The sequence below is a fragment of the Lycium ferocissimum genome, chromosome 5 (genome assembly GCF_029784015.1).
Source record: "Lycium ferocissimum isolate CSIRO_LF1 chromosome 5, AGI_CSIRO_Lferr_CH_V1, whole genome shotgun sequence".
Taxonomy (NCBI): domain Eukaryota; kingdom Viridiplantae; phylum Streptophyta; class Magnoliopsida; order Solanales; family Solanaceae; genus Lycium; species Lycium ferocissimum.
In genome coordinates this window covers 73,155,193-73,218,824 of record NC_081346.1, presented here as the reverse complement: position 1 = coordinate 73,218,824, position 63,632 = coordinate 73,155,193, and the positions used below count along the sequence as shown (strand labels likewise).

At 33.0% G+C, this 63,632-nt stretch overlaps 5 protein-coding genes across 14 annotated transcripts; 2 read left to right on the top strand and 3 right to left on the bottom strand.

The window, feature by feature from the left end:
* The first annotated feature begins 5,423 nt into the window (after positions 1-5,423).
* Positions 5,424-7,231, top strand: LOC132058012 (uncharacterized). Its single transcript, XM_059450581.1, has 3 exons — positions 5,424-5,549; positions 6,208-6,747; positions 6,860-7,231. The coding sequence occupies exons 1-3, from the start codon at positions 5,538-5,540 to the stop codon at positions 7,229-7,231; spliced, it is 924 nt and encodes a 307-aa protein (XP_059306564.1). The 5' UTR covers positions 5,424-5,537.
* A 6,502-nt stretch (positions 7,232-13,733) lies between these two features.
* On the bottom strand, positions 13,734-20,670 carry LOC132057386 (GTP-binding protein At2g22870). Its single transcript, XM_059449979.1, has 5 exons — positions 20,174-20,670; positions 18,715-18,784; positions 15,617-15,779; positions 14,300-14,543; positions 13,734-14,084 (listed from the first exon to the last, which is right to left on the bottom strand). The coding sequence occupies exons 1-4, from the start codon at positions 20,634-20,636 to the stop codon at positions 14,331-14,333; spliced, it is 909 nt and encodes a 302-aa protein (XP_059305962.1). The 5' UTR covers positions 20,637-20,670; the 3' UTR covers positions 13,734-14,084; positions 14,300-14,330.
* Positions 20,671-29,448: 8,778 nt separating this feature from the next.
* LOC132057385 (probable glycosyltransferase At5g03795) lies at positions 29,449-33,278 on the bottom strand. 3 transcript variants are annotated; one of them, XM_059449975.1, is made up of 5 exons: positions 32,815-33,278; positions 32,522-32,715; positions 31,137-31,393; positions 30,328-30,676; positions 29,449-30,225 (listed from the first exon to the last, which is right to left on the bottom strand). In XM_059449975.1, exons 1-5 carry the CDS (start codon positions 32,987-32,989, stop codon positions 29,551-29,553), a joined length of 1,650 nt encoding a protein of 549 aa, XP_059305958.1. In that variant the 5' UTR covers positions 32,990-33,278; the 3' UTR covers positions 29,449-29,550. The 3 variants fall into 3 exon arrangements, with proteins under 3 accessions (XP_059305958.1, XP_059305960.1, XP_059305959.1); XM_059449977.1 differs by having other exon boundaries at positions 32,833-33,277; XM_059449976.1 differs by having other exon boundaries at positions 31,137-31,390; positions 32,815-33,275.
* Positions 33,279-44,829: 11,551 nt separating this feature from the next.
* LOC132057380 (E3 ubiquitin-protein ligase UPL7) lies at positions 44,830-58,267 on the top strand. Of its 8 annotated transcripts, none has more exons than XM_059449962.1 (15): positions 44,835-45,016; positions 45,319-45,441; positions 47,510-47,822; positions 48,511-49,103; positions 51,033-52,004; positions 52,108-52,442; positions 54,052-54,330; positions 54,428-54,680; positions 54,971-55,141; positions 55,222-55,314; positions 55,966-56,073; positions 56,300-56,416; positions 56,496-56,585; positions 56,739-56,833; positions 57,765-58,267. In XM_059449962.1, exons 1-14 carry the CDS (start codon positions 44,993-44,995, stop codon positions 56,820-56,822), a joined length of 3,555 nt encoding a protein of 1,184 aa, XP_059305945.1. In that variant the 5' UTR covers positions 44,835-44,992; the 3' UTR covers positions 56,823-56,833; positions 57,765-58,267. The 8 variants fall into 8 exon arrangements, 6 of the variants coding, with proteins under 6 accessions (XP_059305950.1, XP_059305949.1, XP_059305947.1 ...); XM_059449961.1 differs by having other exon boundaries at positions 57,691-58,267; XM_059449963.1 differs by having other exon boundaries at positions 44,836-45,016; positions 47,582-47,822; positions 57,691-58,267.
* Positions 56,979-59,351, bottom strand: LOC132057381 (GDSL esterase/lipase At5g03820-like). Its single transcript, XM_059449968.1, has 5 exons — positions 59,105-59,351; positions 58,844-58,974; positions 58,527-58,760; positions 57,753-58,008; positions 56,979-57,478 (listed from the first exon to the last, which is right to left on the bottom strand). Exons 1-5 carry the CDS (start codon positions 59,349-59,351, stop codon positions 57,285-57,287), a joined length of 1,062 nt encoding a protein of 353 aa, XP_059305951.1. The 3' UTR covers positions 56,979-57,284.
* Between the last annotated feature and the right edge of the window lie 4,281 nt (positions 59,352-63,632).

The window sequence follows — 63,632 nt, the reverse complement described above, 5'->3', positions numbered from 1 at the left end:
TAATTGTATATTTAAGTTTGAAATTTGAAGGTAAACATATACGTAATCATCTTTCAAATGTTTTTAAAACCATTTTTTAAATAGATTCAATTCAAAATGTAGTATTTGGTTAATTAATTATTAAATAATTATTTTACAAAATATATTGCAAAAATAAAAAGAGATAAACATCCGAATTTTTTAATTTGAATAGAGAAACAGTCTTATTGAAAACTGATCTTTTTTCTTTTTATTCAAACTCAATACATACAGTTTGGAGGACTTTTTTTTATTGAAATTGTAGCAGATACACATGGTTCAGATAAGTTCTAGCTTCTAAGAGTCCATTTGGAACTCATCGTTTCAGCACTGAGTTATGTGTGTCCCTTCCGATTAAATTCAAAAAAATATTTATTATTTAATTGTAGTTTTTATATTTCTCAATCACTAACCATATTGCTTATACATCTTCTATTTTATATATATAGATATAGATTTATGTGACATTTTTCGTTTATCGAGAATCAATTTGACTAATCTTCAAAGTTAAATTAAATTAGATTTTCAAAAACTATTCGAAATGTACTCTAAATGCAATTCTCCTCAAGTCAACATGATTTAAAAAAAAAAAAAACATTTTAAAGCATTGGTCAAAGGTTACACAGTTTGAATCTCGATAAGTGAAAAATGTCACATAAATTGGGACAGAAGGGGTATAATATTTAGAGTAATACAATATATATATATATATATATATTCACTTTTTTTTCTTTCATAAGCGGTAGAAGATTTTAATAGATAATATACCCAACCTAACTCTTAAATCATTGTGACAAGCACGTTGAGAAAGTCGTATCGAAAAATATCAAAGGACTAAGATTTCAAGCTCCACATAGTGAAGATCCAATAAAGTAACCCTACTTGTTTCACAACGTAATGAGTTTGAAAATTTTACATTTTTATTGGGTATGACTAAATGTTTGATATATTAATTGCGATTAGTTCAGTGAGCAAAAGTATAATAAAAAACTTGCATTTAATAGTTGACTTTAAAAACAAATTATGATAGTATTTTAAGGCCCCTCTTTAAAGTTTGGCTTTAGGCCTCCGAATTTATTGAGCCGCCCCTGTATCCAACAAAGATTGTGGTGGAGTGGTAAATACGTCTTCATCTTAATCCAAGCCTCTAGGCGCCCGAGATAAAATTCCCTTTGTTAGGAAGTACTTAACCCCCAATATGGGACTTCCCGATATTTTGAGCCACAAGACAGATACCGAATACCATGCATGTGAGAAACCCAACCAAAAAAAAATGTTGCTTGACTGCAACAGCAAGGTTTGAGCAGGTCTTAAGTTTGGAAATCAATTATAATTCGCTATTTTAAAAGGTACTAAGATTCCTTTTCCACCTCCTACCATTTATCTAACCCACAACCTGCCTTTTAATATATATATATAAAGCATGAACTCCCTAACTTGAAAGTTAAATTACATAAATATCCTTTTTAAAAATATTTTTCCTATTAATTAAAAAAACCTAATTACCTTACTGACTAAAAAAAGAAAAGCGGCGAACAAACGTTCCTAGCCAACGCTTCCCAAACGAATGTGCTCTTTCAGAAAAGTACTTCTTCAGAAAAGTTTTGTCATGCCGAATCCAAATTATATCTCCAACTATTCAATGAAAGCATCTTCATTTATATCACTTCACTTTTATGGTTCTTCAGTTATCGATTTTTGCTATTTCTTCTTGGATTATCAATTTTTGCTATTTTTTTGAGTGAGATTTTCCATATTCTCTTAGGAATTGGGGCATCCGAAGAAATGGGTCCATCCAGAGTCAATAGCGGTAGTAAAACCCATGCACAAAATGAACACGTATGGAACAACTATAAGCAACTTATAAAACTTTTTTTATGATTTACATTAAGAATCAACTACGTTCATAATTATATGTTGTTAATTAACAATGCAGTGGCAAACGTTCTCTTCTCGGAGGCCCCAGGTGGCGTTGGAGTTTTTTACTCTAACACATCATCTAATCATGTTATTGGTTACAAAGGTACACTTTCTTGGTTAATTGGTTGGAAAGGTTTCTAAGATATAAAAGCAGTGACTTGTACCATAGAATTTAATTCTCGACCACAACATGATCACTTGCAATCTTTTGTTACGTTAGTGTCTCAATTTACAAAAGTATTGCGCCAACAATTTTATATCTGTATATATATTATACTTTATGGATTGAAACCATTCTAATTTCATTTGTTTCTTCTCTAACTAGACAATTCAAGAAGTCGTTGTATCAAGCAAATGTATATTTGGGCAAAATACCCAAAGATCCTCCTAAACTTCACGCCTTTATTTAGATATCTCTTAAACTATACTTGGTCCTAATGATCCCATGTACTTGTGTTAAAATATCCCACATCGGTGGTTTAACGGATGGGTGGACTCCTATATGGACTTGGGTAATCCTCCCCTCATAAGCTAGCTTTTTGGGTTGAGTTAGGCCCAAGATCCATTTCTTTACATGATATCAAAGCATAACTCATTCCAATTATTGTTTCCCGACTGTGGGCCTCATAGTATAATCGCCCACGCACCAGATGTCCAGCCCGCATTAGGTGGGGTGTTAAAATATCCCACATCGGTGGTTTAAGGGATGGGTGGACTCCTTATATGGACTTGGACAACCCTCCCCTCATAGGCTAGCTTTTGGGATTGAGTTAGGCCTAAGATCCACTTCTTTACAGCTTGGCTTTTCTATAATCGTTACCCCCTCAAACAATAACTGGTCCTAACTACCCCCTATACTTGGCTTTTCTACAATGAACAGAGAAGATATATGGAAGGAAATAAGGAAATAGTTGTTGAATGGCTAAATATATAAAAGGAAGTGGTATTTTAGATTTTTTACACATCAAATTAATATGATGTGGATTACTTACACTCTCACATGCCAAACATCATCTGAAATCATTTGGATTGTTAAAAAACCAAGTACAAGAGGGTAATGAGGACCAATTATTGTTTGAGGGGGTAATGATGATAAAAAACCAAGCACTATCCCATGTTTGATTACCATATCATAAAAATTGATTTGGATTAGTTGAGTCATTTTTCAGAAGGCTTTTGTTTGAAGGAAGATATGATTTGTTGAAAAGAACTTTTAGTTTTGTAAAATTGAGTTCCTTAATGTGAAGTTGAAGTAATGTTTGTGCATGTTAATCATTAAAATTTGTTAGAGGTGAATGAAAGTAGTATCTTGTTTGTCATTTAACAAGAAGGTGCTCATAGATATACTGTCAATCAGATGTAATTGTAACAACTGCGCAATGTAACTTGGAGGCAAATGTAAAGATCAATTAAAGAATTTACATGTGTTCTATTATTTGTTTTCGTTTTCTAATTTCAATTGCTTTTTTCTACTAATCAGAACGTTCGCGGCACGGGAAAAGCTCTAAAATCAGATATAGCAAGCATGCAGAATAGTAATTGCATGTCCTCTGGTAGTTAATGTGCAAAAGGTAGCCAATTTGATTGCTTTTCTTCTATTAATTCGATTATTGCTATGCATATCTTGATTTTTATTATAACCATTGTTTATGGTGTTTTCTTATCTTTTCAATAGTTAGATTAAGAGGCAGAGCATGAACATTTTATGGTATTATGTATTGAGTTAATACTACTCTACTATTTTTAATGCAGATGTATTAATTGGCATTACACATTGGATCTTGTGTTGAGTTGTAATCTTACAGATCCTACGTACTAACAAAGGATTGAAGAGGAAATTATTGGGAAGAAACAAGCAATAACCAAATTGCACGACGAGGTAACAGCGGAAGAAATACCCAAGTCGAAACTTCCCACACTATTTGAATCAAGAGAAGACAATAAACACTAGCACAAATGGAAATCCAGGCAGCATCTATATCAACAATAAAATAGCAAAGCAAGCAAAAATAAATCGAATGGAAGAGACACCAAATTTACGTGGTAAAAACCCCTTCAAGGTGAAGAGGAAACATCCACGGGACCTCCGGCCCACAAAAGCTCCACTATAATCAACAAAAGTTACAACAATGTTCATCAACAAGAGTTACAACAATGTTCTCCAAATGGCTAGTGTTACAACAATGTTCTCCAAATGGCTACAACAACAAAGCCAAGCACGGAGCAACAATACATAAAAGATAGCACCAAAACTAGTGAAGAAAGGAGAGAAATCACCCCCAAAAACGAGCTACTGTTCGTACTCGAAAACTAGAGATACAGATCACAAAATCCAATCTCCGCTGTTGAAATCGAAGAAACAGATGTTGAGAACCCCCAGTTCAAATTTCAGTACGATCCAACGGTTAATGAATCGGAAAACGCAATTTAAAGTGGACTTCTTTGTAGCAGAAAATTTCGGACGAAAATCGTTTTTCTCTACGTTTTTCTCTCTCTATGGCTGCTATAAATTCACTCTTGTGTTATCAAAATAAGACCTAAATTGATCCTATATATAGAGGAAATTTTGGGCAAAATTGGTCTGGTCCAAATTGGATTGGGTTTATTAATCCAATTCCATATAGGAAGGGAAAACCCAAAAACCTAACAGAAATTGGATGAATGCTTAAAGGTTTCACAACAAGATGATGATGCTTAAAGGATTCACAACAAGATGATGATGCCAAAAAAGAAAATTGGCAGGTTTTAAACCAGATGGAGAAGTTCAAGAAAGCCAAGATTAGTACCCTTCTCTCCTTTTCATTGTGTTCTGTTTCATTAGAATGATTAATTTTACATTGCACTCTTAAGAGGGATATAGATGTCTACAATAAGACACTTGGTTATGACAGATTAACCGAACAGATGAAAGGAACATATACCAGGTGTATCGCCAATGAGAAAGTATTAGCTAAGATACACTTAATTACATGTTTTTACCTCATAAAATTGAAATAACTAAGAAAGTCACATATGCCTAATTTAACTCTGATAGTACATATTCGTAGGTTCAAACGATATCTAATCATCTTGATATTGGCGAAACAAGTTAGCATACGACAATCCACATTAATCATTCAGAAAAATGTGTACTTTATTCTTTCACGTTTAATTATTTACTCAAAATTTTATCTTAATATTATTGATATTGTTTTACAATGACATGTACTACATGACATGCAGGGGCGGATCCAGGTATAGTCCGGGTGTTCATCCGAACCCCCTCAGTCGAAAAATTACACTGTTTATATAGAGTCAAATTTTTATTTTATGTATATATATTTAATACTAAACCCCCTCAACACAAACGAAAGGCGCAGCTCAGTGGCGCAGGGGGTTCAGATTCGCACAAGACGCGCGGGTTCGAACCTGGCTGTCAACATTTGTTTCAAATACTAAAAAAGAAAAACCACTACGTTTTCTTTCTCTCTTCCACTACATTTTCTTTCTCTCTTCCTCCACTGTCCTCCTGTCCTCGCCATTCTCTTTTTTTTTTCTGTTCAGTTTTGTCCATTAATTTCGCCATTGCTGGCCGTCGGTCATCTCTCTGGTCTTCGTTAATGGCTTCCTCGGTAAGTTCTTAGTTCCCTTCTTTTTTCTATTTTTTTTTCTTTTCTAAAATTCTATATATTTGCTTACCCTCCCCAATCGATGATTGGAGCTTAATGCAGTCCCTTGAAGAAGCAGATTAGCAGTTTTAGTTGTTGCTTTTTTGTTTACGAATGTATATATGGGAAATAGTACTAATAGAAGCTAGAGCTACAGTGCCGAGTATGATTATCCATTTTTCCATCTTTGATCATTTTGTACATGAATGAATGTATGTATGTTTTGGTGTGAAGAACGACCTTCTTGCATTTAATATTGTAGTTCCTTACCTTTATCAATAATTGTAATTTTTTTTCTTGAAACTGGTAACTGTTATCAATAATTCTAGTTTCCCAAATATACATTCATAAATGAGGAGATAAATAGTACTAATATATTAACTCGATAGGATTATTAAATAAAGATTCAATCAATCTGTTACAACTAATTGTACTCTTTATATACATTGTTTATGCAACCATGTTCTTCTCTATGTTGGTTTTTATAGCTTGTTATATACAGAAGTATAAATGTTTACAACACTTCAAAATACAGTAACTTGTAAGTCAAGGAACAAAACTTGTCTACAGAACTGTTTATTTTTTTAAAGTTCTAACAAAATTCTTACTTTTTACTATTCAGTCTCAACATTCAGTAAAGAAGTATTTTACCAAAGTACCGAAATCCAGTGTAGCTTCTTCTAGTCAACCTAACCAGGAAGCAAATGCCCACCATTCAGAAGTACCATTACCTTCTTCTCAAGAATTTGATTTGAGTACTTTAAATTATGATCCGGGTGAAAGAACCCCAATCTTGGACTATCATCCAAACCATCGTGATGTTATTAGAAGAGCATACCTTATTAATGGTCCTTGTCAACCTCGATTGCTTCAGCATGAGTATCCTCAAACGAATATTTCTGGATCAATGCGTCGTTTTAATTCTGAATGGTTTGATGATGTATATCATGATTGGTTGGAGTATAGTGTTAGTAAAGATGCAGTCTATTGTTTGTATTGTTATCTATTTAAAGGCTACAACACTAATCAAGGTGGGGGTGAAGTATTTTCAACTATTGGGTTTAAGAGTTGGCAGAAAAAGAAGAATCTTGGAAAACATATTGGTCTACCAAACTTGACCCCACATAACTTACCAAAAAAGAAATGTCAAGATTTATTGCGGGTACAACAGTCTATTCATTTTGCACTTGAGATGCAATTTAGTCAATTTAAGCATGCATATTGGGTCCGGTTAAGTGCTTCAGTTGATGTAGTAAGACTTCTTATAACTCAAGGATTGGCATTTTCGAGGTCATGATGAATCTAAATCATCACTTAGTAGGGGTAATTTTCTTCAAATTCTCTCATGGTATGCGAAAAAGTGTGATAATATTCGTGATTATGTACTGGAACATGCTCCTCAAAATGATCAAATGACTTCTCCAATAATTCAGAAAGATATTGTGAGTGCTTGTAAGATAGAAACAATTAAAGCTATTCTTGAGGAATTAAATGGTGACTACTTTTCTTTACTAGTTGATGAGTCTTTTGATGTGTCACGCAAGGAGCAAATGGCTATTGTCTTACGATATATTGATAGAAATGGATTTGTGATGGAGCGGCTTTTGACATTGTTCATGTTCAAGATACTAGTGCTTTATCTCTAAAGAGGGCAATTGCTAATTTACTTGCTCAACATTCCTTAAGTCTATCATATGTGCGTGGACAATGTTATGATGGGGAAAGCAATATGCAAGGTGAGATCAATGGCCTTAAAATGTTGATTAGGCAAGAAAGTAGATCGGCCCATTCCATTCATTGTTTTGCTCATCAACTTCAACTAACTCTTGTTGCGGTCTCGAAAAAATGTATTCAAGTGGGAAAACTTGTAGTATTAGTTTCAAATATTTTGAATGTATTGGGATCTTCTTTTAAGCGTATGGATGAATTTCGAGATTCTCAAAAAGAAAGAATTCAAGAGGCATTAGATTTGGGTGAGCTTACAACCGGTAGGGGCTTGAATCAAGAACTCGGTCTTTCAAGAGCTTGTGATACGCGTTGGGGATCTCATTTTAAATCTTTCAACAATTTTATTCTTATGTTTGGCTCTATTCTTAATGTTCTTGAATAACTTGTTCTTGATGCACGATTATTGGATGAAAGAGCCAAGGCAATGGGATATCTTGAAGCTTGTCGAACATATGAGGTTGCGTTCATGTTGCATTTGATGAGTGATGTTTTAGCAATCACAAATGAGCTTAATAAATGCTTACAAAAAAAGGAGCAAGATTTGGCAGATGCCATGCTACTTGTTGAAGTAGCAAAAATAAGATTGCAAGCGTATAGGGATGAAGAATGGGATTCTCTTATTGCTAGGGTGTCTTTATTTTGTATCAAGCATGACATTTTGGTACCTAACTTTGAAGAGCCATATGTTAGCTCTTTAAGATCACAAAGGAGACTTGGTGACAATAAAGTCTCACATCATTATCGTGTTGAGGTATTTTGCAATATTATTGATTGGCAACTTCAAGAACTTAAAGATCGTTTTGGCGGCAGCTTGCATCGATTTGCTTCATGGAATTTCTTGTTTGAATCCAATTGACTCATTTTCAAGTTTTGACATCAGGAAAATAATGAAAATGGCTAAATTATATCCTGATGACTTTAATGAATTCAATATAGGTTCTCTTGAGAATCAACTTGCAAGTTACATTATTGATGTTCGTGATGTTGATGAAAGGTTCTCCAATCTAAAAGGGCTTTGTGATCTTTCAAAAAAATTAGTACAAACAAAGAAGCATTCAAATTATCCCCTTGTATTCCGCTTAGTGAAACTTGCTTTGCTTGTTTGCCACGGCAAAGCATCCGTTGAAAGAGCCTTTTCAAGAATGAAGTTTATCAAGAATGACTTGCGAGTCAAATGAGTGATGATTTTTTTAGTGGTTGTTTGGTGCCTTATCTAGAAAAAGATATATTTGATAATGTTTCTAATGATGCTCGTTATTAAGACATTTCAAGATATGAAACCTCGTAGAGTACAATTGTAAAACTCCATGGTTCGTATGTAGTCTAACTTAGTTTCCTTGTTTTTGCTTCAAAAGCTCACAAGCTTTTGCTTTTGTAATATGGCATCTTCAAGTTGCCTTTGTTAATGGAAACTTCTTAGTTTATTAGCTTTTGCTTGGTTTGTTAGCCTTTTATTGAGGCATTTTATTGTGACTTGTGAAGCTATTAATTATTGTTTCTCGTCGCATATCTGTCGGACTTTTATGTCCTGTCTTGTGCTTGGTTTTCCGTAGAAGTAATTGATTTTGTTGGGCTGCTTTACTTTGTTAGTTTTTACTTAGTTTATGATGTTTTGTATTGGAAAAAATAAATTTTCTTTTGAAAATTCTACATGGATGATGAATATTGAACTTTGATCCGACCCATTTTTTTTTTCGATCCGACCTGCTCTTTTGCCAATACTAGCGTGCTTATTTTATTTTTTGAACCCCCTGAATGGAAATCCTGCCTCCGCCACTGATGACATGGTATACACGTGCAACGCACATTCCAAGAAACTAGTTATTATAAAAGTGGGAAACCACAAAGTGAAAAGTTGAATTACCAAATTGCCCGTCAAATATTGAATGACCTTTTTGCCCTTAACTTAAAACTATTTTTATAATCTTTTTTTTTTTTTTCCCTTCTAAAAACTGAACTTACTTCCCACGTCATAACTCTCTCTTAGTACAGCCTAATACAATGCTGTGAACTTTCATCTTCCAGTACATATCCTAATGGTACAATTTATGTCAAACTTTAAAATGAGGCTTAATGCGTTGGATTTCTTTCAACTTCCAACTTTTGGAGTGATATATTGTGGGTAGTTAAGGCAATTCTACATGTACAATATATTTTAGCCTTTTCTCATCCTTTATTGATTTGTTAAATTATGCTCAAATATCAGAAAGTTCACAATTAATTAAGCAATTGTTCTCGCTCAAACCATCGTCAACCGAAGAAATTTTCTTTCCCATAGAACACTTTGTTCTTTTAATTATGTGATTTAATGAGCTGCTATTAAATGCTAAATAATTGCTACATCAAATAATTACACTGTAAGAATACCCACGTTACAAACTTTTTGATTTCCTTTGGTTATCAATTAGCACTAATGGTGAATTTATGCTAAATTTTGCTCATCAAACATCTTATATAAAAGGACCTCAATAGAGCACAGCTGCAAACTTAATTACCAGGTAATTTAAAATATTTTTGCCTGCCTGTTCAATTCTGAGCCATTTGGTTGTTGTTCCTAAAAAAATTATATTTGTTCTTTTATATGTGTTTTGCTTTGTGTGTGATATAGCCTTTTGACAAGGAAACTAATCTTCATATAATTTACGGAAAATATGCCTCAACTTTCGGCCAAATAGAAGAAATTTTGGGGTTTTAACTCCATAATTCAGTCAGTATATTTATATCGTGCGTACGTATTGGGAAAACATACCATGTATATCCACATGTTTTTATTTAACATTTGCGTACGTACACACACACACATATATATATATATATATATATATATATATATATATATATATATATATATAGGGAACGATTTGCAAGGGTGGAAAAAGTATTGGTTCAAGTTCGTTTGGGGTGATTAAGAAATGGCGGCTCAGTTGCTACACACGAATGGTGACCATTTTATATGGATAATATGATGTCAAATGCGTACATACATATATATATATATATATATATATCCATTAACTTATTTATAGTATTAGGTTAAGGGAACCACCGGTGCCAGTTTAAGGTTTAAGAGTTTCTTGTAGTTATTGGGATGAGAAAGTTTACAGTGAGGAGGAAAGTTAAGCTCAGGGATTTGCGTCATGTGTTTATTTTTCTGTAAATTTTCTTTCACAATGTATTTACAAGGTTCGATAAACTTTGGTATTTCTAAATTCATTTGCTTCTACTAACTTCCATTCATTCCATGATTACTGAAGAAGGATGTCTATGGAAGCAATTTAACTATCATAGTATTTGCACAGTTTTGTGTATCATCTCCTTATACTACATATTTGCACCTAATAACATAAAAACGTAACTCATTATACATTTTAAATAATCAGCTTAAGTTTGTTGTTTGGATTTCGCCGGTTTAAAGAATATCTAATCATCTTTCATTCAACAACTAAGTCATTTCAGTAGGCTGATTGTTCATCAATTTCTACTTGAATTTTTTTCGCCGAATAGTTTGTGATACTGATTACAATGCAGTTTTAATATAATTCATACCATATGCGGCTTTTAAGGTTTCCGTAACTAGTGTGTATATATATATATATATATATTACTATTATATATAGAGGGAATGTGATGACTTTTGTAGTCCTCACAATAATTTCCCAAATTTTTAAAAACTTTTTCATTAATTACTTTTATGTCCTAATTTTATTTATTTAAGTCAATTTTTTTGTTTTTTGTTTTTAAAGTCTACTTTTCAAAAGCTATCGATTTGGGGGACTTTTGTAGTCCTTACAATAATTTTCAAATTTTTTTAAAACTTTTTAATTAATTACTTTTAGGTCCTAATCTTATTTATTTATGTCAATTTTTTGTTTTTGTTTTTAAAGTCTACTTTTCAAAAGCTATCGAACCTCCTACCTCATTTTTCACGTTCTTTGATTTTCGATTGGTGCTCGATAATTCGAGCCCAATTAATGATAATTCGCACCGCATCGCGCCTATTTTGCTCCTCCAAAGATTTTTTTCCATATCCATGTTCGAATTAATCCCTAATTAGAGAGAATACTCCATGCCTGCACAAGTTAAATTATGTATTTGTCTTAAAAGTTCATTAACTATGTATAGATTATTTATTTAGAATTAAATAACTTCAGAAAATTAGGATACATAAGTTATAATGTCAAATTCTGGTTCCAAATTTGATTTGAATTAAAGAGGGAATGTGAGGACTTTTGTAGTCCTCACAATAATTTCCCAAATTTTTAAAAACTTTTTCATTAATTACTTTTATGTCCTAATTTTATTTATTTAAGTCAATTTTTTTGTTTTTTGTTTTTAAAATCTACTTTTAAAATATATATATAGGGGACTTTTGTAGTCCTTACAATAATTTTCAAATTTTTTTAAAACTTTTTAATTAATTACTTTTAGGTCCTAATCTTATTTATTTATGTCAATTTTTTTTGTTTTTGTTTTGTTTTTAAAGTCTACTTTTTAAAAGCTATCGAACCTCCTACCTCATTTTTCACGTTCTTTGATTTTCCGATTGGTGCTCGATATGCATTTGAGCCCAATTAATCAATTCGCACCGCATCGCGCCTATTCGGGGGAGCGCTTCCTTCAAAGATTTTTTTCCATATCCATGTTCGAACCCCTAATCCCTAATTAAGAGAGAGCGACTCCATCGCACAAGTTAAATTATGTATTTGTCTTAAAAGTTCATTAACTATGTATAGATTATTTATTTAGAATTAAATAACATAGAAAATTAGGATACATAAGTTATAATGTCAAATTCTGGTTCCAAATTTGATTTGAATTAAATAATTTCATCAAAATGGAAGTTAAAATATTAAAGGAGTGAATGAAAATTTTGCTTTTATATAACTACCCACTTGTGGGACTACAATGGGTATATGATTGTTGTTGTTGTTATTGTACATTTGTACTAACACAAATTATATTTCTTTAGTTAAAATATATATATATATATATATATATATATATATATATATATATATATATATATATATGTAAACTGGTTGCAAAGTTCTCAATAATGGGGCTTCAGCCTTCAGTATATTAATGAAGTGTGTAGACATTAAGTATTTTTCATTAGGTAAAATAGTTTATTTGCTGTATAAATGTGAAGTATTTAGTATTTTGTTTAAAAGATGATAAAATAATTTAAACATAAAATTGAAGAGATTATTTAAACATGAAACTGAGAAGAAATTATTTAAACGTGAAATTGAGAAACTATGATAGGGCATAAACAACTCCTACACAACTAAGATTAAGAGTAAATGAGAAAGTTAAAATATCCAAACAAAAGATTGACCTAAGATAGTTGACTATATGTAAAGAATAAACAAATTCAAAATTTACTTTATTAATGATGGTCCAATACTAGATCATTGCAACTAAAAGTGTCCAATTATTAATTATCTCCATCATTTATTTCGTTCATTTAGCGATTCAAGTCTGTTCTATCTATTTATTGACAAGAGAGGGTTGCTCAGATGGTAAGCACCCTCCACTTTCAACTCGAAGGTTGTGAGTTCGAGTCACCAAGGGAGCAAAGAAGGGAGCTCCTGGGGAAGGGGTGAAAAAAAAAAAAAAAAAAAAAGTCCATTCTATTTTAGTGTATGTCTTTTGAAAGTAATAGTAGTTCTTTGAATATCATACTTATTCTTACAAAATATAATGATACTCTAATTAAATCTTGAGAAAGATTTATAGATATATGTTTTTAAAATAATATTTCCTCTGAACTCTTATAAACGCCTATTCTATTGGTAGAAGTATTACTAGAATCAGTACATTTTCAAAGTTATCTTAAAGATCTGTTAGGAAGATCATCAAATATTTCTTGAGACATATTTGACACCTGTCACTTTTCATTAATCGGATAATTTCAAGTTCTCATCACCTTTGGTTAAATCAAGTGCACCGCAAAGACATTCGTAAACAACTCTATCGTAATTTTTAGCAAATAACCCCAATTTAGATTTAATAGTACATCCCAGCAGAGGCCCGGATCACCAGCCAGCCAAGGCCCTTAACCGATCGCTCAGTGATAACAGAGGTAGTGGCACAAAGACTCGCTCCATTTGCAACTGATTTTTCTTTCTATAGATTTATCTAGTGCATTAGTCCAAATCCTACATTTGTATTAAAAAATTCACTAAATAATTTACAAAAATTCAGAACCCAATTAAGTAAGGAACCATGGCATATATGTCTGGAATAGATTCCATTTTAAGAGAGTTGAAAAAGCACTATCTCGTTGAAAGGTTCTATACATCTGCCCTTTCTCAACGCATTTCTTTAGACAAAGACTCCGTTTTTTCTAACACTGATGTCGTTATCCTATAATTTAGTACCTATAAAGTTCAAAAACTAAATTCGCATATGCAAGCATTACAATAATGTGATGTATTCATAATGGAAACAGATCATTCAGGACAAAAGAAGAGTCAAGAGTCCCACACATGGGAATACAAATATAAACAGAGAACATAACCCTCCAAATGGAATTGGCAATAGGCCAGTCTGGCAAGTAAATATCAATATTCAGGTCAATCTGGGGAAACAGAGAGCACAAAGCCAAATTTAGATTCTGCACCTGAAGGATACCCTTTTTATGTTTTGACCAGACAAGGGAGGTAAGTAACTCTTCCATACATTAACTATGCCTCAGTCCCAAACAAGTTGAGGTCCGCTATATGAATCCTCGCTGCTTGTTTAAGCTCAAATTATGCCATCATCATACTAAATAAGATAAAGTGGAAAATAAGTTATAATAACAATAGATAAAGTGAAAAATAAGTTCTACCAAATCTAGAACATTTTATCATTGCGCATGGAAGAATTTGTGTTCCATCACGAAGCAGCCTTACAAGTTCCATTTGGCTATATTAGTCACCTTAAGGACCAAAAGGATTAATATCATGGTAAATTTCAAAGATCCCATATAAGGGGCTTACCTTACAATACAAAGTTGATGCTTTACTTGAGCTACTCGTTGTTCCAATAGTTCCGAAGCTGTGACATATGAAGGAGTAGCTCGTCCCTACCCAAACCAGAAACACTACTAGTCATTATCCAAGGAGGTTGATGCTTATAATTCTCCCTGATAAGCTCGTGGAAATCTCTAATATTCTGATCTGGCCTTTTTGCCTTCCCTCCCTTCATTTTGTCACACTTCGTGAAAACGAACGTTATTGGTATCTGCAAATGTGTTGCATGAAAGTAGGTTATCAGGGGAAAAAGGAGAAATGTGTAGTACGAAAGTAAGAAAATGACAAATATGGTCCCTTATGTTTGATGGAGGTTCAGTAAGTCCCTTAAGTATGAACTGAACAGTTCTGGTCCGTTAAGTTTGTCAAAAGTTAACACTTTTAGTCTCCGTCAAATATTTACCGAACTTTGTTTGTTAAATTTAACAGTAACTATGGGAAAAAAAACAAATTAGCGGAACTCACATTTAAAGGTAGAATTTCTGTAGTTTCTGCTATTGTTGAGTTATTTCTAAAGACGGGTGCAACTTTTTGAGGTGTAACTCCTGCACATTTTATATCTTTTTAGTGTCTAGTGCAGTTTTTTGAGTTGCATATTTTAGGATTTGATGGGACTTTCTTAGTGTTTATGGTTAAATCTGTTTTTCATTGTTTCCGTCAAATCTAACAAACATAAATTGTTAAATATTTGACGGAGACTAGAAGTGTTAAACTTTTGACAAACTTAAAGGACTGAAATTGTTTAGTGCATGCTTAAGGCACTACGCTGAACCTACCCTCAAACTTAAGGGACTTTCTTTTGCCGCACCCGTGTCGACACGACATTACGGGTGTGGGTGTCGGATCCGTACCCGATCTCTTTTGGGTTTTTCAAAATTAACGGAAAAATTCCGGACAGATTCAATGATTTTTATAATCCAAACAAAAGCTAAGATGGACTTGAAGAAAATGGAATACCTTGTTGTATATTGAAATTTCTTTGTCACTTTTTATCTCCTTTAGAAGATTCTAAACTTTTGATCAATACTTAAAGGACTCATAATTTAGGTTCTATTTTTGCATGCCCGTATCCAGGGATCCATATCCCGAATCTTAGAATTTAGATCATGAAGGATCCCCTCTAAACTTAAGGGACCACTTTTGTCATTTCTCTACGAAAGTCAACAATGGTACGAAATGACTTACGTTTATAAGTAGCAAATGGAATAAATGGCTCAATTAACCACATGAAAAGAATGGAAATGCTAACAAAGACCACGAAGATCAGCAAAATCAGAAGCACACCTTATTGCGTCCAAGCCAATTAGCACAATCAAGGTCAATCTTCTGAGGGGGTACACTAGCATCAATTAAAAGCAGAACCGACACCAAGCTATCTCGATTTAAAAAGTAGCCTTTTGTAAAGGCAGACCAATCCATTCTAGCAGCTTCAGAAGCATTAGCAAAACTGAAACAAGCAACAAGAAATAACTTAGAAGTAGACAATACAGTTGATGCCATATTAAATCAAAAGGTACAAAAAACTAAGTGATGGCAAAACACAACTCAAAAAGCTTGTTCACAAAGGAAATAGGAGGTTCCACTAATAATTTTAACTTCTTGATTTATATGATTTAGTTTATAACTAACACAGGAATCCGGATAACCATAGTCAAATAAACTTTATTTTTTAACAGAAGGTGCGATAAAACCACATGTAAGGAGTACAAGGTTATACCAGGAGAAGCTATGACTGCCTAACATAGGTGGGAGGTCGTGGATGTTTTTATTTTATTTTATTTCTATACTTTTTATTTAGTTATTTTACGTTACATCAACATAGGATAGGGTAAAGCATAAGAACACATTGAAAAGAGAGACAGACTTGCAGGCAACTGAGAATTTGGTGTTGGGTAGTAAGAGCACAAATTAATTACTCCCTCCATCCCAATTTATGTGGCACTGTTTGACTAGGCACAAAGTTTAAGAAAGAAAAGAAGACTTTCGAAATTTGTGGTCAAACAAACCTTAAGACATTTGTGTGGCAATAAATCATTTCATTAAGGGTAAAGGGGGAAATGTTAGAGTTAAAGTTATATCTAACTATAAAAAAGGTGACATTCTTTTTAGGACAAACTAAAAAGGACGCCACATAAATTGGGACTGAGGGACTAACATTTAAGAAGTACTACGGAAGGAGAGTGCATGTCACTTATATGGGATGAATACATTCTGTGGAAGAAAATGTCATGTCAGGTTGCATTAGAAAGTAGCAAATGAAGTGTTGGTGTGTCTAAAGGTCTAGAACTTCGACCACAAAAATCTTGGTGGTGTAATGAGGCAAAGAGTACTAGAGCAAAAAAAGGGTGTTATAACAAGTTACGAACAGCAAAAGACGGAGAAGCTTTTTAAAAGTATAAGAAAGCTAAGAGGAGCTACTTAATATATTAGCAAAGCTCGAGGGGAAGCCTTAGATGGTTTGTACAAAAATCTAAGGATACGAGAAAGGGAGAAAGAAATGTATAAAATAGCACGCTTGAGAGAAGAGGATTAAGAATTTAAACCAAGTGAAGTGCACTATAATGAGATCAAGGAGAAATAAAGGGATTATTTTGATCAATTGTTCAACTCAAATCAAGAGGATAAGTTTATAAATCAAAGGGTGCACATGGGGTGGCTGTCTGGAAGTACACAAGGGGTCCTTGGGATGAGTATTCTGATAATATCAAGCTGAAAATCGGCAATGGCAAGAGAATAAAAAAGTGGATATACAAGTGGCTAGATGGTATTCCTCTTAAGGACCAATTCCCATACCTTTATGCAATCCATTCCAGTAAAGACTATTTACTGTGGCTGACTACTTTAATATCAGACCTTTAGCAGTATATGATTGACTGACTCATTAGCCCCCTCACAAGGCAGATTTGGTCAATGTTCCTTAATATTTTTGAGCCCAACAGGTCATGCCAGGAAATATCAAACTTACTCTATGTAGTGGTATAAGAAGTCTTTTTTAGTGGTAGAAGAAGTCTTTTTCTAAGGGCAACAGACAGTTCTGTAACGCTGTTTCTACTTGTATTTTCTGGATCACTTGGTAACGGAGAAACAATAAGTGTTTTAATGATAGGAGGGACACATCTGACTTGTAAAATCCAAATGTTTAACAGTCTCTATCTGTGGAGTAAGACTACTATTATCTTTGACCTATAGATTCACTGTTAGGCTTTTTAAATTCCTTCAATCTATAGAAGGATCCTCACCTCTTTCTGATGTAATCTTTCAGTACCAGCATGGTACCATTAAATAAAATCTTTACCTTTTCATAAGAAACAAAAAGGATAGCTTTATAAATCTCTACACATCTGTGCATGATAGAAACTTTAGGTACACTCATAGAAATAGGCTGGTAGAACTAAAAGATGCAATGAATTTTTTATTTTTTTTGAGGAAGGTAACATATAGGATGCAATGAAAAATATGAGGATTAGAAAAACATGTGGTCCAACGGGTATCCTTATAGAGGTTTGAAAATGTTTTGGAGAGGTTGGAGTTGTATGCCTTACCAGGCTATTTAATGTTATACTAAGAAGTGGTAGAATGCCTGATGAGTGAACAAAGAGTAGCTTCATAACTTCATTCCAATATCTAAGAACAACGGCGATATTCAAAGTTGTACAAATTATCGTGAAATTAAACTTATGAGTCATACAATGAAACTTTGGAAAAAAGTGATAGAGCGTATACAGGAGTCACAAAGAATCACTTAAGGTTTTTTCTTGATATGTCTACAATGAAGATTGATGAGAATTTATCCCAAGAGGAAGAGAGATCTACACACAGTGTTTCATAGACAAAGAGAAAGTGTGTGATAAAGCTTCGAGAAAAGTACTTTGGTGGGTGCTGGACAAGAAAGTAGTTCATATCAAACATAGAAATCTCATTAAAGATACTCCTATATAAGACGGAGCCATCACTGAAATCTTTAGGTTGTTCATTGGAATCTTTCTAAGGGTATAATTTTTTAACTAAATTTGTGGATTGTTGCCTTTGAAAGGTCTAAATCTCCTTTCTAATTAGCTTAGTTGATAACAAGCTTTAATTATCTATACTTGCTTATTTTCCATTCCTTGAATCTACATCAACTTGTTTTGGTTTGAGGCTCAGTTGATTGATTATTGAAGAGTAGCAATTTCAGTAAACACGAAGTGTAGACATGCTATTGTGCTTGAATCGAAACATTAAAATACAGTAAGCATAACGTTGAGATGAACCCTAAAGTCCTCTGTCAGCTAGCACCTCTCTAAAATAACTCGACTCGCCTATATTTCGTTCATGAATCATAAAAACCTTTAGCAATCAAAGAATATCTAGCAACAGTAAACTCAAAAGGAAAACACCCTTACCCATAGCCAGGCAAATCCACAATGTACCAACTCTTGTTCACCAAAAAATGATTAATCAGCTGAGTCTTCCCTGTATAATTAAACATACTAACATTAGAACCCACCTCTAATCCATAGAAGTACCAAGTAAATACCAAAATACAGCTACAACAATCAAAGTGAGCCATCTATTCCTACTTCGATGGACATGATTATCCAACACCCATACTTGTAGCAGGGTCAGAGCTACAAGCCTGTTTACGGGTTTGGTAGAACTCAGTAGCTTTAGCCCAGAACCTGTATTTGTGTTCGAAAATCCACTTAACATAGTATAAATAATTGGGAAATGGTCAAATTTGCCCCTCTACTATGCGAAAAGAATCGACTTTACCCTCTATTATACTATCCGTACAGAAGTACCCTGGCGTTACCACGTGGCACTGATATTTTGATGAGGTGCACGCCAAGTGGCATGCAACCTCAGCGCCCCAACTCATTTTACACCTCCCCTTCACTTGTTCTTCCCCCACTAGCATTTCCTTCCCCTCCACCACCATTGCCACCATTAACACCAGCTAGGGTGCCGCGATGGTTCATCCAAACCCCCGAAAAATTAACAATACCAGTACTATTCCTATTATAATACACCCTATTCATATAATACAACAAACCAAACAGTCGATAAAAAGTAATGTCCGAATTACTAATACACCCTATTCAGTACTATTCTTATACACCCTACCAAACAGCCCCTTAGTGAAAATCCTAGCTCCTATAACTATAACAAGCTAGCCACACACAACAGTAACTAAAAAACACATGAAAGTTAAAAGAGAAAGAGTACATAGCAAATATTCAAACCTAGTTTTTTAGAAGTGCAACCTCTTTTTTCTTAACCAAAGAATTAATAAGTGATGATTTCCCAACATTAGACCGACCCAACATAGCAAATTCAGGTCTTTCATCTTTAGGACAATCCTTAGGCTTAGTACTACTCTTTACAAATTCCACTTCTTTAATTTTAGCATAGGGTCCAACAACAATATTTGACCCACGTAAAATCATATCTTCTTTAATATCCTAGGTTCAACTTCGACAGTACTATGCGAAAGGATCAATTTTACCCTCTGTTATACCATTACCTAAATGGTTCAAAATACACCCCTCCCCGTTAGGACTGTTCAAGGTGGACACACAATCCCATGTGGCACTTACATTTTGATGAGGCAGACGTCACGCGACATGCCACCTCAGCGCCCCAACTCATGTTATATCTCCCCTTATGTTCGGTTGGTTAGTGAAAAACATTTTCCAAAAAATACCCACCCACCTCCTCATCCACCCCACCCCACCCCACCCCACCCCACTCCAACCTCACCCCAACCCACCACTCCCCCACCACCCCACACCACCACCACAACAGTAATTAAAAAATACATAAAAACAAAAGAAAGAAAGAGTACATAACAAATATTCAAACCTGGTTTCTTAGAAGTAAGAGCAACTTCTTTTTTCTTAACCAAAGAATTAATAAGTGATGATTTCCCAACATTAGACCGACCCAACATAGCAAATTCAGGTCTTTCATCTTTAGGACAATCCTTAGGCTTAGTACTACTCTTTACAAACTCAACCTCTTTAATCTTAGCATCACCAGCATAGGGTCCAACAACAATATTTGACCCAGGTAATATCATATCTTCAGTAATATCATCAGGTTCAACTCCAGGTGGCATAAACAATACTTTCTTGGCCAATATAGAAGCTGAATTTGAAGTAGTTGATGAAGATTTGAAGGTTCTTGAAGCACTGGCATGAATATAAAAATGGGTATTTCTTGTTTTTGGGTTTGGGTTTTGGGAAATGGAGATTTTGGGAAGTGAATGGAGATTGAGAATTTGGGGGAAAATGGAGAAGAGACGACATCTTGATACTACTTGCATTGTTTTGCTGATTTTGAGCTTAAGCTTCAATGGCAGCTTTATTTGTTGGAGAGAAAATTATCAAAATGGTATTTAATGTTTGGGTTTTTTGTTACGTTTAATCCTTAATGTATTAATTTGATGAAAGTGGTCCTTAATGTAATTTAAAGAGTGATTAGTCTAGTCATAAAAGATGACAGCTACAAGAAAATTTTAACTACAGTGTAGAGCGTAAATACGAAACGTAGCTATAATTTGTGTAGTTACGAGATATGAAAATTGTTGTTGTATTAGGCGGATATAAGTTTTATCAACGGAAAGAGCTGTATCAAACCGCTATCAGTTGTATCAACGCATACTGTATTAGCTAAAATAACACGAAAGAGTTGTATCTGTCCATAGTCTATATTGTATTAGCGACTATAGTTAGGCTTCGTTATTTTTTAAAAAAAAAACTATAACTAAATTTCGTAAATACAGTCTAAATATTTGGGAAATTGAAGAGGCGACATTTTGATATTATTTGCATTTTTTTGTTGATTTTGAGGTTTTGGTTATTTGTACTTCAACGGCAACTCTGGTTATCCATGCTACTTGTAGGAGAAAATGATCAAAATGGTCCTTAATGTTTGGGTTTTTGTTGCACTTAGTCCTTGAATGTATAATTTTGATGGAAATAGTCCTTGATGTATTTCAAAAAGTAATGAGAAAATTTCGTAATTACGAAAAGCAACTATAGTTTGGGCATTTACAAAACGAAGCAAAAATTGTTGTATCAGGCGGATATTGGTTATATCAACAAAAGAGTTGTACTTGTCAAGTGGCTATCAGCTCAGTTGTATCAGGCGGCTATTAGTTGTATCGGCTGAAATCGCAAGAAATATTTGTATCAACAGTGATAGTTACATTTCGTAAATACAGTAGTTACATTTCACAATTTCTTGAAACCATAGTTACATTTCATAAACAGCCTAAATAGTTGTCACATCGCGTAATTTTTCTTTTTATTAAACTTCAATCTCAAGTATTTTTTTCAAATTTCAATCAAATGGGTCGTTCATCTTTAGGACAATCTTTAGGCTTATTACTACTCTTAACAAACTCCACCTCTTTAATCTTAGCATCAGCTGCATAAGGTCCCACAATAATATTAGACCAAGGTAAAATCACATCTTCAGTAATATCTTGAGGTTCAACTCCAGGTGGCATAAACAATACCTTCTTAGCCTATATAGAAGCTTTGAAGAAGATTTGAAGGTTCTAGAAGCAGATGCATGAATATAGAAATTGGTTTTTTTGGGTTTTGAGAAATAGGTATTTTGGGAAGTGAAGTGTGTTTGATAGATTGAGAAAACATAGACAGAGATGGAAATTGAAAAGGCGACATTTTGACACTGCTTGCATCTTTTTTGCTGATACTTTAATGGCTGCTCTGTTTCAATGCTACTTATCGAAGAAAATGATCAAAATACAACTTAATCTTTGGGGGTTTTGTTACATTTAGTCCTTAATGTATAAATTTGATGGAAATGGTCTTTTAACGTATTTCAAAAAGTGATCAGTCTGGTCCTAATTCATACGAGTAAAGATAATCGCTATATTTGTTGTAAAAATAAATAAACAAAAGCCTCGGCATATGCACTGCACGTGAGCCATCAAACTACCGAACAAAAGTACTTTCTTGTATCGTTAAATTTGGATTTCAGAAACTTATGTGATGTGACAACCAATTAGATTATATTTATGAAACGTAAACTGTATTTATCAAATGTAGCAAATACACAATATATATATATATATATGTGCGTGTCGCGTATCTTTCATATACTCTTTCAACGATTAACCGATACGGATGCACTGATACCACTGATATTCGTGTTTTCAACTTGATACAGGTCTAAGCTGTATGCGCAACTATAGCTATGTTTCATAATTACACTCCAAACAGTTTGCTATTCATGAATAGATCTTCTTTTTAATAAGTATTTTTTTCAAATTTCAATCAAATGGGTCGCTCATCTTTGGGAGAATCCTTGGGCTTATTACTACTTTTCACAAACTCAACTTCTTTAATTTTAGCTGCATAGGGTCCCACAACAATATTCAACCCGGATAGTATCATATCTTCAGTAATATCTTCAGGTTCAACTCCAGGTGGCATAAACAATACTTTCTTGGCCAATATAGAAGCTGAATTTTAAGTAGTTGATGAAGATTTGAAGGTTCTTGAAGCATTGGCATAAATACAGAAATGGGGATTTTGGGAAGTGAAAGGTGTTTGATAATTTGGGGAAAAATGGAGAAGAGATGGAAATTGATAAGGCGAAATCTTGATACTACTTGCATTTTTTTTGCTGATTTTGAGCTTATGCTTCAATGGTTGCTCTACTTATTGGAGAAAATTATCACAATGCTCCTTAATATCTGGGCTTCTGTTACATTTAGTCCTTAAGGGTGATAGCCAGTTAGAAGTATACAACTATTAATAATAGGGAATCTATGTATAATGTTGTTAGTGTACTTGTCCGCTCTTCGCGCTTGTCATAATATCTTTAATATATGATTGAAATCATAAAATTATGTTTAAATTATTTGATGGAAAGTGTTTGTGAAAAATACTGTAGGTTTAGTATGAAAACAATCTAACTCAATGTAGATAAATTTGAATAAGAAAATCATTTATAAATCCAACATTATTTTAGTGGAGGAGAGCACTTCGTAATAAGAGAAAACTTACATAAGATAAGAAAAATTATTGTGACAAAAAAAAAATGGAGCCAAAAGTATTAAACTTTTAACGCAATATATATGATGAGAAAAATCAAACAAAAATTCATAGAAATGTTAAACAATAAAATGAGTGTTATAGAAAAATAATTCTCAAACTCTCTTCTCTTGTTGAAGTAATCTTTTCAAACCAAAATAAATTATATAGATTTGTTGTAATACATACTCGTCTAATACTTCTAAAAAGACGGATTCAGTATATGAAGTTTATAGGTTCTCGATGATCTAAAATTGATATACAATACTGCGCTCACGTGAACCCTATATTTATATATATTCTATGAATTTCTTAATATAAATATAGGGTTTAAAAGAAGCTATTGGATTCACATGAACCCATTCCGTATAGGCTAAGTCGCCCCTGGTTGTACTTGTTTCTGAAGGTAGATTATGAATGAGGCCATTTAACTACAATATCTGACGAAGCTAATAATTTATAATTTTGAATTTAAGTATACAAGTTACAACCACAAATTCATCCGACCAAATTGAATATTGTTTATGTATCCACAATAAAGTGCAAAGTCTCGTAAGCATAATTCTCACAACATCGAGACTACAAGCTTGCAAAAGTTACTTTGAGTCTTAACTTGTATAGCATCAGTTAGTCACTTTCAAAATGAAAGTGAAATAGGAAGAAGCAATTCATATCAATATTCACACTAACCAACAACGACGAATAAGCAGATTTTCTGTCCACCTCTGTATTTTCATATTATTGCCCCAGCCCTTCTAATTTTTTTTTTAATTTTTTTTGTTGCCTGGCGGGAAGTTGCCACATATTTCGCGTCGACTTATCTAGCTTTTGTATTGCTGGAAAAAAACTTCAATTTGATAAGAAAAGTAAAAATAAATTATAAAAGAAGCTAAAAAATTTGATAAAATATGTAATCCAAAGAGAGGACATCAAGCTTATTTATGGAGAGGGGAATTATGAGGATGAGTAGGAGGACATCAAGCTTATTTATGGAGAGGGGAAATATGAGGATGAGTTAGAAGAATTAGTCCTTCATTATCACCACATTTAAGAATAATATATTAAGAGCACTACTTTTGATTCACAAATGGACTATGAAGTGCTTATGTACTTTACTTTTGGAAGGTATGCTATATTTGGTTCTAACATTTCTCGCACTTTATTAATTTTATATTTAGTTTTTGCATGTGATTTATTTCATTTATAATATGAACATTATACGAGTTTTAGATAATTGCTAATAGGATATTATTTATTAGATAGCTATGACCGAATCTCACATCGGCTCTTGAAGAAATTTGGCCACCTTTGCGGGTCATTTCTTTCGGTTTCTCTCATCCTTACATATATGTTTATTTACAAAAGTTAAGAGCTTGCAGTTTGATTTGTTGCATGGTTATAACGGTGTTGATTAATTGCAGTTGATGACTTTTCATCATGATATAGTTGGAAAACTTGTCCCATTTCCGCGGTTGATGGGGAAGTAATTTTCAAATTATCCTTAAATTTAGGATCTTGATATTTTTATTATAAACAGTTGCTCTAAGGGAGAGGTTCGAGGCTAACAATTGTTTGTGTTTTTATTTCCCTTTTTTTTTCTCTTTTTCATATTTTTTTCTTCTTTTTCATGTTAGTTCGACATAAATTCAAAAAAAAAAAGAAAAAAAAAAGGTTTTTTTTAGGCTATAGAGAGATGTCACATCACCTTGTTTATGCCTAGCTTTATTATATATATAGATTTAGATAGATTGATTGACATGTGGATTAATTTTACATCCATTTTCAAATAATCTTTTTAAAATGTATCTTATAAAACGGAAATTTGAACTAATTTCTTTTTATATGGCTACTTAATTTCTATTTTTATTTCAGGGATTATTTCTTAATTATAAAATAAACTAAAGTTCAACTTTCAGTTTAAATTCAATCGCATTTGTTCTTTATAACACTGTCTATAATTTAGTTTCTTCAGTTCAAACTGAATATTATATACTGTGTGAATCGTATGATCCGAATATGAAAAATTGATCTCTAAATTTATATTGACATCATAGCAAAACAAAAAACATATTATATGTACTGCAAAGATAAAAAACTTTAAAAATTAAATTAAAATTTTTGAACTTCTTGACATAATACTGCTCTCAAGTGAATTATCCTATAGATAAAAGTACTTGGAGTTAAATTTGATTGTTGTGCATTTATTCTAGTTCTTGCATGTACAAAAAAAAAAGTGATTAAACTTCAAATATTTTACAAACGTTGATCAACTCTTAAATAGCAATCGTAATAAAAGTGGCTAACTGATGCACTTCACCCCAATTTGTGGCCAAAGAGAGACCCAACTTCAATGCTGAGCCCAAATAAAAAGTGGGGCTATCGTAACAAGAGATCCCGTGATTATATTTTTGCACGGATTGTCCTTCAAAGGGGCCGGCCTTTAATTTTTGTCTTCGCTTGAAAAAGTAGCTAAAAATACCCGGAGGTTCTGAGCGCGAACTTCGCTTTAAAAGGTGGCTAAAAATACCCCGAGGTTCTGGGTGCGAACTCTCGCTTGAAAAAAAAAAATTGCAAGGCAAGGCTTCACAAAAAATTTGCCTTATTAAAATTCTGTCTACCTAACTTTTGCCCAAATAGCCTAATTTTGCTATAAATCTCTGCCTTGCGATTTTTTTTTAACTGAGCCGTGTTTCGAACCTAAAACCTCGAGATATTTTAGGGAAAGACAAAAATTAAAATCCAGTAATTTGAGTGGCAAAAATTAAAGACCGCCCCCGAATAGGGCCAGTCGTGCAAATTGGCCCAATTTGCACGATTTCGCTTCGTACGGACTGGACTTTAATTTTTTCCCCTCAATTCGCTGGTCTTTAATTTGTTTCCTTTCACATAAAAAGGTGGCCAACCTATGCCTTTTCGAGCGAAGTTATATAGAACATATGCCTGAGAGGACAGACTTTACCTTAAGACATAACTCAAAGTCTACCGAAGATAAGACAAACTTTTATTTATGCCTTAAGGCAAAGTCTGCCGCATAAGGCAGACTTTTGGCAAAGGCATTGCCATGCGATTTTTTTTATTTTATTTTTTTGACTGAGTGGGGATTAGAATCCAGAATCTCAGGGTATTTTCTGTCACCTTTTTAAGCGAATGACAAAAATTAAACACCAACAATTTGAGGGACAAAATTTAAATACCACCACAAAAGAAGGACAATCCACGCAAAAAATGTGCAAATTGCCCATGGTTCGACTCATAGGTCCAATATAGATAGAAGGAGCCACCGGCCCGGTTGAACAAACTACTAGCAAAATGGAAAATAACAGAGAAAATTCATAAATATAAGGTCTACAAGAGTTAATTATATTCATGAAGAGCAGCAACAGATAGCCGTAGCGGAATTTGATTACTGTTATATTAGTTGTTGTAGTCATATAAATTTTAATGCATTTGATTTATAAAATAATTCAAAGACATATTGGTCCTAATAAATGTTTTGGGCTAATATAATTGAATTGACGAATAAAAATTTAATCATTTTTTTGCGCAAATTGTCCTTCATTTTGAGTGGTCTTTAATTTTTTTCCTTCAAATTGGTGGTATTTAAGTTTTGCCCTTTGCCGAATACCCCGAGGTTGTAGGTTCGAAACCCAACTCAGTATAAATAAAAAATAAAAAAAATAAAAAGAGAGATCGCAAGGCAGATGTTTGGATTCGCAAGGCAGAATTTGCAAAACTCTGCCTTGCGAATCCAAACTCTACCTTGCAAATTTTTTTAAAATTTTTGACTGAGCAAGGGTTCGAACCCGAAACCAAGGAATTTTTTAGCGAAGGGCAAAAGTTAAAGACCACCAATTGTCAAAACTTAAAGACCACCCCCAGCGAAGGACAATCCTGCAAATTGCCCAAATTTAATTAATGGACAAATCTCGTTGGGCTACTCCATTTAATTGGGCTATAAATGATGAGCCTACTTTCTCAAACCCAAGATATCATCTTATCGTAGAGGCCCAAATTGGTACCACGTATCAAATGACGCGGCATGCTAAATCAAACAAAGGAGCCAATAGGATCATGCCACATGCCAAAATGACAAAGCATGCCTAGTCAAATCAAAGGCCAATGAAGATGCGCCACGTGTACAAGTGACATGTTCCGATCAATCAAATATCGCCATGTCAACTTAAATCTGATTGGACGAAAGAAGTATGTCGTTATCACAACTCTTGCATCCTACAACTATAAATAGGGGTCTCACAATTCAGAAAAGGGACCTGAATTCTAACAAGAAGCCAGAGAGAGGGCTTGTGGATCAAACGCCGCAGATTTCTCCGCAAGCTACAAATTTCAAGCAAGCAAGTATTTCTCTACAAGTTCTCAAGATCAAGACCATCAGATTCAAGATCAAGCTTCAAACCTTGAATTCAAGTACAAGTCAAGATCAAATCCATCAAGTTCAAGATCAGGCTCAAAAGCCCTTGAATTTATTATCGAAAGAAAGAATCAGTGAAATCAAAGAGATTGTAACACTCATATTTGAAATCAAATACTACAATCGTTGCGATATTTTCCTATCTTGATTATTATTTTCTCGACACGAATTTTATTGTCTACAGTTAGTCTTTTAACATCTTGCCTATATTTATTTTCTTGAGAGCCTATGCGACAAGTAGAAAAGGAGAAAAGAATAATTTAAATACTTTTGTCATGAAGGTAGTTAAACATTTCTATCAAACATGCTGGTACATTGATAATATGATTGATAATGTGAAAAATTCTTATGAAAATTTCTTCAACAAATGATTTGTGTTGTCTATTTTAATTCCACTTAGAAGTTTTTAAATGGTGGAGTAATTATTTAATCTATTTTAATTCCACTTAGAAGTTTTTAAATGGTGGAGTAATTATTTAACTTTTGTAAAGAAATCAACAATTTATCACAGTTTTTATGAATCTATTGCAATACTACTGTACTTTATTTGTCTGCTCTACTTTCGTCTGTCTCTGCTTCCAGCTTTTAAAAGACTTTTAAGTTCTATTTCTCATGCCTTTCAGAAAAATATTCTGAGAGATTTTTTGTTTTTATGAACAAATTACCTTTTTAAATTGTTTTTTGTCTTAAAATAATATTTCATTTTGATTATCAAAAAACCTCCGCTTTTAGGAAACAAAATCTTTCTTTTCAGCTTTTGAAGAAAAAAGAATCTAATCCAAAGGGGCCAAAAAGTCAATATAAGAATAAATTCAATATATACTAGGACTTTGACTATTCATTTGTCACGTTATACCGTTCTTGATTAAAAATAGCAAGATTTTATGACGAGCACCTTCTACGCTACTGACAGTCTTCAATCTACATGCACAAAGCCACTTGGCCAATGTGACATAAAAATGTCCACCTCTTTTTTTAATTAATCGACGTATACATCTCTTCACAAGACTTCCGCAATTTGTTGGCCTCCAAATCAGTGACGCACCAACACCAAATTGGAATTTGTAATTTTAAAATATACTATAGTAGTAATTTAACATGATATTGTAAATTGTAGTGCTGCATATTGCTTCTCAAGGATGGAGCTAGAGGGGCGAAATAGTTCATTTGAATCTTTTTCATTGGGAACTCATATGATATATATCAAGTTTTTTTTTTTTTTTTTAATATACATATAATAGATGATGAAACCTTGATAAAAATCCTTCATCTGTCATTGTTGCCTAGACTCAATGAAGAGACAATAATAAACTTGCATGAACACTTAGCAAGCCGGCCTTTACTTTATTAACAAATAAACTGCAATTGGACTCTGATCTAACAGATTAATTAAAGAAGGCCTCCATTTCATATAGAATAAAAAAATGCAAAATACAAAATATTTTCACCTCTGATGATTGTTCCCAAATCCCAAGAGAGATTTAATGTTTGGAATCTTCTAAAGCAGAATCAATGAGAACATCAATAACAAACTAAAGACAAAACACAATATAAAGACGACTTCAAGGCTTACTAAACTTTGACTTAGAATGATATAACCAATACACCTACTAAACTTTGGTATGAAAATGGCACTTACATTAACCACCTAAAACAAATATTTAAAAAAATTTAATAAACGTAGGTTCCTAAACAAATTACATTCGTGGTTCACCTAAAACAAAAAAGAAGATACAAATGGATCACAAATATTCAAGACCACGAAGCCTCATATTCAATCTTCTAAGCCAAACAGAATGAAGTATCATGTGGAACACATCATATCTTTTTGGAGTCATATTAACTTCAAAATGCCTCCTCACTTGTTTACCTCTTCTTTGCAATCTTATATATTGCCTTGTAGAAATTCCAGACAGAATTTTCTTCAAGTTGGGAATTTGCTCGACAGGGACTTCAACAGAGAACGATTTCCAGTTCAAAACGTCGCTAAATGGTGGCACGTAATGGTCCTTAAGGAGGACCGGGACACATCCAGTGTAAAGTGCCTCAACCATCCGGGGACTAGCAACTTCATAACCACTAGGACAAAGGCAAAATTTGCTATTCCTTAGCATGCCATAGTACGAGACGCCTTTTGGTAGATACCGGTGGACTTGGATATCTTCGTCTTTGTTCTCCCAATGCTCTAGAAGTATTGGGCGTATAGGCCCGTGAAGCCCTCCAGCGAAGAAAGCCAATATTGATCGACGCGATGGGGATGGACCGCCGATTAGGCCATCCATCGTACCTCCTGGAAGAAGGATCTCCGGGAATGATACATCTCTAGAAGGTTTGAATCCTTCCGAGGTATTAGCATTGCATAACGCTCGGATTGAGTTCTTGTATAGATCCGGAACAGCCTTTGAAAGTTCAGGCCCCTACAAGATCGACGCATTTCAAAACAATCATTATTCTAGTAACAAAATTTTCTCCAGAACTGATACAAAATAGTCAATAAAGTATGAGGATGTAAGTTTTACCCAATCATGGCAAGCGAGCATGAAGTGATCTGCGCCTAGGCTTCGATTCCAATAAGGATATTTTCCAGAGACAAGATTAATGTAATCTGTAAGCGTCTGTTTCATCGGATTCCAATGTTCTTTGGAGTTTCTATCATATATGAAGTGAACTATTGCCGTCACACTGATAGGTAGGAAAAAGACCTGAGCTTTCTTGGGGTCTCTGGTCCGGAATTTGGTTGTCTCCATTTGATAAATGAAGTTCCCCTCCATCGCATATATGCTTTTGCACGGACCATTGTGAAAAATAGGCTGTTCTCCTTCTTCGTACACAAATACCTTGAATTGCTTTTCCATTTCCAAGTAACTCCTGAAGTTAGAACCAAATACATTAGCTTTCATAAATTTGCTTCAATTGGAATAGTCTCGAAAATTTAATCTGTAATGAATAGCAGACTAATTCGACTCTGTTTTGAAAATTATACACAACAACATACTTAGTGTATCAGCACGATTTAACATGACAAGGACGACGAATTCTTTCTATGCAAGAAGGCAAAATGAGAATATTCTAACAGAACTATTAAAAGTAAAACGACAATGACCAAACAAATTTGCACCAATCATGGCGAAGAATAGTATATTATTCCATTAACATGTCTACGGTCTACCTCAAGAGAATTATCTAAATCCATATATCACGACGACAGACAAAATATAGGACAAAACGATTATATTGGACAGAGAAAAAATAGACTTCTCAAAGGTATCAATTAGATGACCAAAAAATGTCATGTCAAATTGATAATGCTCGAAAAACAGAGCCATACCTATGAAACGCTTTGGCATTCCAATACATCGGACCTGATGGAACATAGTCAGGGTCATTCGTTTGATTTCCAGATGTAGTGGCTTCTTTGATGGCTGCTCGAGCTTTCCCCAATTTGACTTCTAGCCTCTCCAGATTGCTAAAAATTTTCTTGATTTTAGGTTCAATTGGAAGAGCCTGAGTTTCATTCAAAGAAGGAAACTCATTTGGTTTCTCCAATGAAATGTTAAAACTTTCATCCCTCTGTATTACAACCTGCTTAAAAAGATTCATTAGTATAATTCATCGATCAATCTTCGATTCAAAAAGGGAAGATCGGTCCATGGCTTTCGCAACAAAATTACCAAATCACAAGACTTGAACAAACTAGATGATACATAAACGATAACTGGATGGTACGTGCAAATTATTCCATACTAATGAGTACTAGAATTAACATTTGCTTTAAATTATGAGACCACTGCAAAAAAAGTTCAAGTCAAAAAAAAAAAAAAAAAAAAAAAAGTCAACCTCTTTTCTTTTTCTTTTTTTATTAGAATTATAATGCAGTTTCTTCAAACCAGTTCAGTTAAATTCTATGGATCTATTATGCAGAAATTGAACTATTCAAAGGGGAAAAAATCTAGTCAAAATCTGCAGTGAGATTCTTATCGCTTTTTGCTCAATAATAACAACCAGTATGCTTCTAAAACATTAAAAATAGAAACAAAAAATGATTAAAAAAAAGTTTTTTTTTTTCCCATTAGTCAAAGCTTCATTATTCAATCTCCCTCTAAAAAATTATTATAATTAAGTGACCTTTTCGTTTCTACAGATAATCTTGTCATTTTCAGTCCAAACAAATTTTACAAGATTAAGGGAAACTCTGATTTCGCTTAAAGTAATCATCACACACACACACAGAGTGAAACTAAAGAAAAGGTACATGCATAAAAAATCCCCACAGAATTCTTCTACAACTTTAAAAATGTTCTTAAAAAAACAATTAATTACAGATTAGTCACATCTTCATTATTCTTTCTCCCTCAAAGATATTATTATAATTTAAGTAACCACCTTTTCATTTCTACTCTTAACAAATTTTACAAAATCAAGACTTCAATTTTAATCAAGGAATATCTAATTTCAGAGTGAACCTAAAGAAAAGGTACATGCATAAAGAAATCCCCACAAAATTCTTCTAACATAAAAAATTTAAAAACTTTTGTAAAAACTATATATATATATATATATTCCTCTAAAACATTAAAAATCAGAAGGAAAAAAAAATCATCACACAAACACAGTAAAACTATAAAAAGGTACATGCATAAAGAAATCCCAACAAAATTCTTCTAACATAAAAAATACATAAAAAAATAAAAATATTAACAGAATATAACTTACTGGTTTTTGCTGATTTTCTTGAACTTGTTCTTCAGATTCTTGATCAGCTTCAGCAGTAAGTGGTGAAAAATTATTACTATTAATAGTACTATTAAAACTGTAATCTTCTAAAATAGCTTCTTCACGGTCAGCGCCACCGTTGACCACCGCCACCGCCACCAATTCCGGTTGCTTGCCACCGGAGTTATTTTTTCCTGTAAATTACAAAAATACCCTTTTAATAATTACCTCTAATTAAAATCATCATTATTACTAGTAATAATTAATTCAAGTTCAAGATTTTGAATAATAACCTGAACCAAAAAGCCAACTTGGAGAAGAAAATGATAAAGAAGATGAATTCTTTGAATTCCCAAATGCGAAGAAAATAGAAACTAAAATAAATGGGACCATAATCCATAAAAGTCTTGTTGATGTTGATTTACAGCATGATGAACATATCTTCATTTTACTAGACCCTTCCGTCATTTTTTTCACATGACCAAAAAAAAAGATTACTAACTAGGAAACTAGTACTAGTACTGATACTAATGATTACAATCTTCTAATAAATGGTGAAATTATATAGTATGTGTGTATTTATTTTCTTGGGGAGAAGTGAAGGGGAAGAGAGATGGTTTTTGTTTAAGAAGTGAAGTAATTGGTGAGAAATGGTTGCAATATTCTGCCAAGCGTCTCATAGTCTAAGCCTTTATTTTCATGCAAAAATAACTCATTTTTTCTTTCTTTTTAGCTTCTTTGTCATTCCCACTTTTGTCCTTTTCCTATTTATTTCCAGAAAATAATGCACACTAATGGGCTTTTTTGTTTTTATTTTGTATTTTTTAAGAAATTTCCAAACTCATCACCGTCCCCTGCTAATTGTACAACATCTGGCTACTCTCTCCAAAACTTTATTATTAAGGGTCGTTTTGGTATGGTGGATAAGCAAAAATAGTTCCGGGATAAAAATTTAGTACCGCCTTATCTCACGTTTGATTAGAATAAAATCCCGAGATTAGTTATCCCGGAATTAAGTGTTATTTTTATCCCACATTGATGGTGGAATAACAATCCCGGGATAACTAATCCCTGGATAGCTTGTTTTCTAACCAAACGAGCCCTAAAGTTTTAAGTTATATTTATGGACGGCATAAGAATTATTTATATAATTTTGTTATTTAAGGTAAGTGTGTGTTGGATTTGATATCCTTTCTTCATCCCTTTTTGGATGTCAATGGAAGGTTAGCAGAATGTATTGTGTCAACTGCTATGTGCTAAAAAATTGCATAGAAACTCTTTTAGTAATCTAGAAGAAATGATAAGTAATCTGTTACTATAACAAGTTAAATTATACATAATTAATATATCACAAATTGTTACATTGTCAATGTATATAACTTAAATTTTTTTTTTTATTAGTTTATAACATAAGTTTAAGGTCTATGTATTGATCATATAAAAATATGTACACAATCTGGTCAAAATTTACTATGTAACTATAAATAAATCTTTTAATAAACATTAATGATTAAATATTGATAAAAATAATAGTTAACCTATTGTTATTGCATCGCATGTTAAAATTTACTTACGGTGTCAAAGAATCTTTACAATATTAATAAATCTAAATTGATCCTTATAATACGGTGTCCGTATTAATTTGCACAAATCTCGACTAATCTATTGAATTAACCAAATATCTGTTATTTTTTATCAACTCAAATATTAGTTCTCAAATATTAGTTCATCTTCTCTATCAAAATATAAACAAATAAGAAAGAAATTAACTATTTTACTCTCTCAAATTCACTTGATTTGATACGTTTGAGGTGGCTATTGAATAGAGAGGTTAGTGAAGGGATGAACGTCAAGTTATTTAATGAGTAGGACTTTTTTGAATTTTTGAAAAATGGCATTAAGTTAATGGAGGTAATTAATAGATTTTTTTTTTTTTTTTTTTTTTTGGAAATTGAAATATGTAATGAGATCTCCATAACTGCCTTTTGTTGTCATTATTATGTTACGGTAAGGAATTTATTTAGGATAGTCTACTCCCATGACTAGGAAAGTAGTTTTCAAGATTCTCAATGAAACTATTTTGTCAAAGTAAGAAAAGTTCAACTACTAAAATATAGGACATGCATCATGGCTTTTTCGTTATTGACTTTTCTGTTTTCCTTTTTCGTACAAGGTTACTTATTCACGGTTTGGTTAAAAATTGATCCAAACCGCAAATAAAATTAAACCGATTAAATAAATCGATAGTTGTTTGGTTTTGGTTTAAATTTTAAAAAACCGACAATATTTGATTTGGTTTGGTTTTATTAAAAACAAACCGAAGAAAAAAAGAACCAAACCGACCAAATAATATACACAATTTTTACAATTACTAGTAAGTGATATCGATGATAAAAATAGTAGATCACATGAGGAACACTTGTTTTAAAGCATTTTTGTGATTTTTCTTAAAGTGAGATATATGATGGTATGTCATCACTAGATGCATAATTTAGAATGTTTCGTTTTTCTGATTTTTTGTCTATATATATTATTGTTTTATTAAAATTCAAAATGTTAGAAAAATAAAATTAAAACTAAATAGATCAATGAAAGAAGAATCGAAAGAGAATTAATTGAGATGGATCTTATACCTATATCGATTAACTATATATGTATTGGTCTAATAAATAAAAAAATTCATGCAATTTCTAGAGCATATGACGATAATAGTAGGGCAGAAAATCATAAATTTAGTAACAATATATTAATCTTGATAAATAATTTTAAGTGTTTTTTTTTATTTTTTCATCAATTTTTTTAATTTCTATTAGGCTAATGAACTTTATAGTTTATACCTTAAGCCCATTTCTTAAAAGAAATTCATAAATCCAAACCCATTTATTCAAAGAAACAACTATGAGATTTACCTAAATAAAATTGTATTTCTTATAAACTTTATTCACTTGATTAGAGCTTATAGATCTTAAGACATTTTCTCCGTAATCCAAAAAAAAAATCTAGCTCCCACAATAAAAGGGTAATAACTGATAATAAGTTGAAAAGGGATGGAAAAGTCTTTCTTAGTCGTAGGAAAATAATGGAAGAGAGAAAAACCATTAGGTTTCTTAAAAATCGAAAACCGATGCAAACTGAACTGAATCGACAACAACCAAACCGATGGATATGTATTATGTTTGGTTTTGGTGTGATTTTAATAATTAAAAACCGATTAAATTGATTTGATTTTGGTTCCATTCAAAAACCGACCCCTGAATACCTCTAAAGGTTAGGCCGCCATTTTATGTCCTCTATTTATGATACTACTTTTACTTTTTAAATCTCTTCAAAATTCGGTACGTTTTTCTAAGAAGAGAATTTATAGGACATAATAATGTAATCAATTAAAATGAAATAAAGAAATATGAAGAAACATGTACTCCTAATTACTTGTTGGGTAACCTGTAACGTAACACGCTTAAGGACTTAAAAAGATAGAGAAAACGAAAAGGCAAGCGTGAATTTAGCTTTGTTCATTGTATTCATTCAAATAAGAAAGTATTTCATATTATACTTGAACTTTGCTTTGGCTTTTTAAAGAGATGATATCATGTTTATTTAAAAGGGAATTGGTGTGCCAGCTATAATTGGTAAAATCACAAATTCGATAAATTTGATTGAGGATAGATTAGTCAATAACAAAAATGAATATTAATTACTTTTATTTTTGGGAGAGTAGCACTTTTGATAATTTAGATATTGATAAATTCTTATTTTAATCCTTGTGATATAGGACGTGATATATTTACCTTCAATTAATTTGATGTATGTTTATGATGCCTTTATGTAGGAAATATGTTCTTTTTAGAAGCATGTTACTCTAAACAAAATGGAGTAACAATTCAAGTTTAACATAAATAATTAAACGGTGAAACGGTTAATCATTTTGAAAATTTTGTGGATATTCATAAGCAAAATAATTAATTAAAAGTGTACGTTTTAATTACGTACTGAAAGTAATAAATATTTAGTCAGACATAATGAAGACTAAAATTAAGATTTACCAACACTAAAAGGAACGAAAAACGTTACTGCTAACTCTTTAATTGTTTTTCTCTTTTCGTTTGTTTTATTGCATGGTTATGACCATATTGGAATAGTTGTAGAAGATATAAATGAGGTCTTTGTCACGATATAATTCTATTCTCGTATTAAATTATTGCTCTCAAAGATTTCGAATATAATATTTTGTCAAAAATTATACGTCATCTGATTATGATATTTAAACAAAAACAATCACTAGAAGTACGATGAAGACTTGTATATTAATGAATGAATTGGAGGTATTATTCAGTTCAACACATCTATAGGAAGGGGAATCCTCCTCCAGACTTTTTTTCATTAAGCTTTTTGTAGTATAGATTAATTAAATGAGCTTCAATATGAAATTTGGAAGAATAGGCTCTTTAGTTAGTTTTATTATTTCCTACCGTCAGAAGAATGAAACATGTATACATCTTACGAGTGTTAAATAATTTTGCTGAAAAGTAATTAACTATCTCATTTCATAGGTAAATCTATATAAAATATTTGAAAAGACGATTTCACGAATGTCCATCCGTAACTTTTATCATGTAGATATTACCAACGGACAATTCCCTTATTGACAAGGGTTCGATTCTCGCGATTTAATTCCCTTCTTCATTTACCCGTCTCTACCTCCTATGTAATTAAAAAATTATGATTTATTAAAATTAGCTAGATACCAACCTTAACATGCCTTTTTCACTTTATACCTTTGCTCTCTAAATGAATATATTTATGTCGGCTTGCTTTCTTTTAGGCCGTTGAGTAATAGATATATTTATTCGCTTAATAAGGTTTCATAGGAGATCTTTAATATATTATAATACGTTATTTACATTATCTTTTAGATGGATCAGATAATTGACTTGCTCTAGAGCATAAAAGGTTACTGTGTTATAACTTATAATACGTAATTATCTACACTATTTTTCGAGTGATCGAACTATTGCTCTAAACCATAGAAATTAATTGTAGTCAACTTACTTCATAATTCAAACAAGAAAAGATGTAATAAGAAAATAAATTAGTTGATTTTAAAGTCTTCAATATTAGGAAAATAATTAAATGACTATTTTATCTAGTGGGAAATCAATTTTAGAGTGTAAAAAAGACGAACAACATTTCGCTAAGTTCTTTCGTATTTTAGTGTACGTGCCTCGCAATTAGTTTCAAGTTGACATTTAAAAAGTATTATTTTTAATCAAATGAATAACTTAAACAAAAAATTCACCTTTTTTTCTTCTTCTTCCAATTAAGTACAAAAACTCATTAATCATAAACCTCCAAGGCAACTTCCTTTATAGCATATGGCATTGCAACACTCTACTCTTCAACATCTGCTGAACTTGAGCCTTTAAAACCAAAAACAATAATAAATAATGATTCAGGTAAGTCTATCGTCGTCAACTTTTTCAAGCCCGATTAAGTTTCCCAACATTTCAAAAATATATATTCATATAAGGAGAAATTCTATTCAGTTTAAAGTCTTAAATATTAGAATTTTTCATATAAATAAAATAAAGAAAAATTTAATAACCAACATTTTAGTTGATCTCAAAATCCTGAATATTAGGAAAACTAATTAAATTATAACTCTGTCAAATGTGAAATCTATTGTTAAAAAAAAAAAGGTGAACCATTCGCTAAGACAATGGTGGGATAAATGATATCTCTTTACTCTTAACCATAGGTCTTAAGTTCGAACGTTGAAAAATATTTTTTGCTACTACACAACAATAAATAGAATTAATCTTTGATAGACAATGCATGATGAAAGGAAGTTAAATTACCGTAGAAGAATGATATTTTGTGCGTGACGCAATGCATTGATGCGTGGATTCAAATGACTCCAGAACTTCAATGGGAAGATTGATTGGTACCGAAAGTGTATTGAATTTAAATAATTAGGATAAATCAACATGTATATCTGCAAATATAATTGAAAAAAAAAAAGATTTAATGCTCGAATCACGTATGCAGATCCAAAAATATTCTACTTACTTTTGTCTCCATTATTTTTGGCTACAAAATAAATTCAATCAAAACTGAAAATAATAATAATGACAATTAAATAAAAAAATATACCAAACGAAATCGAAATTTGTAATGGAAACAGCACTACGTGTGATAAATCTTCCCAATATAATTTTTTTTCTCTTGCTTTGTGTGGACTAATGACTTTGCCAATTGGATATGATGTTCCCCAACCACACAAAAACGAAGTGAAACAAAACTTACGTATTAAAGCGTCGGCTAACTCATGTTAGTTCACTATTAGGTTCTTTTGTAGATGCCTTCTTCTAACCTAAGTAAGTTTTTATTTAGATTTAAAATTTAATTTTTTAAATTAATTTTAAAATTTTAAATATTAGGAAAATAGTAAATGTTTCTAAAACTCTTCATGCTTTTAATATAATATATAAATTTTTCGAGTAATCGAACTATTGCTCTAAGCATGGAAATTCCTTGTGGTCGACTTAATCATCAACAAAAATAGTAGTGAATTATCAATAACAAATTTTATAACTCATGCAAGACGTGCTTTTATTACTGCATTAATAACATGCAAGATAATCAATCCCCCAAATTGGACCAGAATATTCAATAGTTGTAAATCATAATCACGTCAATTTTGTAACAAGTCATATCAAAGGTAATCTTAATCAAATAATTCAAAATAGTCATATATATACACTTCTTTTTCATTAAAAGCCAAAAAGAGACGTTATCTCATAAGTATTTTATTTAATTCCTTAACATTCGAAATATATCTATGGATATAATAAAACAAAACCGCCCGAGGGAATAAATTCTTACAGAAACATCCACATTGCGTGTCAACTTTTAGTTCCTCTTTGATTGCCACCTATCACTTGCAAAACTTAAAAAATATCAGATTTGTTTTCAAAAATTTCATTTCAGATAACAAAGAAAAGTAAGATGAATCAGCTGCTTTTTTTATTACTGGCTGTTACGTCTTTATTTTGCTTTATACGTTTTCTGTCAGCACTAAAGACAGGAAAAATAATTGAAATTTTAAATAATAAATGTCAACTCGAGAAATATTACGTACGAGAAAAACATTATCAATTGCCCGAATTCCAATTATTGTCTTGTAAAAAAGTTCAAGTAAACTCCTTTGAATTGAAGTATGAAGTATTTGATTTGTCTTTTTTTCTTTTTCTTCTTCTATTCGTAATTCGATACCCGCATTAAATGTCGATTAAATTCGAGCGCGGGTTGAAAAGTCACATTGTAGAATAAAATGTTTCCTAACAAAACGATTTTATACCCAAAAATCTTTGACATTTGGTTAAAGATAAAGAAGTATTTACTATTTCACCATAACCTTGTTGGTAAAAAGAAGGTCAAAATATATTCTAATGTGTCTTCCACCGTATTAGGCTATCGCCTAAATCAGACTCATCTTCTCACGGTGAAAATTCATAAGCGAGGGATGTATTTGAAACAAGAAATAACAATAGATGTGAGTAAATTACATGCACTAGCATATTATATAGTGAGCTAAATTATTACACAAATTGCATCTCCATTTTATGTCATTATTTAGCTTTTATTATATTGTTCGGTTAGTGTTGTGAGAATTTTGGACAATCGTTCAAATAAAAAATTAATTATCAACTTTATGCGATATATGATATTAATTTAAGTACACGTGCCCTCGACCTACTACTTTAAGCGCAACTTGCATTTGAAAATATTTTGCAATTCACACCATAACAAATTAATTATCACTTATAGGTAAGATGTTAAGCTGATGGAGTACAAAAGGAATTATCAAACGTTTACACTTTACACCAATTGTGTATAATGATAGGAGGAGTAAAAAGGAAGATTTTGTTAAAATATTTAATCAACTAATGGTCAAGAACACACAAGATAGTTCTCGAGTGTTTTATAATTTTAATTATTTGAATCAACATCTTGTGGTAAATTTGACACATGTTATGAAAGAATCGAATGAGAGAGTTGAGGACCTTAAAGTAATATCTCGAATTTTAGGGACGAAAATCTTGCAATCAACGTGAATTTGCATGGCTCTGCAATTTTCCCAAGATTCATTCAACAAGTTGAGTCTAACGAAATTGATAAAATGGCCAAAATTGACCAAATGTTTCCCTCAGTTGTACGCTGAGTTTCACTTTATCTTACATTACATTTTATTAAAAGAACAATATTGAGACACGAGGTTTATAAAATTATATGGTTAACAACGTCTTTGCATACACCCTAGCCTCTTCGAATCCCACTTATGGATTACACTGAATATGTTGTTGTTGTTGTGATCCAAAGGAGCTTACTTTTAATTTCACGCGACACTTTCATTTTCTGCTTTTTATCAATGTTTCAGAAGACTAAATTTGTAACTCGATTTCAGACTCGTCCCAATGCTAGGCAGATATATTCCTTGCTATAACTATAATTTGTAGGCAATAATTCCTTTGTGGAACTAACGAGAGATTAAATCACCTTTAGTAAATAATCCTCCAGTATTGTCAATGCATACGTTGAATCAAGCCATTTTTTAGTTAAAATTTTGATTTTTAACTCATGTATTTTATTTATTTCTTGATCTCCAGTGAAAAAGGTCATATAACTAAATTTGTAAATAGATAATTCTCAATAAATGAATATGGGTCATTCGCGCGATTGCCCCTATCTTGAGGTGGTCTTTAATTTTTGCCCTTCGATACTTTAAGTAATAAAAAGTTGGCCGAAAATATGGCCGAAAATACCCCTAACATTCTGGGTTTGAATCCCAGCAGAGTTAAAAAAATAAAAATCTCAAGGCAAGGTTTCATAGCTAACTATGCCTATTAAGAAGAGTTACATAGAAAGTGCGTATGCGGTCGTATCGTCCGATGCAGCCAGAGATTAAGTTATCCTACAGTGTGGCATAGTTTCTATGTAAAATATGCCTTGTCTGGCACAATTCTGTAGAAATTAAGTTATCCTATAGAACTATGCCTTAAGGCATAACTTTACCCCCGAATAGGCATGATTTCTACGAAAACATTGTCTTGCGATTTTTTATTTTTTTTATTTTTTTTGGCTTTGCCGGGGTTCGTGCCCAAAATATCTAATTTCATAGACCAACGAATAAGGGTACTTTGGCTCACAAATTTTCATTAAATGAGAATTAGAGGCAAAATTAAAGACCAGCGATTTGAAAGACAAAAATTAAAGACCAGTCCGTATGAAGCACAATCCGCACAAAAAAATGAAATGAATATCATAAATTGGGCCTTTTTCAGGCGTATGTGAATGGGCTGTTGGTTTCTCTAAATTGGGCCATAAACAACGTCAAAGCCTGCTGCAAAAATGTTTTCTCACTGGTTAAGATTGCTGTGCCATCACCTCGAGTCATGCTTAAATACAGAAGAAAAAGAAGAATCAACTAAGATATTCAAAACTCCTACTAATGTTTTTGTCTATAATTTTATGCAAATGTGTGAACTTCGCATTATGATTCTCTAGTGATTATTCATGATTTCTAACTCAGATTGTATTCTACTTTATCTAAAGATAAAAAAAGAGAACAGAAAATCCATTTGATATACACCGACATAGAGAAGAAATTATAACAAACAAATTTACCATAGCAATGATTTCTAACGAGAAATGTAATAATACATAAGTTACCAAAGGAGTTACTGAAAAACGAATAAGTTATGTAAAAGTTCATCCTTGTCTCCTCTAACGTTTTAGGTATTAGACATCAGGAAATTAGTCATGTCCAATTTTGGCTATAATTGCAACCTATCTAGTAGTGTCGCCATCATAAAATTCCTTTTTAAGATATAGTAAAGAATTTGAGTTAGGTTCAAGAGATGCCCAAAGTTATACCACTTGATTGAAAAAGTAGAGTTTATTTTTAAGATCAAAAGGTATAATTTCTTTTAAGATATATAATCTACCAATATTGTTAAGGTAAATGTCTAGTTTATTTTTAAACTCTGTGAATTTCGAATTTATTCTCAATTAATAAATGGATTAAATATACCGCTATTGTTATAAGATTGGTTCAAACATAACCTTATTTACTAATGACAGAAGTTTTCTAACACATGTGATTTATTTACAAAGGAAAATAGTAAAAATGTGCTCTTCAACTATATAAAATGGTTCAAAATATTAAAATCGAACTAGTAAAGATGTTTATTAGATTGTTCGGCCTAATTTAAACCGTTTTAAAAAATGTCTATTAGATTGTTTGCCCTAATTTAAACCGTATTACAGTCAATTTTTGATATAATTGCTATTTGTTATAACGACATTTCACTATAATGACCCGATTTTCTCCGAAATCGATTTTTAATGTTATATTTTATTTTTCTATAACAACATTCTACTTATAACAGCATTGACATGCATTATAGCGGTACACTCTTTGTAAAATACCTCTCTATAACAACCATACTCAAACATTGTGAAATAACATTTTATAAGAAATATATTATGTATAAAAATAGAAAGCTATTGTTAAGAGTCAACTATTACTTGGGATGAGATAGACGAGTTACATGTTAAGTTCTTAGACAACCTTCAAGGGACTATTGAATTCCCTTTTGCTTAAAGTTTGGACAGAATTCTTCGTCAATTCAAGCGTTATATTATCATTACGAGACTGAAATTTATGAAACAACTTACAATTGTAAAATTCATTCGTCAAACTTGAGATATTTAAATTCTCAATTAATTTTAAATGCATAGGTTCCTTAGATTTTAACTCTTTATCGGTATAGTACAACTAGTTATCGATTTATTACTAATTTATTAGTCTTTTCAATTTTTAATTAATGAGATATGAAAATCAATTGAGAGTAAAATTAACAAGTATATTATTTTCGTTTATATGTCATATAAAAAGTATAGAAAAGTAATTATTTATATATTTTTATTTATAACAGCTAAATGAAATCTAAATTTTAAATATCAGTATACATATATAACAACAACTTATTATAATAGTGATGAAATTTTCGGAGAAAAGTGGCGAAGAATTATAGTAAAATTTTACATATATAATAATGTGTGACTATTTAATTAAATTATAATACCACTTTATCCTCTCATGTCCTCTTCAATTTCTCTCTCCTCTTTTTTCTCATTTTCTGTTTTTCATTAATTTTAAAATTGCTATTCAAAATTCTTTAAGATATTCTTCCGTTTCATTATTTTATTTTTCAATTTCTTCTTAATATTAAAGAACTCTTAAAAGAAAATATTTGTAAAAAAAGTTTTAAATTTCTAACTAAAAAAAGTTAAGTTTTTTTTTAATTAAAAAACACAACAGATGTCGATAACATTATTGAAAAGCCTGACCAACAAAGTTTTCAAACCACTTTTTCCCACCGAAATATACTTAAAAATATAATTTTAGAAGACTTATGTTCACTGGGTTATGTTAATAAAAATGTAAAAATCAAAATTAACTTCCATAAAAAAATTACAAAATCGTATAAAAATCACTAACTCAATAAGTCTATATCGGTAAATCAATAATATTTTTTTCCTTCAATTTTATCGGTTAAATTTTTTTTGCATATTATTCAGGGTCTACTTTGATGACACTTAAAATTTTGAATTTCGAATGTAGAATGTAATGACTTTGAATTGAATATATACCCAAAAAAAAAGAAGGAAGCACAATAAATTTTCCAAGGTGATAGCGTGGCATGTGAAGAGAAAATGAAAGGTCACTAGTGAAAAGGGTAAAAATGTAGGACCCATTGTGCACTTGTCAATTAAGTACATCCTCACACAAATATGACATGGCATACCTCACATATAGTAAAACTTTTCAAGTTGTGATTGTATTAGAATTTCATCGTTTGGATTGGGCTTTATAAATTCTTATAAGCATTTCGCTACTTTTTTGAGTGTTTGGATCAAATTTTAAAAGTCATTTTATTAAAATAAACTCTTCCACTTAACTTATCTAAAGCGAGTTTATAAGTTGAAAACAACTTATAAACTAAAAAGAATAAGTTAGACTACCCCAATTTATTTTTTTTAGAACAGCTTATAGGCATAAGCCCATCCAAACAGGCTCTAAGTCGTGTAGTGTTCTAACAAAAAAAGTTAAGAAAAAGAGAAGATGTCGTAACATTATTGAAAAGCCTATTTCCCACTTTTCCCCCCCTTCTTTTGATTTGACCACCTGTAAAATACACTTAACTTCCATTTAGTTTCCATATATAAGCTTCTAATTAGTTACGTATACCGTTATATACCCATTCTTTAATAATAATGGCAGTACCTTTCTAATTTCCAATCGGGTCAATAATTTAACCCGGTTAAAAAACAAATTATCATATCCCCTTTTGCTCATTCATTTTCCTCTAAATCACATCTCTCTCTATAATAAACCTTAAATCCACCATGAACGAATCTCGAAAACATCAGGTTAATTCTTTGTTGTTGCTTAATTGTTATCATTATTCGGTTAATTTGATCAAATTGCTCTTTTTTTTTTTTTTTTTTTTTTTAATATTCGAGTTTGAGAATTTAGTTAATTATTTTGTTACGTGCATTAATTCAGGCCAGTAATTCGGGTTTATTAGCTTAAAATTAAGAATATTTTATTATTTTGTCTGCATATATGAGTTATGATCGGTTAATTTGATCAAATTGATTGTTTTTTTTTTGGATGATTTGAATGAGATTTGAGAATTTGGTTAATTTTATTTATTTTTTGTTTTGTTTAGGTTTCGTTACGAGGCGCAAGTGCGAAGGAGATTTCGAGAGATGTGCTTTTGGAGAAAATATCGCAAGAGAGAGCGTTGAGGAATTTTACTAGGCGAGCTACTGCTTCGGCGCGATTAATTCAGGTTTATTAACTTAAAATTAAGAAGATTTTATTGTTTTGTTTGTTTATGTTAGTTATGATCGGTATATAACTGCTTTGATTGTGTAGTTTTGAGTTTGTTTGGATAGTAATTCGGGTTTATTAGCTTAAAAATAAGAAGATTTTACTGTTTTTTCTGCGTATATGAGTTATGATCGGTATATACTGCTTGATTGTGTAGTTTGACTTGATTTGTGATTAATGTGTTAATTCAGGTTTGTTAGCTTAAAAATAAGAAGATTTTATTGTTTTGTTTGTGTACATTAGTTATGATCGGTATATACTGCTTGATTCTGTAGTTTGACTTCATTTGCGATAAATGTGTTAATTCAGGTTTATTAGCTTAAAAATAAGAAGATTTTATTGTTTTGTTTGTGTACATTAGTTATGATCGGTACATACTGCTTGATTGGGTAGTTTGACTTCATTTGTGATACTACATTTAGGTGTATATTGTATATGTTAATTCAGGTCATTAATTCAGGTTTATTAGCCTAAAAATAAGAAGATTTTATTGTTTTGTTTGTGTATATAAGTTATGATCGGTATGCGCTGCTTGATTGTGTAAAAATAACTTCATTTGCGGTAATGTATATTAAATGTTTTATTGTAGTAGAAATTTTTCGTGCTTGTAAAGTGGTAGCGACATGTTTGAAAACTTGGAGGTGATAGTAATATAATTATGAGCTAAACTTAATTAAGGTCAGTGATTTGGGTTTATTAGCGTAAAAATAAGAAGATTTTATTATTTTGTCTGCGTACATGAGTTATGATTGGTATATACTGCTTGATTGTGTAGAAATGACTTCATTTGCGGTAATGTATATTGAATGTGCTACTCCCCCGTCTCAAATTATCTGTCTGATTTCTAAAAATAGTTATCTCAAATTATTAGTAGTAATTGTTCTTGAAGACGACAAACGCCTCAATTATGGGTTGATGTTATGATTGATCAAATACGAATGAAGGGTAAAATAGTTAAAAACGCTTCTTAATTAATGTTTCTTAAGGGGCGTGTAAAAGAGAATCATGACAGATGATTTGAGATGGAGGGACTCTGTCAGTAGAAATTTTCCGTGCTTGTGAAGTGCTAAGACACGCTTGAAAACTTGCAGTTAGAATTCAGGGACACTAATAGTTAGGATTGTCTGCACTGAACGGTGAAGAGGATGTTTTAAATGGCATTCTAATATTGTTACCAGGGATCCACAGATGCCACGGCATTCCAACTTTAAATTTCTAAAGGAAACAATTCAGGAACTTTATGTTGCATCACCATCAAAGAGATATATAAAGAATTTAATACCATGATTTCCTGAGCATAACAAATATAATTATAAGCTAGACTTAGTGTCTTTTCATTGTCACAATAGTTAAATTACTGCATTTTCTTAATACACCTCATGTTTAAGCTTTACTCTCCTTGTATTGATAACAATCAGAGTTATTATGCCCTGATTTTGATGTGTATTTTTTGTTTATCCCTTTTTGTGAAGTTACCTTTGAAAGAAAAGGAAAAAGGAATAGGTTCATTTTGATGAGGTCTATATTTTTTCCTAGGTCTATATTTTTTCCTAACTGGAGGTACATATTCATAACAATCAAATGCAATAATTGGGGGTTGAGAACTCGGGTAATCCAAGTCACTAATTGGGAGAAGGAGGAAAGGCTATTTAATTTTATTTGTTGGCTATCTTTTTGGTTTTAGCATTTGATATGTATTTAGCTATTTGGATGAACTTCAAAAGTAAAACTAAAGCTTGAATAATATGCTATCACGATGGACTAGAAAGAGCAAGTAGAATACTCGGAATCTGCAATCTCTTTCTAATTGCAAACATGATGAACATTTTTTGGATCTGTTGTGGTTTAAAGTTTTATCATCCATTGACATGCATACACATTACAAATTTTTATTTGTTGAGTTCACTTTTGTGTAATACAGCAGAACTAGTGTTGTGCTTTCTTTCATTATGATCCTCCTTTTTTGAAGTTTCCGTTATCAAACAGCATGTTGAAAGCCTTAATTTAAACAATGTTATATATTGAAGGAAGACATTTTATTGATCTCATCTTCAAGTGTGATTACCAACTATGAATGTGGCTGCTTAAAATATGTGCAGAGAGCTTGGCAGCGTTATAATGTTAAAAAATGTATAGCCCTGGAGCTTCAGCAGCAGTGGGAATCATTGATAAATAGTCATCTTGCTCCTCTAAAGAACTCGTCGATATCCAGCCAAGTCCTGAGGCCCTTTCTTTTCTTTACTACATTCTTGTTGGCGCGATCTTCAAGAATTCAACCCAGAGAAAAAGATTGCATCAGGAGTTGCTTTGGAGTTATCCTGGAGAGCATAAACTCAACCAGTATGTTATTCTTATATTTTTCAAGCCTTTAAGTTTCTGTGCAAATTTTATAGTCATGATTGTCTTACTATAACAATTCTGTTTTGCAAGTCTTGGCAAGAAAAGTATCCCATATTTCGAAATCTCGTTCTACATTTTATTAATTCATTTGAAATATGGTTGTAGAATAACTCTTCTTTGTCAGAGTGATGTCCATATTTCTGAGCTTCTCCAGGCAAGTGCTTTAATCTAGTCCTTTTGTATTATGGAAAAAAGTTATATTCATTTAATTGGTGGATGTTCTGCTATCAAATGATAAACAACCTTATCAAAGACAAAACATCAAATAATAAAGACTGTATCTGATTACTTTGTAATGATGTTGAGCGCCTCTTTATGGATTATGATTCATCAGGATGCTAAATTGTGTGCCATACACACTCTCAATAATTCGATGGCTGCTTATGGGATAATGATCATTTACTAAGAGTTGCTCACTTAAATACTATAAAAAGATGAAAGAAAATAATCGTTTGCCAAATTGAACCTTAAGCACAAATATCAGCTATAAACTGTTCCTTGCTACCAATCAAAAAAAAAAAAATCCCCGCCCCTTGCATGATCTGCATTTATCTGTTACTATTTGTCAGCTAAGTTCATTATGTTACAGCATACGTTGATTATCTCTTTCTATTTCTTTCTTTTTTAGATCCCGATGAAAACTTTTGCTCAATGGCTACTGGAACCATGGAAGAGAGAAAAGTTTGGAATTATCAAGCAAAAAAGTTGGTTACCATGTGCTTGTTTATTTTACAAGAATATGATAATTCTTGTCACAAGAGTAACGATGTTTTACTTGCATCGTTAGCAATGCGCTTGGCAGTAATTCTGACCGATGTGAAAGGTTGGAAGTGCATCAGCGATACCAATATACAGGTCGCATTACTGGCAGTTAGGGATTTAGTTCAGTTCCTGGGAAGCATTAAAAGTGGACTATACAATTCTGTAAGGAGGTACATTTGTAAACTTGAAGCTCCTAGTTCCGCTCAGGCGACTTTGTCCTCTCAGACAGATGAACAGTTATTGATAACTGCAAGTGCAATTACTTTAGCACTACGGCCATTTCATGTCGCAAACTTAGTTGCAGATAATAAAAATGTCTTACTAGATGTGCAGAGTGCTGCCGAGCAATACTGTATTTATTTACTTACAATACCTTGGTTTGGTCAACGGTTACCAGTGGTGTTGATTCCGCCTTTGAAACACAAGTCTGTGTTAACACCTTGCTTGAGAATCCTATTGGTAAGTTTGGCATAGTAAAGTGAATACTGTTTTACTGTTGCAACAAAGTATGAGTGTATATGCTTGTAGTTACATAATTTTAAGGCAATATGCATCTATGGGACGATATTATTGTCAACTTTGGGCTAGAAAAATCTACCAGACAACCCACAAGAATAAATCATTACATCCACCTCATTGTAAACATATGGAAACTCTTTTGTCCTAAACAAATTATGCTAAGGGTGAGGGAGTAAGTCTTTCTTTGGCCGTAGAACTTTTTCTTGAATTCAACTGATTATTTTATTTTCGAATTTTGGGATAGTACTTGGCTCCATTTGCAACTTATAGACCTAAACTATGAGGTGTTTGTATTGCCCCCTTGAACTTCCCTTTTTTTTTTTTTTTTTTTCCCACCCTGGAACAGGATCTAGTGGGAACAGGGAAGTGATAGTCACACTCTAACCACGTGGATTTTCTAAACACATGGCATCTTTTAAAAATTAAATAATTTTTTCTTTTTAAACTTGCAGCATTTTACTGAAAATGCTCTTAGTTTGTTTAACTCAAGCAGTTTTTGGAATCCATTTTCTTGGATGCGATTCTATTTCATTTGGGTCAGATCCAACATTCATAAAATAAAATAAAAAAATAAATGAGAGAAGTAAACAAGAAAAAGCAAGATAAGAATACACAGTTGGAAGAAATAGTTGTTTTATATAACCATGTGACATTTGGTTGTTGGAAGAAAAAAGCCAATGCAGCTTCTTTTTCTTTTTTCTTTGCTCTCATGCGCTATACAAGAGTTCAAACCACTCTATTCCACTTGGCACTTCAGGGTGGTAATAGATAGCTAAAAAGGCAGTTCAGTGGGTAATATAAACCCTGCATAGTTTAGGTGTGTAAGTTGCAAATGGAGCCAAATCTAAAGAGGTTCTTATGTATTATACCTTGACTTTATGATGGCTCACATTATCAAACTTTATGATTTTCTTCATTGCTTGTGGTGAGTGATTCATTGGTACTTTCTTTTCACCATGTTCTGCGGGAAGCATTGATTAGTTGGGCCACTGGATGATTTCTAAAAGCTTGGCACTTGTGCTCATAGCCTATCATCTGATGCATACGTGGATCCCCTCTTCAGTAGGTTATACATGCTAGGCATGCTTCGTGCTGTGCTATCCACCCAATGACGGATTCCACTTATGCAGCAGATGTTACTGCTGAAGAAAACATTCTGAATTTGTAAACACATTTCTTGCATGGTACATATATATATATATATATATATATAGATAGACATCGTGTATGTTTGTAAACTTATTTTGGGCGACTATGGGCGAAGTTTGACAATCTATAAGATGCAGTGAACCGTTGCTAGATACAAAGTATAAAAAATAGCCAAAGCATATATAGAGAGTTATCCTTACTGTCAATTTGGGTAATTTGGATGGAAAGGAACCATAGATGTTTTGATAAAGCCTTATCTCGTATTTTGTTCTGCTTAAATGCTTGCACATCATGTTTTTTGTGGTGTAGTAGAAATGTTGTAAATGATTTTGTTGTTGTACTGAAAGTTATGTGCCTCTTATCTATTTTTGTTACCTTATTTTTAAAGAAAATTTATAGACCCCTTACATACTTAAAAGGACTAAATCACAAATGATTTTGAACACTCTTAGTAATCCTTGATGCTGTAGTTTGTTAACAAAGTATTATCTTATACGGAAAAGCTGGTCATTTTAACTGTAATTTTCCTTAAATTCTGATGCATCTTGCATTAACACTTCCCATCTTCATTTTGGTGATCATCTCTATATCAACAATTAGTTTGTACTATATTGGTACCTCCCCTGAGTTGAATTAGCATCCATATTTTCCATTATTTCTAGTGAAATTATGGTTATTAGAATGCGAAGGGATTGATTAAACTGTGACAGGTGATGGCAGATGTCAAAGGAGCAAATTTTAAAGGATATGTCAGATATGGATCAGATGACAAGTTTTTCTCACAACAGGGTGATGCCACCAGTTGGTTGGGCTCTTGGAAATTTTATATACCTTGCTACTGGCAGTGAAAGCAATACCTTAGATTCTGGAAAGTTAGTGTCTGGTATAGACCGTCAATCCTATGTCCGTGTAGTAATTACGCTGGCGGAGAAATTATTGACTCAGATTGAAAGGGCTGGATGGGTGAGAAAGGAGAACCAAGAAGTTCAAGATGACGGAAATTCTGTTGAAGCCGAGAAAACTTTTGGATCCTTGCAGATGTCGTATATGGACCTTTTTAAGCCTGTTTGCCTGCAGAAGCATCTTATGGAACTTCTAGTGTTGGAGAAAGATGGTCTCATTCAGAGAGCTGAAAGTCTACCCTCATGTGGAGCAGAATCTTCTGGGAGCTGTGAATTGCTTGATGTTGCTTACTACTATTCATGGATGCTCAGGATATTTTCTAGTTTGAATCCGCTGCTGGGGGCAATGCCAGTTCTCAACATGCTATCTTTTACTCCTGGGTTCCTTTCTAACCTGTGGGGAACCCTCGAAGAATCACTTTTTCCTGGAAAGAATCTTGTTGGTAAGGGAAAATATGTGGAAGAAAGTAAAATTTCTGAGAACAAGATTCTTGAAGTTTCTGAGAGAAAGCAAAAACATTCTTCTAAAGATATAGGCAGCAAATGGGCTAGCGTATTTCAAAAGATAACTGGGAAATTACAAACTGAGTTCAAAAGTATGGATCGGCTTGATGGAAAATCAAATACAGTGCGTATTGATGAGCATTATTCTGATATGTGGGACATTGAACTGCTAAGGCAGGGTCCTGATGGCATATCAAAAGATTTGGCTTGTCTACTACATCTGTTCTGCGCTAGTTATTCACACCTGTTGTTAGTTCTTGATGACCAGGAGTTTTATGAGAAACAGGTCGGATTTCTTTTTCACTTCAATATTTCGTGCAATATTTGATTTTCCAATATCTTTAGAATGATATTAATAAATCCTGAAAGTAAGAGTTGCGTGAATGTAGGTTCCCTTTACATTGGAGCAGCAGCAGAAAATTGTGTCCGTGCTGAATACATTGGTTTATAACACAATGGCGCACAGTATTGGTCCTGAAAGTAGACCTCTGACAGATTCTGCTATCAAATGTCTTCATTTATTGTATGAAAGGGATTGCAGGCACCAATTTTGCCCTCCTACTTTGTGGCTTTCACCAGGTAGAAATAATCGGCCGCCCATTGCTGTAGCTGCTAGGACTCATGAAGTTTTGTCAGCTACTTCAAACGGTGATGACGCATTAACCTCTCTGAGCATGGGCTCCATCATTACTGTTATCCCACACATTTTCCCATTTGAGGAAAGGTAGTTTTGACATGAAAAACTTACCATAAGCTTTGATAATTCATCATTGATTTACCTTTAAGCTTATTCCGATAGTTTCTAACGTCTAGAGTTTATCCAAATGCTCCTTTCCCATGCTTGACACTGGCAGATCATGGATTTTGTCCGCAACTCTCTGTGCCTTTCGTCTTTTGTTAGTTCCGGTGACCTAGTTAAGATTCATATCTGTTTGTTCATATTTTTGTTTTAGTCTTCCTCTTCCACCTTAAGATGTATGGTACTCCCGCCGACTGCCGACCCAATATATGTGCCACTGTTTGACTGGGCACGGAGTTTAAGAAAGAAAGAAAGACTTTTGAAACTTGTATGCTAAAACAAGCCTTAACATTTGAACGTCATCATATTGTGCTTACAGTATTTTTTTGAAGCCCCTGCTGGGGTGAGGAAGCTAATGACACCAACACCACCAAATTTGATTTGTGACAGTAGTATCTTTCAACGCTGACTGTTATTCCCTTTAACACCTTGGAAGTATAAAGTTTCTATCATGAATCAAGGTAGTTTACTCATGAGTCTTTTTGGTTGGGTTTTTTATTGTCTGAACCTTTGTCTAAGATATAAATACATTAGCCTCCTTTTTGTGTTGCCAATAAGGAACTTTATGGACTTATACTCCGTCTTTTAAACATTTTAATGGCATAAATACATATGTAACATGGTTGTGTGTTTTTTCCGATTATTTTCATAATAACTGGGAGTTGTACTTGCGGAAAAGGGTCAAATATACCCCTGTACTATTAGACATGGTTTAAATATACCCCCTCATTATACTTTGGGTCCAGATATACCCCTTTCGTTATACTTTCGGTCCAAATATGCTCCTCCCCTGAACTTTGGCACTGATTTACCCTTATTTTTAGTGGAATGACATGTGTCAGCTCAGAAATAAAAAGACCCGCCCCAATGCTTTTATCCACTACCTGACTCAATTTCATTACAAAGCAAAGGAATTCATGTGTCAGTGAAATGGTTTAAAAAATGTACGTAGTAAACAAACAATATATTTTTTATAAGAGTTGACATTAAAATTAGTGCTAGAACCAGAATAGTAATGACTTAACTGGCAGTTAGCACTTAGCAAATCCAAATTAAGTTTTTTTTTTATTTTTATATTTTGGAGATTTGATTATTGGCGCCTGAAATTCCTGGAAGGTAAAAGTTCAGAACTCTATATTCCTTAACCAGAAGTTACAATTAAAAATTGATTATCACTAGTAATTTTAGTAATTTCCCTCGTGAATTCCTTTGCTATAACGAGGGGTATATTTGGCCCTTTTCTGTTGTGCTTCTATGTTGGTCCACTGTATATGATGATGTTGCATGTTGTGGCTCAAACCGCGGAGGTTAGTCTCATAGGTCCAATGCAATCATGAAAAGAGTAATTTTCTTTTGATTTCTAGAGAAAGAGATGTTGCTATGTCAACTTACATGAATTCATATGAGTAGTTCTTGCACCAGAGTTATCATTTTGGAATTACGCATGCAACTGTTTCTCACAATTTAGATTAAAGGGTGCCAGTTGTTTTCTTCTGGTCTAGCAGTAATCTAAATCATTTCTGGTCCTTGGCAGGGTTGAGATGTTCAGAGAATTCATCAACATGGACAAAGTATCAAGAAAAATGGCCGGTGAAGTTGTTGGACCTGGTCCACGTAATGTTGAGATAGTAATTCGTCGTGGTCATATTGTTGAAGATGGATTTCAGCAACTAAATAACTTAGGATCAAGGTTAAAGTCCAGCATCCACGTCTCTTTCGTGAATGAGTCTGGTCTTCCAGAGGCTGGCCTGGACTATGGTGGGTTGTCCAAGGAATTCTTGACAGAAATAGCCAAAGCAGCCTTCTCACCTGAGTGAGTTGCCTGTGCTTATGTAGTTATCCAGTTAGCCATCTCATATTTTGCTCTCTGAAATGACTGAAGGTCTTTGTAATTGGTTCTATTTTGTAAGGTACGGGCTCTTCACACAGACCTTGACCTCAGACAGACATCTAATTCCTAATACAGCTGCAAGATTTTTGGACAATGGATTTCAGATGATTGAGTTTCTAGGGAGAATTGTTGGCAAAGCGCTCTATGAGGGAATATTGCTAGATTATTCCTTTTCACATGTTTTTGTGCAAAAGCTGTTGGGCCGCTATAGCTTTCTTGATGAATTATCTACACTTGATCCTGAGCTATACAGGAATCTGATGTATGTTAAGGTAAATGCTTCTAAGCTCTTATAAGATCATTACCAATCAAAGAAGTGTTCTGTTATAAGATTGTAAAGGCTCCAATACTAAATGAAAAAATGAGGATAGAAATGTATTAGTTGTTTGATCAATATGGAATATAGACACGCCTATTTGTAAGTATACTAGTGATAATTTTCTAATGAGGACAGTAATAAAGTTGCAATCTAACATAATTAACTAATGAACAACCCCACACCTCTAAAAGTAATTTTAATGGAATTATGCATAAGACATATATTTTGTTTCGGTTTATGCAGCACTATGATGGTGATGTCAAGGACCTCGCATTGGATTTTACAGTTACTGAAGAATCATTAGGAAAACACATTGTTATTGAGCTTAAACCTGGTGGCAAGGATATCTCTGTAACAAAAGAGAACATGTTGCAATATGTTCATGCAATGGCAGATTTTAAACTAAATCGGCAGGTACCGATACTTGTGCTCCTACATTGAGATGCCCATTTTGCTGGTATTAGTGACTTATTGTTTCCAGCACTCAATTGCAGATACTTGCTTTCTCAAATGCATTTTATAGAGGATTGACAGACCTTATATCTCCTTCCTGGTTAAAGTTGTTTAATGCAAGTGAATTTAATCAGGTAATTCCCTTTGTGCATAGCTTAGCAGAACTTTGTGTACAATTTTCTTGCCCTATTGTACAATGAAGGTGGATGCCTCTGTAGTTCGACTTGTGCTTTATTACAGATGCATATATTCTTGCAAGTGTATGTAGTCGCTATGTGTGTGTGGGCAAGAGAGGGAGAGAGAGAGAGAGAGAGAGAGAACAGGCTTGCTTATTGGTTTGTTTGCATACGTATGCGCTTACTCTGTTATCCCACCATCAATCCATAGAATGTTAGTGTATTCCTCATGGGGTATGAGATTCGACCATCAACTGATCTCTCCTTGTTCTTTCCATGCTAGGTTTTGACTTCCTTGTCTCTTTGCTTATTCAAAACAAGGATTCGCTTGTAAATGCATTGCAGAATGTGTTGGCAACACCTCTGCAATTTTTCTTTTTTCTCTTTGCTCTATCTTATCTGGTTGACTGGTTCTCCACATTTCTCTAAAATTAAGGAAGTTAAATGTGACATGCCATGCAGACAATAAATGAAAGGCTTAAAGAAACTACAAATAGTGCATATGCTTTAATTTGGTGTGATAATAAGTTGAAAGCCACATGAGTCACAAAGGCTTTCCTTTGCTGGACTGCATGCTTCCGTTTCAGCTAATCCAAAGTATTTATCCAGTTGCTTTCAGGGGGAAACCATGATATTGACATTGATGATTTAAGGAAAAATACACGCTATACTGGAGGTTACACAGAAGGGAGTCGGACAGTTAAACTCTTTTGGGAGGTATACATGAATTTTCTATGTTAAGAAACTGCAAATGTGATATCCACCATTGTCTACTTAACCGTCGCAAACAAACATCTCTCAACATTAAGGAACTTGGTCTAAGCAGAGATTTGTTATTGTTTTGTGTTAGCTGGCCATGTGTATGTTGTCGCTAGTGTTAAAGTGGGAGAATGAACCTATGAAGACAATTAAGCATTTGTAACTAATTGTTCTTGTGGTTTAGGTATTTGCGAATTTTGAACCAAAAGAACGGTGTTTGCTGCTTAAGTTTGTGACAAGTTGTTCGCGAGCTCCTTTGCTTGGATTCAAACATCTGCAGCCAACCTTCACCATTCACAAGGTCTGCACTTTCTCCACCCAAAAGAGTAGAATTGTTTTGCTTACCAGTGCTTAATAGTAATGAAATTTCGTAAATATAGGTTTCGTGTGATTTGCCACTATTTTCGACATTCGGCGGACAGGATGTTGATCGGCTTCCTTCAGCTTCTACTTGCTACAACACCCTCAAGGTACAGTCTTAAATTATAATACGTTAAGTTTGAGGCATTGGATGCACCAACTCGTATTTTGTCAAATGAAAAATCAAGCTAGCTTGAACAACAGGACCTCTTTGACTTGAATATATTGCAATAATCTCTGCATTTTCCTTCTGCCTTTGACAGCTTCCAACATACAAACGCCAGAGTACTTTGAGAGCAAAGCTTCTATATGCTATCAATTCCAATGCTGGTTTCGAACTTTCATAGTTATTGTGCAGGTAAAGTGGTTTTCTCTTTGTTGTATAACACAAAAGCTAGCAGAAGATCACCCCCTCCCCCACCGCCAAAAGAAAGATGGAAATTCCAGAAGATTAAATTTCTTCGCCTTTTTTTTTTTTAATTTTTTTATTTTTTTGGTGGCTGTAATGCAGTACTTAATAACTTACTTTAATCAAGTAGAATATTTAGTGTTGAATAGAGCTCATCTTATGGGATGACTCAAAAGACTTAATTAAAACTGTTCTTTCAGTTGACTTTCATGTCACAGTATATCTAATACCCAAAAACATATTCCCAAGCTGGGAAGGCTGTCAGACGTGTTGTACTTCGCTGTAACTGCTTTCATATGAGATAAACTTTAGCTTGTATGAACCAAGACTGACTTCAAGTTCGAAAGTAATAAACATTATCATGAAAGGGGTGAACTACAAAGTAGACCACTTTGAGGCTTTAAGAGATGAGGTCAAAACCCTGTTCCAACAGACTTTGAGCTAACTTCTCATTTGCCGATTCTGAGGGATGAAATCCATCCCAGAAGACGTAGTTTGTAGCATTGAAGCATGTTCCTATGGACCTGGCATTACAAAGGAATGATGTTTCTAGTGTGCCAGTCCCGCAGCAAGCCTTCCTTGATTCAAAAAATCCTGGGAAAGGAATATTATCAGCGAAAATGTGATCCAGAAGGGGGACATTCCTAATTCACCTTTTTGATTTTAGAATACAGTAGCATAAACCCGTTTTAGAAATTTAAATTGCTTCCTAATGTCAAGTTTCAAGAAATGAGACACGTCTTCTTGTGTTCTTTTTGTTGACAATAAAATTTTGTACATGTTTATGCTTTGGAAAACTTTTGAAGGTTAAGCGAGTTTGAGAAGAAGGAAGGAAAAGGAGAAGGGAGAAATAGTTTCAGCATGTTACCACTTTCTGCAGGTTTTGTGATCAGATCAAAGAGAGGCTGATAGATGTCAAAGACTACGAGCTTGAGGCCGGAAAGCTTGTTCTTTAAATTTTGAGATGTCCTGTTGAGTTTATTGTTGAAGGAGATTGCGTCTTGGTTCAGTCTTGCAACACATTGGTTCCTTCCTCTACCGAACAAAGTAATGGCAGCTGGCAAACAACCAGTTGGTGGCAGAGTTGTGACCCCAATCCTCCTTGCTCCCAGATCATAGAGGTTCTGTCCATAGATTGTTTTTGATATTAACATGTGGAATTTGTGTATAATTGAACAATTTGCATATAATATTTCTTAGTTTGTGATTTATAATTACAGCTCGATCTGAATTATTGATGTTCTCAGTATCAGGAGTAAAGATTGTGATAATACCCAGCTTATTTTTCAGGATAAGTCTACCTGGTGCTCAAGTGTATGTCATCCTTGTACAGCCTGTAACAATCCAAGTTTCTGTAATTTGATAAGTGCTTGTTATGATTCATGCGTGGGCTAGCTTGCTCCCATTTGTCAAATGAGTGTTGGAACTTAAAATTTATTTTCCAGGGCTCTTACTATCATACGAAAATACTACGTGGTAAATTGACATTATAATAGGTTAGTCCTAGTTGCATTTTCATTTGATAGTGCTCTTGTGCGCAAGGGTTATGCCTAGTAATTCTGTGCAGGTTGCCCGTATTTTGAATTAGTTTATGGAAATAGTTGAAGCGCTAACAATTAGTACACAGAAGAGGAAACCGGACCTGAACAAATGATGAGTAAGACTGCATGAGGATATCTGAGAATTCATCAGGTGAGTAGCGTCTGTTGAGTAGTGGATTTATATAATAGTTTTGAATGAAGTCACTGCTTCCTGCATTTATAAGATGTATTCCTCCTGAGAAAATGTTAGTAGCCTGGGTCCTCCCTACCAGATTCACTACTTTTCTCTGCCACAACCTGTAATATTTTAGTTGATGTGACAACGTTAGAGCACGCTGCAAAAACCATGACATTTCCAAGTTAGTCATCTTCAAAAAAATCGACAGATTTCTATTCTCAGACATATTTGAGTACTTACAAACAGTCGAGCAGTCACATTATAATAACCAGAAGCAGCAGAGGCAAAGTTAACACCAGTAAGAATTCTTTGCCCTCTTGCTTCTCGACTCAGGTAAGCTGGCGGGTATGAAGTGAACCCAAGATATTCAGCTGCGGATAAAAACATGCATGTGTGAGAAACAACAGAGGACATTTGCTTTTCGTGGTGGTTTTTTTTTTTTTGGGGGGGGGGGGGTGGGGGGTGTTGGCTAGACGATTATTGAGATGTTTTAGGCATTACCAGTGAAGTCTGTGGCCAGCTTTCCATTGCAGAACCGTCCGGTGGGTCTGTGGGTAACAAAATCTCTTCCATAAGGTGGAAAGTTTGCCTTGATGAGAGTGCTTAAGTTGTTATTATTTCCCACATCAACTACAGAGTCACCAAAGATGCACAATGCTGGAACCAAAGGGTCTCCATTAGATACAGAGAACACAATGGCAAGAAGAAAACCACCTAAGAGACACCTCAAGAAACCCATCGTTCTCATCTCCTATAGTGAATATCTTATTTTATTTCTTTTTGTTGTTAATTTGTTGGGATGAGAATTTGAGGACACTCCAATATAAGGTTGAAGTGAAATGACTTTTGGATAAAAAGTTGATCATTTCCAGGTGAAGAGGCATGTTTTGCACTTCCTAAAGCTAGTGGTAAAGTGAGATTGTTGGGGCCAAAGTATATGTTTAGGTAATGCTTTTTTTTCTTTTTCTTTTTTTCTCTCTTTCAGTTTTGTCTATTTCTGTGAGTTTATTTAGGAGATATGGCCAAGTGTTTTAATAACAGTTCAACATAATTTGCAAATTGGCGTGAAGGGCTAAATTGTTCCTCACGTGACCTGTTTCCTCTTGTAACTTCACATTGGTTTATCCGATCCAACCAAAGAAAGCTATAAATAACAGAAGTTGAGTGGGGAAGAAAAACTGCAATTTTCTCTGTTTTTTATTTTTTTTATTTTTTATAATGTTCGAGTTCGGGGGAGAAATTGGAGAGGGAAGCCAACGAACACAATCAGGAACCATGGCAACAAGTGCTAATATTTTTTTAAGAGAAAGAAAGAGAAAGATAATCAAAACAAAATAGACGAGGACTATAGACCAAAACCTTAACAAAGAAAATACAATTTGAGGAAGGATAACGTAACTTCGATTCTCTATACATGAAAGATGCTCAAAAGATATATAAAAAGCTAGAGCTATCAAATAAATTAGACAAGCACGTATATGTCCAATATATTTGACCAATATCATCCCTCTTGTTTTAGCTTAACTTTCATCTCATCCTTATAATATTTTACTTAATTGAAAACATCCCTTAAGTTCTTCATATTTGACCAAAAACGTCCCTCCATTAACTTTTCCGTCTATTTCTGACGGTGCCTTCTTATGTCACATGGTTGATCTTTTTTCATTTTATAAAATATCCTCAAGCTCATCAAGAACAAAATACCTTGGCGAAGTCATTAACCCAGCAACAGGGGACCTTCTTCACGGGACATTTTGATCATATACCGTCTCAAAATCTGACATGAGATCAATTTTAGCCTTTATTCTTCAACTTTTTTTGCTTCTTGCCAAATAGAGCTTCAATTTCTTTGGGCGAAATGCCAATAGAAAAATTATCATTGTTGACACCTATGTTGATAGATTAGTGTTTAGCATAGGAAGAGAAGAAAAGTGGAGATAAAAAGTGAAAAAGAACACATAAGTTATTCCAATGAGTTGTGATGGTCGTCAACTTCGGCCCCTATCTCGGAATGTTTTGACTCCGGCGCCGGTTTTAAAGAACAGAAAAAGAGAGTACAAATACGTTGTAAACCAAAGAGGCTACCTAAGCTGATCCATAGCTATAATTAGTGAAGCAATAAGTAGCACATGTCATAGATAGCATCATGAAATGAACCTTTCAAGAGGTGAAACAAACTGATTTTTACATTTCATCGATTTGTTAAATTGTTGGTTTGTAGCAAAGAAGCAAAGAGAAGGTACATATCATCTGATGCGAGTCTGCTACGTAGGGGTGTACAAAGTAACCGACAAACCGCACCAAATCGATAAATTGAGTCAAATCGAGAAAAAAATGTTAATGGTTTGGTTTGACTCGGTTTGGTGTTGGAAAAAAAAAACATAATTGGTTTGGTTTGGTTTTAACTAAAAAAATTAAATCAAGCTAAAATATGGCGACGTTAATATGTATTATTTTTAAAACATTTTATACATAAAAATATTTGTTTGTAAAGTAATTTATAAATATTTTTTAAATTTTTTCGTAATTTTTTATCTATTATCATGTATTATTGATTTGAGCTTAGAATTTTGAATGTTAATAAGTTTTATATCCATGGATGTCGTAACTCAAATAAAGTCCAAACCAAAATCAACTCAACACTAATCCTAACAAAATAAATTCAATTTATCACTAGGAATGATAATGTTGGATATACATTATTCTTTAGCTTTGCATAATTGATTCTGAGTAAAAATACATAACTTAAGTTTTTTCTTTGTCATGTAAGTAATACTTATTTTAGCATGACTTAGTATTTTTAGATTATGGTCATTTTTTTTTATGGCTTGTTAATTAATAATATTTATTTTAACCGATTATATATTAGCTTTTGTTGAATATTTTAATACAATGTCATCACTTTTCTCACATTTTGTGTTATTTTCTTAAGAAACACTTTAATTATATAATTGTATCTTACTAGGACTAAAGAAATATTTGAAGTAAAAGTTATATGTTTTGTATCAAGACTATTTCGAAAAAAACCTGTTTCCAAAAACCGAAAAACCAAACAACCCAAAAAACCCAAGAAAATCGAACAATGAGAAAAGGACCGATTGAAAAACCCAAATTTTATTGGTTTGGTTTGGTGTATAAATTTTAAAACCGACGCGATTGGTTTGGTTTGGTGTTTAAAAAATCCGACCAATTGATCCATGTACACCCCTGCTACCTATGAGCACGGAGGTGGATTCAGGATTTTAAGACGGCGGGGCACCATTATCTTAACATAAACATCGTCAAATTTTTTAATGACGACTAAGGAATAATATCGTGTCTGATTGGTCACTAATAGGGTAGCAGTTGTCAAAATACAAGTATATAAGTCAAATATGTGTAATAAATAAAATTTAATACAGTATAGCAAATGAAAGAGATAGCTCAGTGGCTAAGATTGTACGATATGTGATGACTGTGCGAGGTTCGAATGCATAAGCTTATTTAACGCTTATTGTTTTCCTAAAAATAGGCTCAAAAAATAATTAAAAGTGACGTTCGGGTTCGATCTTGGTGACATGTAAAAATGTGATTTGCAACCAATGTGCCCCGAAGACACTTTCGTTTGTTAGAATGCACAATTAAATATATACTAATTTCTCAAGGTATATACACATATATATACATAATTTTTTTTCGAAGAGCACTCCCACTCTTCCATGTGGGTCCGCCTCTGTGTAATGAGCATCAGCATAACCCCCACCTTGCACATCTCTCTCATGAGCTAGCTTCACAGATGGGGACTAGTGGTATGGATTAGATACTTGGATCAATCTATGAGGTTTTAGAGAAAAAATGTTCTGATGTTGCTGATTTAATGTGGTTCCCTGTATGATTCTGTTTCCAAAAGAGGTTAGATTTTAAAAAATTAAAAAGAAGACGATGAATTGCACGTGAGAAAGAAGGCACCGTTAGAAAAGGATTAAAAAACTAACGGAGGGATGTTTTTGACCAAATTTGGGTAACTTAAGGGATGATATCGGTTAAGTGTGATATTATAAGGATGTAATAGGGATGATATTGATAATGATTAGTAAATTTTTTATTAAATTCTCCTTTAGATTTCTTTTCCTCAATACCTGCGAGTCCCCAAATGTAAAAAGACCGATGACTCATTTCATCCCGTGCACTTATCCCCATTACGAGAATTAAACGATGACTCATTTTGACTCTAAACTAAAATTCCTCACAATTCGCACCAATACTGGAATTGAGAGTTCTATTACACCTAGGGCCAACTTCAATATCGTCGAGTGACATTTATTTGATGTTCATAGACCATCGCTTAACCACTGAATTGAACGGACCACCAGCAGCCTTCTTTTTTCTTTGGATAAAGTCCATTAGGCATTTTTGGTGCCTAGGGCTAATTTTATTTATTTTCTAACTGAAAAGCAAACCACAAAGGAAAAAATACAAATAAGGAGGTGGCTTTACCTTCTAATCACTTGAAATGAAGAAAAACCTCTACTACTAGCAAGCATGTAAAAAATATGACCACCAGCAACCTTCTACCCTCAGCAATGGTTTTTTTTGTTTTTTTTGTTTTTTTTGTTTTGTGGGTATTCTCAAACTTCAGTTGAGTGCTTCAATAAGCAAGGTTCGCAATGTTTATTTTTATTTTTGAATTTTATGAAATCAAGTCCCTTGTAGTTAGAGATGAATTTAAGATTTTTAGAATGTGTGCACTACTAAAGAAAGGAGAGAAAAAAATGCATCAAGTGGCAATTGATCATCACTCCTCTTGGTAAAATATGTACATAAAATATTTAGTTTTGCGGAAAGACTATGAATTCTCATGCCCCAAATTTTACACACAAATTCGTCCCTGCTCGTACTCTTCTGTCTATTCAATCAAACAACAAGGGTCATTCAATAATTTTTAACTGAGTTTAAGTTATATATATAGGATAAAATATTAATTATATTACCAGGTCATCAAAGGATATTTGTTAAAATGCCTCCTCAAGAAATTTATAATCTTGAATCT

Bases quoted from the DNA above. Each gene is read 5' to 3' on its own strand.
- LOC132057385 (XM_059449975.1), bottom strand. From the start codon at position 32,989: ATGACGGAAGGGTCTAGTAAAATGAAGATATGTTCATCATGCTGTAAA. The intron at 32,716-32,814 runs GTTATTATTCAA...TGTAATTTACAG, and splicing joins AAGTTGGCTTTTTGGTTCAG to GAAAAAATAACTCCGGTGGC. The intron at 30,226-30,327 runs GTAAAACTTACA...TCGATCTTGTAG, and splicing joins TGCTCGCTTGCCATGATTGG to GGGCCTGAACTTTCAAAGGC.
- LOC132058012 (XM_059450581.1), top strand. The intron at 6,748-6,859 runs GTACAACAGTCT...TTATAACTCAAG, and splicing joins AATGTCAAGATTTATTGCGG to GATTGGCATTTTCGAGGTCA.
- LOC132057380 (XM_059449962.1), top strand. From the start codon at position 44,993: ATGAACGAATCTCGAAAACATCAG. The intron at 45,442-47,509 runs GTTTATTAACTT...TATATATTGAAG, and splicing joins CTTCGGCGCGATTAATTCAG to GAAGACATTTTATTGATCTC. The intron at 54,331-54,427 runs GTGAGTTGCCTG...CTATTTTGTAAG, and splicing joins AAAGCAGCCTTCTCACCTGA to GTACGGGCTCTTCACACAGA.
- LOC132057381 (XM_059449968.1), bottom strand. From the start codon at position 59,351: ATGAGAACGATGGGTTTCTTGAGGTGTCTCTTAGGTGGTTTTCTTCTT. The intron at 58,975-59,104 runs GTAATGCCTAAA...TTTTATCCGCAG, and splicing joins GCTGGCCACAGACTTCACTG to CTGAATATCTTGGGTTCACT. The intron at 57,479-57,752 runs GTAACATGCTGA...TTCCTTTCCCAG, and splicing joins CACAAAACCTGCAGAAAGTG to GATTTTTTGAATCAAGGAAG.
- LOC132057386 (XM_059449979.1), bottom strand. From the start codon at position 20,636: ATGCAAGTAGTATCAAGATGTCGTCTCTTCTCCATTTTCCCCCAAATT. The intron at 15,780-18,714 runs GTAAGGGTGTTT...TGCTTGTTTCAG, and splicing joins GTGGATTTGCCTGGCTATGG to TTTTGCTAATGCTTCTGAAG. The intron at 14,544-15,616 runs GTGTGCTTCTGA...ACACATTTGCAG, and splicing joins ATTGGCTTGGACGCAATAAG to ATACCAATAACGTTCGTTTT.